The sequence below is a fragment of the Tursiops truncatus genome, chromosome 7, assembly GCF_011762595.2.
Source record: "Tursiops truncatus isolate mTurTru1 chromosome 7, mTurTru1.mat.Y, whole genome shotgun sequence".
NCBI classification, from domain to species: Eukaryota; Metazoa; Chordata; class Mammalia; order Artiodactyla; family Delphinidae; genus Tursiops; species Tursiops truncatus.
In genome coordinates this window covers 98,560,415-98,632,503 of record NC_047040.1, presented here as the reverse complement: position 1 = coordinate 98,632,503, position 72,089 = coordinate 98,560,415, and positions in this window count along the sequence as shown.

The window sequence follows — 72,089 nt, the reverse complement described above, 5'->3', positions numbered from 1 at the left end:
TCTCAGTTACACAAACTTGCAAGTACTATGTCTTTCTTTAGTGTTTACTTGCTATTTAAATATAAAACTCCTTTACGTGAAATTACTAAATTAAGGGGAAAGCATGTTTTGGTTTTTAAATATACAGCTATTTTTCTTTTGCAAAAGTTGGGGTCAATCCATACTCTTACCAACATTGTGTAAATGTTGTGTCTCATACCTTTCATCTGTCCATGAATCATTACCCCTAGCATGTATGTACATTCCTATCCTAATTCAAAATATAATGTCACCCCTAAAAATAAAATTGTCATACAATAATATTGTTGGGATTTTTTTCCTTCCATAATCTAAATCCCCCCTTTTTCTACTATGGGAGAACCTCCTAGGAGTGGAGATCCCCTCAACTAAAACCACTGTACCTGAGTCACTCAGGCTCCTTTCCCCTCTTCCCTCTCACTCACTTCTCCCCAGGGAAGGAGGAATGCTTTCAAGAGGATTTGCTGACATCGGTGGAAGGAACCTGGCTTGAGCGTTTTGATATTTTTGCACTCTGCCTTTTAGAACTGGGTTGCTAACAAAGACAGGTCACTGAGCTCTAAGCATGGCGGTAGGCTTCCATCCTCTTGGGGAGGACTGTAGTTTTCCAGCATCACCTACCATTGAGATCAGGTGGTTGCTTTGGTCGAATTCAGGGGTAGAGTGAGCTAACTCGTTACACTGAAGATCTAAAGTCTTATTTCCCAACCAGCTCATCAGAAAAACACTAGCATTTTAATCTCAATCTGTCTCTCTTTTCCAATCTCTTGATTGAATGTAAAGTTAGAAGATCAAGAGACGTTTGTAAGTTTCCTTAACCCTCTGTGTGCATGTGTGTGTGTGCAATGCAGATGCATATATTTGCGTATGAGGAAACATGTTCTTTTACATAGGTATTTATATTTCTATTGGTAATTATCCAAATAAATTACACTCTAGTAATGAGAACACATTTGAGCTACTGAAAATTATTAGTGACATAAAATTTGACCTATGTTCTGTTCACAGGATCCTACTAGTAATACTAATTTTCTCTGACTGCAAAAGCATCAAAACAAAGTTTAGCGACTTGTGCCCCCCATGCTTCTTCATACATAATACCTCCTTTTCATCTTGAGCCTTAAAACAACTTTATGAAGGGATGAGCAATGAAATTAATTTCCCTGTTTAAAAGATAAGGCTTTTGGGGAACCCTGCTACACTGTTGGTGGGAATGTAAGTTGGTGAAGTCACTGTGGAAAACAGTATGGAGGTTCCTCAGAAAACTAAAAATAGAATTACCATACAATCCAGCAATCCCACTCTTGTGCATATATCCAGACCAAACTATAATTCAAAAAGATACATGTACCCCTGTGTTCACAGCAGCACTATTCACAATGGCTAAGACACGGAAACAATCTACATTTCCACCAACAGAGGAATGGATAAAGAAGATGTGGTACATATATACAGTGGAATATTCCTCAGCCATAAAAAAGAATGAAATAATGCCACTTGCAGCAACATGGACGCAACTAGAGATGATCATACTAAGTGAGGTAAGTCAGAAAGAGAAAGACAAATACCATATGGTATCACTTATATGTGGAATCTAAAATATGGCACAAATGAACCTAACTATGAAACAGAAACAGAATCATGGACATGGAGAACAGACTGGTGGTTGCCAAGGGGGAGAGAATTGGGGGAAGGATGGACTGGGAGGTAGGGGTTAGCAGATGTAAGCTTTTATATATAGAATGCATAAATAGCAAGGTCCTACTGTATAGCACAGAGAACCATATTCGATATGTTATGACAAACTATAATGAAAAAGAATATATATTTAAAAAGAATGTGTATATATATATGTATGTATAACTGAATCACTTTGCTGTAGAGCAGTGTTTAACACAACATTGTAAATCAACTATACTTCAATTTAAAAAATATAAATAAAAATGAGGCTTTTAAAATATCATTCTACCACTGGTGTGCTAGGACTCTGGCCCTTGGAGAGAGAGAGAGAGCATTTTTGTATTTCTTGGTGTAAATATTTCCACCAGAGCTGATTTCAAACTGCCAACAGTTTAACCATCAGCCAATCATTTTCAGCCATGAAAATGTAACAAGCAGCCCCCACCCCGCTGCAAAACAGCCACTAATCCAAACCAAGTCTTTCTGATTCTGTCTCCTGGATTTTATTTGGCCGCACCTCTTTGCCTCTTCACATGGTCCCCTCTTTCATTTAATCTACTCTAATTTAAGCCTTCAAATTAGATTTCCTAATTCTGTCCTCTAGATTTTCCTCTCTCAATCCACCCTCTACATGGTGGGCAGAGAGATGCTTCTAATACGTCACTCTGATGTGGTCTTGCTCTTAACGCATTAAATTCTCACCAGAAATGTATGAGAAATCCAGTTTCTCAGCATCTTTGCAAGCATTTGGTGTTATCACTATTTTTTTATTTTAGCTGATCTAATAGGTGTGTAGTGATCATAGAGTTTTTAATTTCAGTGATGATGATTTCTAAGAATTCTCTTTGGGTCTTTTCCAAATCTGTTTAATTCTTTACAATAATGTCTTATTCAATGTTCACTTTTGTGTTCAGCTTTTATTCTTTAACTATTTCATATGTATTATTTTATATTCTATACTATTCAGTTTAGTTCTTGGAAATCTAGATATGTTTGTTATTTCTGAAGACTCTCAATTGTGGTGGTTTATACCTTATATGCTTATTACTTTGCTTTATGTTGTAAGTTCAGATTTGGCTGAATTTAATCTGTATGATTCCTGAGAGCCAAAAATGGACATTTCTTCCAGATAGGATTTGGACCACTCGTGATTACAACCAGAGGGCACTGACCTGGGATCACATGAGCCCTCTTCAAGGGTCAGAACCAAAGGCAGCTGCCTCAGTTTCACCTGCAGCATTTTAAGTGAGACCCCCACGTTAGTTTCCCAATCTCAGCACTTATAGCATAAATACCCCAAAGTAAACTGGGATTTCTAAATTTCTTAACATTATTATTTTTTTAAGTTTTAGCTAATTATTGTTAATGTGGGTGTGTTTACGCTACTGGAAAATTCCCTTTTTGTCTTGAAATTTTAGAAATTCAGTAAAATATATGTTTGTTATAATTGGTCTAAGATTCTTTTTAGCTCTAGTAGGAGGATCTTTCAAAAGAATATGGCCCTTGTATAAAAAATAAAATAAAATTCAAAAATTAAAATAAATAAAATTTTAAAAAACAGAAAAAAAAAAAAGAATATGGCCTTGACTCCATCTCTCATATTTTTTTTGGTTGCCCCTTACTAGTGCTTTGCATATAACAATGAATGAACAAAAGAATGAATAAGCTAATAACAAATGTAGCTAAATGACTCAATTCATAACCTCTTGGGAGTGTATCAGGATCACATTCAAATAGCTTTTTCTTAGAAAAGTTCCCTTCAAAAAATTGAGGCTACGATGTTTTTAATATCGAAGTTCTATACATACTCACCAACACATATATCTATACTATTTCACCATAACAGTAAAATCATTATATGGTAAAAATAGATTAAAACTGTAAAGTATAATTTTTAAAAGCTGACGATGCTCAGAGGTTAGCTTACCTGTGAAACAATAAAAATCAAGAGAAAAAACTGAAAATGTGCCATGTTACAGGCCACTAACCTTCTGAATATAGAGTTGTCGATTCCTGATTGAAATGACTGACCCAATATAGACAAATAATTTGAAACCGTGTTCATTCCAAAGCTAGAATCGTACCTCTGCAGTCTAGACAGGGTGTTTGTTATATTACAAAAGCCTAACCCCTCGGGCTCACAGAAGATAGCAGTTTTTCTTTCAATATTCTGGGTACATTCATTCAGTATAATGAGGTCTGTTCTTCTCTAGAATTATATACATAAATCGAAAACTTAAAGTATTTCACTGATAGGTTTCAGATTGGAATACTTTCCTACTCAGTGTAATTGGTGATTTATTTAACTATCGTTTCCTTTCTTAATACATCAAAATGGTATTCATATGTGGCAATAATAGACTTTAAGGCAAAATAAATACTATAAATTCATCTTTTTTGTATTTCTTTTGGTAATAGTGAAGCACTAGTGGCCTTCATGGGGACAAATATCATTAATTAAATAAACCTTTACATCATAAACAGAAATGTCAGGACTTCCAACTTACTGATCTTATACACAGGATTTGAGTGACAAATTTAAGCAATGGTATAGAGTCGGTTCTATAAAAAGTCTGAAAGAATTCTAATTCCTCTCTAGGTACAAACTTTAAGTTTCTTAATTGTATGGTTGAATCTTAATGCCAGTAAAATTCAGATCAAAACTGTGTTCTATTTTCCCTCAGAATAACTCGACTAGAAAGAAATCCGAACGTAATAGAACCATGATAAAAAAAAAACAATAGCAATTTAAGAGGCTGGCAGTTGCAAGGAAATGAAAAACACAGTGAGATATGTCAAGCACAGTGGTATAAATAATATGAAAATAGGCAGTTTTTCAGATTAAATGAACTATCCTTCCCGTTTTTGATGTTGACTGCAACATCATTTAGTAACACAGTTTGAGGCATCCAAGTGACTGTTTAAGCAGTATTTACCAAGAGGAACTGCATAAAGAAGGAAGCCTTTGATCCTCACAAAACAGTTTTCAGTATCTGATGTGCTCTGTGGAGTGTTCTAGATTTAAAAAAAAAAAAAAAAAGTCTTTCTGCAAAAGAGGTCTGTGGAGATGATATAAAGGAAAGATTACACTGGACTCAAATTGCAGCTAGGATCCAAGGTCTTATCAGAGAAGTGACAGTGATGAGACCACCTGAAAGAATAATCTACAAGAGATGGAGAATGAAGGAAGGAGTTTCCAGGGCCGCCATACTCCAACCTGGCTGAAATTCACTAGTTTGCCTAAGGCTAGAGTTCACATATGCCAAATACTTAGGCACCTGCTACCCATTTTCTCTTTCCCATTCCCATTGCCACTGGGATATGAGGCATTATACACGTGCCACTGAAACACAATCCTTTCTTTGGTTTTCAGGATCCTTTGTTAACACTACCAAATTTCTCCTGATTGGAACTTATTATCATATATAATTGATCATGCAGTCTTCTTACATTAGTTTTTTATTTTTTAATCTTTGTAAAGTATAAAAGTATGATCTTTACTTCTAGAAACATGATTTAAATATGGAGAAAAAACTAAATTAGATCAGGATATAGAAACCAGTTCATCCAGAAAAGAATTCAACCAACTTTAGAATTTATCAGAAGTGCATACTTTGACCTGTGAGTTCTGAATTGGCCATTCAGTTAACCAGTGTTAGAGCCCCCTGAAGGCCAAAAGAGAAAAAAAAAAGAGTGATACCTTACTGCCTTACTCTAACTCATGTCAGTGGTTTCTTCTTCACCCTCACGATGAAATCCAAGTCCCTTAGCATCACACAAAAGACCTTTCATGATTTTGCCTCTTCCCGATCTCCAGATTCTTTTCTCAATCTGTCCTCATGTGTTTTCAACACTCCAGTCAGATCGGCCCACAGTATCACCAAAAGCACCAGCCCTTTCAGAGCCTGATGCCCTTGAACTTACCACTACATCTTCCTATACTCTCTGTTCTCTGATTTTTTTTACCTGGAAAGTTTCTCCTAATCCAGAAAGGTTCACATCAGAACTCAGCCCCTTCATATACCCCATATCTGGGTGAAGTGTCTTTCTCCCTATCTTCCAATAGCACACATATATTGTTTTCATAACCCTTACCAAACAGTGTTTTACTAACTATTTTACTCATCTGTTTCCTTCTCTAGATTTTGGAAAAGTCTATGCCTCACATCTCGGCATCCCCAGTATACATCAGACCACTGGACAGCAGAGATGCTCAATCAAGGAGTACGTTTCACAGAGTTCTTCTGCTATTCTACCCACGTCAGAAATAAGCTCTTGCGCCTGGTACCGTTTTTATTCAGACAAGGCTGATTTAAGGCTTGTCAAGGTTGAGGTTAACACTCCGGTTAAGGCTCCACTCAGAATGCTATGTTACGGATCTATTCTGATGCTGCCTCATAGCATCTAATTGTTCGATGTGTCTGTCTGGTTATCGGCAGCCTGCTGGGTGTTAGGAGGGAAACGCACAGCTGTTTTAAGAGCTACTTATTGAGTCAGCCCTGAAAGTTTTGTTTATCATTTTCTTTATTCTGCTTCCTTTTATATTCCTTGGGATCACTCAAAAGCATTTAAAGCCATCTTCCAATCTATTTTTCCAATGTGTATTTCCAGCTGAGTACTTTTTTGTTACTTGGTAGTTCCTCTTGCAGAATTCTCAGACGGGCTTTGAGAAGAGTTCACATCACATTACTTCTGCCTCTTAGCTGTTTACACCATTACACTGAGGAATGCAACAGGATGAGGAGAAAGTTAAATTTTCTTTTAGAGGTTAGCTAGTACTGCATAGCAATTAGAGTAAGCCGGAGAAAAGATGCAGCAGCAGAAACATGCAGGTGGAGTCTTGATCTAATGTTTAGAGGTTTCTCCAGAGCTGCTGTTTAAGAGGAGAAAATCTCTGTTATGAAGTTATCCTTACTTCAAGAGTGTGCCAAGCCATGTAATTAAGGCTAGGAAGGTGGTTGATACGAGAAAAGCAAATAAAAGCAGTGACAGAGGAGGCGTAGCATCTGCCTCAAGAATTCTGTTTGTGCTTGGAAAGGGGAGAATCAACCTTCCGGGGAGACAGAGAGAGTAGCAGGTAGCACTGTGCTGTTTCTGAGTCTGACACCAGCTCTGCTAACTGCCTTTCTGCCACTGTGGGGCTGCATCCCATGCCAACGTGAGAGAGAGGAGAACTAGTCCAATTAGGTGAGATAGAATGTGCCTCCCTATTAGACTTCTTAGAACCCTTTTCTTTGAGTTCTGCATTCCGAGGAGGGGACTGTCAAGTGGTAAGGCAGTTCCTAAGCAGCAGCCTGGTGGGAAACTCCTAGGTGGTCTTCCAGACGTCCACAGACTTGGCGAGTAAGGAAACAATCAGCTCAAATGGATTAGACACTTTAGTATCCGCATAACAGCAGGCACACGATCTCCATGCTTTCCTTAGCTCCCCTGGCCTCTGAGGTCCCATGGGATGATGGATAGATGGAGGGCCCAGGAATCTGTGTCACATCTGAGGAACACCAAGCTTAGGAAATCCCGTCTTTAAGAAGGCTGTTGGCAAACCCATCTATCTCCCCTACAGGGAAGGCATTATCTTTATTACCCAGGAATACAAGCGAATCTCTCCAGGGAGTGGAGGGAAGCATTTCTACTTTACTATCCCGGGATGTCTCCTTATACAAACATTCTTCAATTTACATTCTTAAATTCCTAAAATGCTTTTGCTCAGAAGACTGTCTAAGAACATGAGTGATTCAGGAAAAATTGTCTCCCACCAGGTCTGTAATATGTAGTATTTGCCAAATCCACTTAAATTGGTAAAACTATCCATCTTCCTCCTTTTTTGGTTTTGGTTTTGGTTTCTTTTGCCCAATTAATGCTCCTTAGAATGCCCTTTGTTATACATTGGTGGAGGACTGGAAAAAAAAGGCTTGGAATCAGATACGTTCGTTCAAAACACAACTTAAAGACATACTAGTTAAATGATCTTCAGCAAGTTTCTTAGGTCATATGAGCCTCAATGTTTTCAGCTGCAACATGGGGAAAATAACCAAAAAAGGGGGAAACATTGTGACAACTTTCTTATGCATGTGATACCCAATTAAGTCAAAGTAGCCAACAAGAATTGTTAGTACCCCTGCTCTACTTCTTAAAATAAACTGTCCCCCAAATATCTTCATTTCGTCAGTTTTATGTCTCTGTTCATTTTCAGAGTTCCTCACACGTTTTCCAAATACATCCAGTAGGAAACAAGGTAGTAGTCAATCTCTATGAAGTCAGAAGTTGGGTTGTGTTCTTTTGTCCTTTTTAATACAAATTTCACTCATTTTAATGATATGAAATTTCTCTCCAGAATGAAATTAAAAATACAATTCTGGCAAATCACGTCATTATCCCAAGTTAAACAGCTACACGTATTTACTTGTGCTGTCAGTGTATCTCTCACATCAGGCTTCCCAGAAGCAGGGCCTGAGGAAGAGGGACTTGTGTAAGTGGGGGGGAACCCAGAAGAAGACCTGTTAGGAACGGAGGAAACTGGAATACTGCCAGATTAGAAACTCAACGAACACCTGCTCCCACAGGGAACTCTGGAGCGCGCATAGCATCACAGCTTTATCTCACCTCAAGGCAAGGGAGCTGGCCTCTTGTATGTATCATTTAGACATTGGCTGCAGGTTACATTCAGAGGGGAGGCACCCTTGCCCAGGCATTTCCCTACATGCTGAGGACCATTCTTAGGGGAAGGATGCATTGCAGATGCTCACAGCTGTTGCGGGTGGACACAAACGCCCGGTAAAGAGGATCTGGCTGAGCCAACAATAGCATCTCCTGCATGGGGAGACCAGCTAGAGAGATTTGGATAGCAGCAGAGTTTATGGAAGAGATATCAATACATAGCTCAGGTTAGGGGTGTGGTGGTGCAGATGGTGAGAAGTGGGTGGGTGCATGATTTAAAAATAATGAATGTTGAAGCTAAGATATATCAAGTGCCTCTCTGTTGGTGTCCTTTCTTTATATTTGGTTCCAAATATTGTTTCTCCTTTTCAAAATCTTCCATCTGCTTCCATTTCCATAAATCTCCTAGTTGCTAACTATTTTGCCTGGCACTTTGACTTTGCATTTTGTCCTGACCCTCAATTCTTGGCGATTTCCCAGGTGCTAATTTCCCAGCCTTTTATTTTTATTATTATTATTTTTTTCTTTGCGGTACGCGGGCCTCTCACTGCTGCGGCCTCTCCCGTCGCGGAGCACAGGCTCCGGACGCGCAGGCTCAGCGGCCATGGCTCACGGGCCCAGCCGCTCTGCAGCACGTGGGATCCTCCCGGACCGGGGCACGAACCCGCGTCCCCTGCATCGGCAGGCGGACTCTCAACCACTGCGCCACCAGGGAAACCCCTTCCCAGCCTTTTGAGATCTCATTTTGCCCTCTCGACCTCAACTAATTTCCCTGGCCTCCGACCTACTGCTACGTTAACACTTACAACTCTGTGCTCTGCTTTTCTGGTCCAAACTACTTGCCTCGTCCTCACAACCTTCTCGTTGTGAAGTAGGACAGGCAGAGCCACTTTCTCTCTAGGGCTCAAATAACTTTGTAGAAAATCTTGCTCCCAACCCTAGTGGCACTCAGAGATAGCAGGAAGAAAAGAGAAAACTAAAGAGTTTTCTATGTGTTTTTTTTTTTTTTTTTCAAGATTTACATACAACTAGTCTGGGACTATTTAGTGCGGAGACAAAGAAATATACTGAGTTTTACTGTCTGAGGATAAGAATGTTTTATAGCCTAGTTACCACAATATCAACTGTGCTCTTTTGAATGCTATCAATGCCATCAGGAATATCTAAAGAATGTCACTGTGTCCTGTTTAATCAGACTACAAACAGTTTGACCACAACCAAAATGGTTAATATACAGATGTTTTGGTACTTCATATGGAAAGCATCAATTATCTGGAAATTTCACACTTCTGGGCAACTTCCTCTTTCTCCTAAATATGATCAATATGTGCAGTTACTGTAATAAAAGTAGATGAAGTAGAGCACTTGGAAAGTAGTCTTTTCAATAACTTCAAAATGAACCCAATTTGTCTCAACAGTCCTGGTGAAAATCCTTTGAAAATGCATTAGTCCATTCTTGTCCTGCACATGGAGTCTTTGAAAATAATCCACTTTTTGTTTTATAACTCAAAATCTTACTGGACCACAAGGTTATCTGAACATCAGTTTTCACTTAACTAGAATACAGATATGAAAGAAAGTCATAGGAGTTGCTTCGAATGTTTTTTGATTTTTAAAAAAATTTCATGATGACACTTTATTTTTCTATCCTTGATGTCATTTTCTAACAAGCAAAGTGCAGACAATGTACAGTTAGTTGAGGTTCCTGCTATGTTCCAGTGTGATTAATCAAGGTTTTGCTATAAAATAATCCATTTTTCATGCATAGAGGCATCTCTAATTTAGCCTTATTTCTTTTACAAGGTTGGAGGGAAAATGTGAGCCCATACATTTATCTGAAATACAATTAGAATAATGGAAACATCTATATATGCTTAGCATTAAAGACTGTAAAATGGACAATTAAGAGCTATCCCAGATTAATACTATTAAAATGTCATGAGTGGGCTTCCCTGGTGGCGCAGTGGTTGAGAGTCCACCTGCCAATGCTGGGGACACGGGTTCGTGCCCCGGTCCGGGAAGATCCCACAGAGGCTGGGCCCGTGAGCCATGGCTGCTGAGCCTGCACGTCCGGAGCCTGTGCTCCGCAACGGGAGAGGCCACAACAGTGAGAGGCCCATGTACCGCAAAAAAAAAAAAAAAGTCATGAGTAATATAGGCCTGGCCATCTGATTTATCATTCATCATTACTAGATAACTTACTCAGAGGCTATGTAATGAGGAAGGAAGCTAAATTAACACAGCTATGGATTCTTATGTAGAGGAGAAAAAAAGCTCTCAGATTAGACTGCTCCTCAGTAAGGATTTCAACTGTCTCGTATGTGATTTATCAGAATGGTAGCTTGGGGTTCTGTTCAGCATAGGCTATGTCAATAGCAGCTGCAGAAGTGTGAATGGCCAGTCTTGAAGGTTACGATGCTATGAAGAAATTGTTTGGTAGAAAGTGTACAGGGCTGAACTGGTTGCACACATCCAACTGGTAACTGCTTTACCTGATTTTTTCAGGCAAAAGTTCTGGGAATTATTATATATGTAGTTGTGTGAAATGGCAAAACTCTGGATCTAAAACTAATCAATTGAAATAACTCCTTTTGAAGCACACATTCAGAGAACCATGGGGATTCTTGACTCAGGCAACACCGAGAGTTGTATTTAACACAGTAGGGCACCCAAACCTTTGAGGCCAGCTTGTTAGGTTTTATTCTGTGAGAACCTGGGGACTCTAAGCACAGGGTCCACACAGAACTGTACTTAGGTTGTGTGTGGCCTGGATAGTGCATGGGGGCTGTCATGGGTTGTCATGTATTGACCACCCATGTTTCAACCAAAGTTAACTCCCCTTGTATCTATGCCAGTGGTTCTGAGCACACTCAGCAACGCCTGGAAAAGCTTGTACAATCAGAACGCTATGTCCCAGACCCAAATTTGCTGATTCAGTAGATCTGCGGTGGGTTGGGAGAATCTGCCTATCTGACAAGTTCCAAGATGCTGTGGATCTGGGGACCACACTTTGAAAGCCGCCCGATTCTATTGTATATCTTGGGTCACCTAATAAGAATCTATTTGAAGAAAGCATTCTAAATCTAAAAAGATCAAGCTATAAGTTAAAAATGTTGGAAACACTCATATTAGTAAAGTCTCTCTAGCATGCCTATTTTCCCTTTTTATACCCTTTCTCTGAAGTCCCTGGTACTTGAACACTTCTGGCTGTCAAAGACACGCAGGTGTGCAAACTAGTTTATTCAGTCTTACTTACTTGTGTTCATCTTCCCTCCTACCCCCGCTCCTTCCCTCCTCCATGTAGTCACAACTTAATATACTGTAGACACCAGGCTAGGAGCTATGCATTTTAATAAGACTAAGCCCTTGAGAAGTTTGCAATTTGAAATGTAAACTCAGCACCTGATGACCAGCATGAGAGGTACTTCAACAGAACTTTCCTCACACTGTTTGCCAAGGAATAATTAATTTTTCCTAGGAGTATGAATAAATGTTTCATTTGAGAGATAATATTTGAAGTGATTCTTAAAGAATGAGTGAATTTTCTTCCAGTCAGGAAGAAAAATGGTGTTTCAGGTGAGGAAAATGACTTCAAGAGAATATGCTTAGAAATTTCTGAACGTCTGACAGAGCTAGAAGGAGGTAAGGAAAATAGAGCTTGGTGGAGACCTTGTGTTCTCGCCGTATTGACATAGTGGGTTGTCACTTTAGGAAGACAGAAGCCCTGTGAGGGCTGGGATGGTGATTCATAATCTTTCTTTTTTTTTTTTTTTTGCGGTACACGGGCCTCTCACTGTTGTGGCCTCTCCCATTGCGGAGCACAGGCTCCAGACGCGCAGGCTCAGCGGCCATGGCTCACGGGCCCAGCCGCTCCACGGCATGTGGGGTCCTCCCGGACTGGGGCACGAACCCGTGTCCCCTGCATCGGCAGGCGGACTCTCAACCACTGCGCCACCAGGGAAGCCCCATAATCTTTCTTAAATGTGTTCCCAATAGCCAGGCTCTTCCCTGGCCCAACTCCATAGAAATTCAGATTTATTTGTCTGTGGTGGAGCTTAGCCCCAGGGCTTTGATGAAGCTCCCCAGGTTACTCTAACATGCAGCCACTATGAAATCCCTCTTGATTGTGAACTATTTTATAAGCACTCATATTGGGTGACATATATGGAGAACTGAACTGAGTTTGTTGTCCAGTATTCTTACTAGGTGTAAACACCTTTTGTCTATTGAAATGCATGTGCTTCTCCCCTTCGACTCCAACTGTTGCCAACCAAACCACCTTGGATCATGACTGTGATCCCCCAGAGTCTCCAAGACCCTATTCATGGATGAGGGCCTGCCTAATTATGATAGACGCCTTCCTTTGCCTTTTTCTGAACCAACGTACCTTCGTACTGTGTATGTAATGCCTCTCTTAGACCATAAATCTTCTTCCTACCAAATGTTTTTTTTTTTTTTTTCCCTTTCTTCCTTGCATCCTCACAACCTATCTTAACTCCTGCCACATGGGAAATACTCAATAAATATTAACTTCAATCAATGCTAAAAGGGCACGCAAAAGACATAAAGAATACAGTTGGAAAATGAAAGGAAGAATATTGAATGCATGTTTGGGACATGTATTTCTTCTTGAACATCCTGCATTCTTCCTTGCCTTGTCACCCTCTGCCACGCAGCTCCCCTTTGTCTGACCATTGGCTCCACCGTCATCCTGCCATCTTGGCTCAGCAGGATGGAGACGACCTTGCGATTATATCATACTAGGGACTCCCCTCCCCCAACACAGTTTTCTCCAGTCACTAAATTTTGTTTGTTTACTTCATTGCACTTACTAGGCCTCATCATTTGTTTCCTTATTTATAGTCTTTCTTCCATTAGATTTTAAGTGCCAAGACGTCAGAATCCAAATCACAAATATTGCAACCATTTCCTAGTCCACAGTTAGGTACCCAGAGGAGGGGATTCAATCAGTATTTGTGGAATGAATGAATGAGTAAATGAGTGAATGAATGGAAGAGGAGAGTCTGGACACTAATACAGATTCATTTCCCAGTCCTGCTAACTCAAATAAGATTTCTCCAATATATTTATTAAACAATGTTAACACTTTAGCAGCAAAAACGTTCAATTAGCGAGCTATTTCACATTTAAAAAAAGATAAATCTGTATTAAATGACCTAATTCAAACTCAAAGAGTCACATGGATGTTTTTAAGTTTTTCCTGTATACCCAATCTCTTTTTTTCAAAATAAGTTGCACAATTTACTAACACGAAATTTAACCATTGATTTAAATACAGTCACTTTGTTTACTGGACCATTTATTTTGCACTCAAATCAGAATCCTAGTTTATATTTGAAAAACACGCTTTCAATTGTAGTTTTATTTCATAATCCCATAAAGATATTGTTCTTATCTGTAGGATACTGACAGCCTGGTTAATTGCTTCAAAATCAGTCCTGAGAAAAACTGATGAGAGAAATGCCATCTCTATACAAGGGAGCAGGCTACCTTGGCCCCAAGCTGACTTTCCTAACCCAGGCAGCAAGTTTGAATCATCTAGGGAGCTTTTAAAAAGAATAGAGATGCCGGGCTCCACCCTCTGAGATTTGAATTTCATTGATTTGGAGTGGAACCAAGGGATTTCTACTATCTTGAATGCTCCTGGATGATTTTCCCGTGCAGCCAAGGTTGAGAATCAATGATTTAAAGAAAGAAAAATAACTATGCTCAAGCCAAGAATGGACTGCTTGCTCTCCAGATTTTGAGAATTGCCCTGACATTGAAATCAATCGAGCCATTATACATAAAAGGCAGAGAAATGACTGCTACTTGGGCTCTTGGTGCTGGCAACCTGAACGGGTAATGGTTATGAAAGACTCGAGCTGGAGACCTGTTAAGTCTGGTGATTGGCTCAGGACTGGAACTGGCTGTGAGCAGAACAAATGAGCACCCATCCAAGTCTGGCCACCTGTCTCACGGGTCCTTAAACCTCTGTGCTAAGCCTCTGCCCAGGTCCTTCATCCCTGAAATGCCCTTCCCCCTCCTGCTATTAACAACCTGTCTCTCCTCCTGGAGCCAAACCAACCCACGATGCTCCAATGGAACCACTACGGGGCAGCTCTAGATCCTTCCCCATTCTATACTCTGAACCATATATATTTTTTAAAATCTTGAACTGAGAAACTACTATGTGCTACGTGTTCCATTAATCATTTCATGTATTACTTCCTGTAGTCCTCATAATAATTTTTTAGCCCATCTTTACATTGCCTTATACTGTATTTAACATTTTCAATCTTTTTCTCAAGATTTTTAGAAAATCTTTTCCTCAAGATTACAAGTTCTTCAAGGTCAAGTACAATACAAAATATTTCATTGTATTAAGTCACAAGGCTAAGAGATGAAAAAGGAAGGAAGAGAAGGAAAATTGTTATAAAGAGAGTCCTTATAAGATATAAAGTGATATCTTATGTCTCATGATCATCTTTGAAGATTTGATTTATTTTCTCCATCACGTACATGTAAAACTGAGGCTCAGAGAGGTTACCTAACTAGCCTAAGGTAGGATAGAATTTGAACTCAATTTAATCATTTAATTAGTTGCTCATGGTAGAGGGAATGTTAGCCTGGTGTTTGAGGTGAGAGTGTGTTGGCAAGCTTAAGACTTACTGTCTTTTTAGTGGGGCTACCAATTAATTGCCCACTTCTGTTTCCAGAGGAAGGATAGCCATTAGCTCATCATTCCTGGTTCCTTTCTATTTCATTTCCTGCTTTCTTTGGGAGTGAAGACTGACTTACCTGATACATGGCACTTAGCTGGCTTACCTCTGACCTTCTCTCCTCTCCTTTCCTTCAGGAACTAGCTGCCTGCAGGGAACCTGCATTCTACTCTGCTTCTCCACACGACCAGTTATCTGGGGCAGGTCCCCATCAGGGGATGCTTGTGGAGTGTAGCACGGCCTGTGAACGGGTGCACACATCTGTCTAATTCTGGGGCTCAGCCTTAAGAAAGCCACAGTTGACTTACCCCTATGTCATATCCTCCAATATCAGCTTCATCAGCAAAAGTAACATTCTAGCTTCCTTCCCTGTCTTTTCTTAATTCGTGGACAATGTAAGCAAGTAAAACAGGGTGTCCTTTAATTTGGTCCCTTAAAACAATGGTTCTCCAAGTGTGGTCAGAGACCAGCAGCTTTAGTAACATCTGGGAACTTTGTAGAAATACAAGCTCTCGGTCCCCACGTCAAACCAACAATGTGTGCTTTAACAGCCCTCCAAGGGATTCTGATGCCTGCAAAAGATGAGAGGACAGGACCCTTGAGTCCTGTCTCTTTAAGCTCTGTGACGGTAGGTAACAAAGCGATGTTCTTTGCTGTGCACCTGCAGGCGCGTACAAGTGGGCGAAGGATGATTGTAGAGTTGGCACCGATGGCACAGACTGAGAGATGATGGTAGCTAGAGACGTGCCATCTATCAGTATTTTCATTCAGGCTCTGAGCAGAGTGGTTGCATGATTGTATTTTGCTTTGTTTTGTTTTCGTTTTCTTCCCTATTGCTATGGCATTTCAGTGTCTTAAAAGGTTGAGAGGCCTTCTTTTTCTTTCTACATTACAGATGGCTGAACAGTAAGAAGATCATTACCTTTCCATCGACAACCCTGAAAATGCTAAAAGGGGTGGGACCAGCACACGTTCTGGGAAAGGGGCGGCAACCCATCCTTCAGTCACAGCTGAGTTCAGCTGCGAGCAGTATAGGTTAAGGCTGTTGTTCTCAACGTGTGGATCCCAAACATCAGTATCATTTGGGAACCCCTTAAAAAATGCAAATTCCCAGCCTTGCCCCAGACTGCTGAATCACAAACTCTGGAGGTAGGATGCAGCAGCCTGAGTTTTAACAAACCTGTCAGGTAGTTCGGATGCAAACTCATATTTGAGAACCATTGCTGGGGCCTCGCTACTCCTGGCATGGTTTGACACCACAGTATGGGCATCACCTGGGAGCTTGTTAGAGATTCAGATCTCAGGCCCCATGCCAGACCTCCTGACCTATCCAGAGCCTGCATTTTAACAAAACCCCTAGGTGACTGGAAAGCTCATGAAAGTTTTAGAAGCAGCGGTGTAGAATCAAGGATGCAAATGCCGAATCATGGAACAGGAGAAGCGAACAGGATTTTAATGAGGTTTTCAGCCTAAGCTGCAAACACTGAAGTTACAAGCTGAGGAGTGACGCAGGACTAAAGCTGGGAGCCTAGGGTGCCCGTTTCTATCTAGTCGCTCTCACTACCTCCTGCTAGCCCTTCAGTCACCCCTGTCGTGTTAGTCACTTGTTTGGGTCTAGACCACTGCCTGGGACTTACTGAATCTCCATCGACTGTATGAACCTTCACTAGCCACTTTTTTTAGATCTGCATTGAATTTTCAACCAAGCTTCTTTTGGAATTCTGCTCACAGCAGTGCAGGCCTCCCAAGATGTCCACAGAAGGTCATCTCTCAGCCCAAACAGGTAGCAGCCTAGGATCAATAAGGACCATTTCAACACTGAGCATTTAAACGTGTGGCTGGAGTGTGGATAAGTAGTTGCAGAAATTGGAAAAAGGTCAGGTAGCAAGTGCCAGCTTTGTAACTAGCAAAAGTGCTTGTTCATATGTGGCATTTCACAGAACCCGCAGGCTGTGTTTGATTAGTTATTAAAATCATGGTTGGCCAGTAGGGAGAATCATGATAATTGGTATAGGTCCTAGACAATCAAAAGTGTCTCCCCCAGTGGGACGAAACCTATTAAAATTCCTTATTTAAATCTCTTGGTCATTTCCACATTCTGCTCACATGCAAAATGACTTGTCCCCATCTTGGTCTCCAAGGAAGAAAGCAAACATCCTCCATTGTTCTTTGTTTGGTGCTAATTAACGTTTCCAGGAGGACTGACTTAGATGCAGCTCTGCAGACCCCCAAAGCAATCATTCCATTCAACTTCCAGATCCTAGCTTTATCTCCTTAAAGACTTAGCTTTTAATATGCAGAATGCTGAGATTATTTCAACTGGTGTTTCCAAAACTTGTAATCACACACACAAATAATCCTCAACCTTAGGGCACCAGTGCTGAGGGGAGAAAATGCTTTTGTGAAGGGAGAATCCCTTATTTCTAGTCTTAGCCTGTGCTTTGGAATAATGCGCCTTCTATTCCTGAAAGACAGCCAGCCACCAAAGAGTCATTTGGTGGAATCGGTGAACTGGCATTGACCCTAATGGCTCGGAAACCTGGTGGCACATTGGAATCACCTGGGAAGGTGTTAAAACCATTAATACCTGCCTGTCCTTCCAAAATACTGACTCATCTGGTCTGAGGTGGAGCCTAGTCATCTGGTTTTTTTTTAGACAGCTTCCCAAATTCTGGTGTCATTGTGTAGATAGATTATTTTCTTCTTCTCCATTCAGCCTCCCCCATGCTTTGCCTTCACTACATCTGCGTCTTAGACTACCTGACTTCTGCTCTTTCTCCCATTACTTTCATTACAAACTTCCTTTGCTGCTCTACCCACCCAATTTCTTTCAAACACTTTAAGCTAAAACGAAAAAAAAAAGCATATTTGATACAAAACACGGAAAAGCATAAAGGAAAAAACCCTGAAAAATAACAAATTACCCTACCCCCGAAGGATAATTATTGAGAACAGTTTTATGTATGTGTCTCTCTCTATATGTTTCCTTTACTAAAATCTGTCATACTAAATATATTTCTTTGTACCTTATTTTTTTCCCTAGCACAACAGTATGTATTCATGCCAAATAATGATGATTTTGCCACAAGCATGTTGAACGACTGAAGGTGTACCATCCTTGTATGCACGATGATTTAGTAGACTAATTCCTTGTTCTTTGGTGTTGATGTATCTTTAATATGTTTGCTTATAAAAACAGTGCTGGGACTAGTGTCTTTATTTATACATCAATGCAATCTTGTACATCTTGCATTTCTTCACCACAAGTAAAGGGTCAGTGGTCATGAGGCAGAGAAGACACTGGCAGAAACAAATACAACAGTGTATTTTTTCTGGAAGCTGAGTCTTCAAAAGAACATGGTTTGAATGCCAAGGTCTTCTGCTCAGACTGGAAAATTCCCATTGTCCTAACTGGAGAATTTTAGATGTCCAAGGTGCCTATTTCTCACAAGACCCACCAAGTGAAAAGCATTTTGCAAGCAGTTTCTGTCTCTTTATAGCTGTGCTTCCCAAACAATCCTGGTGAAGGGCCGGCTTTTTGCTTGTTTCATTTTGTTTTACATCCAATTTTTCATGGATATATACTTCTGTAAAATAGTATAAAAATGCATTTCTAGAAAAATGAAATAAAAATGGCATACAAAATACAAGGTCCATTTTTTTTTATTACTAGATTCAAGAGTCAGAAAATTTCTTTGACAAATTGCCGTAAATATTCTAAGAGCTTACTCTTAATCTCTGCACTCAATTTCATAGCAGGCCAGTAACTAACAGCTTACAGCTCAGCACTGATGGACCCTAACTTGAGTGGCACTGGTTGAAAGGAAATTCTCCAGGAGATGCATTAGCCAAACAAGATAATCCAGTGTTTGAGTGGGGGGAAAAGGTTTCCCTAGCAAAGCTGTGATGGAAGTGCAAAGTCAAAGTGAGTATTTTGAGTAACAGTGGAAAATCCAAGTGAGACATAGTAGTCGTGAACGACACTAAAAACATACAAGGCTGGGAAGTTCACGATCTGCAGTTGCAGTGATCCAGAGAAGAGAGCACAGACTCTGCCCAAGTATGCATGCAAACTCATAAAGCATTCCACATTTTTCCAAAAATGTTCTATGTCTTGACCTAGCAATGATTTTACGGATTTTCACCTTAGAATCATTTCTTAAAATGTACTCATAAGTTTTATGTAGTTCTGTCCATATATCCTATAATTTAAAAATGCTACACAGGGACTTGCCTGGTGGCATAGTGGTTAAGAATCTGCCTGCCAATGCAGGGGACACAGGTTTGATTCCTGGTCTGGGAAGATCCCACATGCGGCAGAGCAACTAAGCCCACATGCCACTACTACTGAGCCTGTGCTCTAGAGCCCACGAGGCACAATTACTGAGCCAGTGTGCCACAACTACTGAGCCCACGTGCCACAACTACTGAAGCCCGCACACCTAGAGCCTGTGCGCCACAACGAAGTGTAGCCCCCGCTCACCGCAACCAGAGAAACCCTGTGCGCAGCAACGAAGACCCAACACAGCCAAAAATAAATTAATTAATTAATTAAAAAAAAAATGCTACGTGTACACCTATATGCTAATGCTTGCTGTGAGGCTGTAAATGACAAGGACTTCTATATCCACATAATTGAATGCAGCTAAGTGATGCAAAATGTACACTGTTGGTGACAGGTACATTCATATTCAAAAAGTATAGTATTTGTGTCTAAAATTCCTTTCAACAGCCCTTAAATAAAGGATCTCATACTTATCACCCTTACAAAGGATAAAGGACTGATAAAAACAAAGACAGACCAAAGACTCATTCTTACTTGTGAAGGACATAGTTTATTATTCTTAAAGGGAAGTTGTCAGGTAAGATGCATCCTAAAGGAATAATGCTGGGTGTGTGTGACTACCATCTAAACGCCAGGGAGTGGGGATGGGAAAATGTGTTCTTACGACCCTCCCACCATCCCTCTCATATTTATATCTCAGTTGCCTAATGAGAGAAAGAGGGAACATCCCTTCACTTAACCTTCACCCTGTGATGGCATAACAAATCATTCAAAACTATTTACTACTTATTTTTTACACTTTTTAATTGAAGTACAATTGACCTACAACACTTTGGTAGTCCCAGGTGCACAGCATAGTGGTTTGATATTTCTATACATTACAGAATGGTCAGCAGGATAAGTCTAGTTACCCTCTGTCACCATACAAAGATATGACAATATTATTGAGTATATTCCCCATGCTGTAATTTCATCTCAGTGACTCATTTATTTCGTACCTCTTAATTTCCCTCATCTATTTCACTCATCCCTGAGCCCTCATTCCTCTGGCAGCCACCTGTTCGTTCACTGTATCCAGAGTCTGTTTCTGTTTTGTTATGTTTGTTCACTCGTTTTGATTTTTAGATTCCACATATAAGTGAAATCAGATGGAATTTGTCTTTTTTGGTCTGATTTATTTTATTTATCATAATACCCTCTAGGTCCATCCATGTTGCCTCATAGTAAGACTTCAATCTTTTTCATGGCTGAGTAATATGCCATTATATATACCTTGGTATACCTTGCTCTGTGTGTCACTGGACTGAGTAAGTCGGGTTTCAGATATTTTTTCAGGGGCCAAAAGAATCTTACCCTTTGCTGGTGGCGACATCTCTCTTTTCCTTCCTTACCCTTTGGCCTTGGCTGCTTATACCTCAGATTCTCCTTTTATACTCCAGTATGTACATAGAGGGGTCCAGAATTAATAATGGGTGAGAAGGGGATGCTGACCAGGAGTGTATCAGTTTCCTAAGGCTGCTGTAACAAAGAAGTACAGACTGAGTGGCTTAAAACAACAGAAATTTATTCTCACACAATTCTGGAGGAGAAATGTCCAAAAACAAGATTCCGCAGGGCAATGCTCTTTCTCAAGCCTCTAGGGGAGGGTCATTCCTTGTCTCTTCCTCTTCCTGGTGGCCTGGTTGTCCTTGGCTTATGGCAGCATAACTCCCATCTCTGCCTCTGTCTTCACATGACCATCTTCTCCCTGTGTGTCTCTGTCTTCACCTGGTGTTCTCCTCTTGCCATAAAAACATGAGTCATGTTTTTTTGTTTGTTTGTTTGTTTGTTTGTTTTGCGGTACGCGGGCCTCTCACTGTTGTGGCCTCTCCCATTGCGGAGCACAGGCTCCGGAAGCGCAGGCTCAGCGGCCATGGCTCATGGGCCCAGCCGCTCCGCGGCATGTGGGATCCTCCCGGACCGGGGCACAAACCCGTGTCCCCTGCATCGGCAGGCAGACTCTCAACCACTGCGCCACCAGGGAAGCCCCACGAGTCATGTTTGATTCAGGTATACCCTAATCAAATTGGGCTTGACTGCATCTTCAAAGACTCTTTTTCCCAATAAGGTCTCATTAACAGGTATTGGGGATTGGGATTTCAACATACTTTTTACATTTGTGGGTGGTGGCACAATTCAACATATAACAAAGGTTTAGATACCTCTCCCTGCTTTGTTCCTGCTCCCATAGGCCAAGGTGACGAACAGAGGCTGGACTGTCCTTCAGGAATTTGGAGGAAGAGACCCTAGTCATCACTACTCCTTTCCCCTTGACACTCTCTCTTATAGCCTTCAACGCCAGTGGTGCTCTGCACCTCTACTTCTCTCCTGGCCTTTGCCACTGCCCAGAAATCACCTTGGACTGCAAGAATAATTATGGAAAGGGACTCAGATTATCCTTTTTCCTTCTGATAGCTCAATGCTCCTCTATTGTGCTAGGATCAGGTAAAAAATGCTGGGAGGTATTGGTAGACAGAGGAGTACAGGCTTTACGATCTTGGAAAATTGGATTCCTATCCAAATCCTCTATTTATAAGCTCAATAATTCTTCTGTATTTGAGCTTCAGGTTCTTTACAACAGAAAAATAAAGATGAGATCACATTATAGAATTATGGTAATGATAAAAAAAAGTCACAATATACAAAGCACTTGGTATCCAGATATCCCTTAGCAACTTAACTTTTCAATTTGAAACTCTGAGTAATTTTTTTGAAAAATTTGAAACTCTGAACATTTTTTAAAATTTGAATTATGCAAGATGATCAGATTCTATGGTGTCATGAAGTCTTATGCAGTACTAGCCCATGAAGGAAATGAACTTTATGTTTAAACAACTGACCTTAGACCAGACTTTTGGAAAACAACCTGACTGCTCCTTGGATAAAGGTTCAAATTAATTTATGGCAAGCCTATTACCAGAGTCTGTCTCTGCCTGCAACATCATGCCTTCAAAAATATGCTGTATTTCCCTTAAATCTATCATTTAGCTTATTTGGTTGTAGGCAATAGAAATGTATTCTAGCTTAAGAGTGAAAAATAAATTTACTGGAAGGAAGAGCGTAGCCCACAGAATCAGAGGATTTGTTGAACAACGAGATCACAGAAAGGATAGGAACACGGTATCACTGAATATTTAGGCAGCAAGAAGTGATGTACAACCAAGCCCTCATGATGGTTAAATAACCTGGTACCATTTGGGCTCAAGACACATATTTTGAGAAGAGATAGTCTGATTGAACTAGCCCCTCCCATCCCTTATCCAAGGAATGCAGGACCTTAGTTTGACAGTCTCAATAGGACTGCATGAATTGGAGAAGTGCTCCCAAACCAAGTGTTTTCACTAGGGGAACGTAAATGAATGCCTGGCAGGTAAAAGGGCAGATGTCTACTATGTTGTCATTTTAAGAACGGAGATTTACCTTGACTTTCAGTTGTCATTCATACAATTAATCATGTGTATCAATTGAATGAATGATGGCTTCCCTTGTTCCTAAGAGGACTTAGGAATAGGTGGAAAAGGGAGTGAAAGGGATGTTAGGAAAGAAGATGTTTAGATTTATACCTAAGGGATGTTTAGATTTACACCTAAATCTGTCAAAGAATTTCTCCTCTGAAAATCCCTTTATTTTGATTAGTGTACATTTTCCTAACATACAAAAAACCTTTTGTAGCGTGGCAACCATTTGTCAGATGCCAACAAAGGATTAAGTTACTTTGATGTTTTAATCCTGCTGACAAACTGAGACCCTGAAACCTCAAACGAGGAAAACAGGGAAACTAAACAGGGGGTGAGTTGCAGAGGAGACTGTATTTCTAAGGACAGGAGAAATGTAGGAGATCTCTGTCTTGCCTTGGGATAGGTGACAGATTCGGGGGTGAGCTCCTGGGTTTCCACATGACACGCTGAGCATCTCACACATGTGGAAGGAAGACCAGACTCAGAGGAGAAGAGAAAAAAGAATAGTGGAGAGATTCCGGGCAATTATCACAAGCACTAATGAGTCTGCCTGCCTCCCCATCAGAGGCCATGGATGTGTGCTTCATGGATATAGTATCCACAAAAGGGCCAGGTGTTACTGGGCAGTTACCTGTCCTTTTCCTTATCCATCTAAGTCCATCTCAATGTTCTACCCCACATTTTTGCTCTCTTCATTTCTCAGATAAGGAAACAGAGGTTCAGAAAAATGAACTCATCCCTCTGTCCATACAGATAAGCAGCTCTTGAACAGCGATTCTAACACAAATCATCTAGCTCAAGTTCCCCTTTTAACCCTGTGCTGTGTAACCATACTCTTCCCAGTCTTTATTTTGTTCCACTAAGGGTAGAATAAACAGTTTGTCCCTTATGAAATCATTTAAGCAATCAGCTGAGAAGCTATGTGTTTTGGGGGTGCACCATAGCAGTGAGAGGTAGAGCAGCAGGTAAGGAGCTTCCCAGCCTTCTTACAACCATCCACGTAGGCAGCCTTCTCATACATGAGCAAAGGTCTTTAGCTGTGATTGCTGTTTGAATTCTTACTATGTGCCATGCACTTTGTTGAGTGCTTTTACATATTTTATCTCATTCTATTCCCACAACATCTTTGTCAGGTAAATAAAGCAATCTGTGTCCTATAGCTAAGGACATAGGCTTAAGTGTTTTGCCCAAGGTCACATAGCTAGTCCTTGACAGGGCTGAGAGCAGAACCCATGTCACTTGATTCCTAGTCTCATGCCTTTAGCACTGCCCCATGCTGTCCTTTGGGGCTTCAGTAATTGCAAGTCACCATGTGAGTTTCTTGGAAGCCCATCTTCTGAAATAAGAACACACTGATCTCCTGAGATGGGAATAAGGATGACACCTACTGATTCTATCTCTCCACTGTTTCTCTTTGAAGTCTTACAGATTTCCTTTTTCATCAAGTTTTGTTTACAAATAGGGCTCAGGAAAGGCTGGAGGGATGTTTGTCAGGCAGATTTCTCTCTACTGCAGAAATGTTAGTCTTTTCACAGACCACTGCATCCTTCCTTAAAAAATCGTAGTAAACTAAAAGATGTGTTCTGGGACCAGACTGATGGAGGAGACACCTGTACACATTCTTAAATCAGACCCAAGTTCAAATCACAGCTCAAGTCCCTCCACCTAGGTCAGGTGAGGACAAGATCTTACTGAAATTTCCCTGTCCATGGAGACTTGTCTGACTAAATGCCCATGAGTTGAGTTAGATGAGCAGGAAACAACTAACATGTAGCATATCATAAGCACCTATCCTAGTCACCACTATGAGCAGAAAATAATACACTTTTGGTTTCTTTTTTCAGTTTGCAACAGTTCCTAAAGACCATAACCATTTCTTTTCTACTATTTCCGATTTATTGCACATTTCTTGCTTTTGCTAACCACTGTAGATGGAAACAATTATGAAAGGTATGTTCATACAGGCTTCCATGTTCTTTGTAATACTTAACATAATAACTGTGCACTTCGCAAGAGCTCAGCAAACACTTAATGATGGGAAGACTGACTCACTAGATAGTCATCTAGTCTGAGTTATTGCTAAATATAACCCTGAAAATTCTGTAAGAGTGTCTCAAGGCCAGACTCTTTCTAAACCATGACATGAATCTAGGTGATCAGAAACATAGGCAAACCATTAAAATGTTTAGGCTTTATTTTCTCAGTTTGCACCATGTATCACATTAGCCAAAAGCAAGAGGAAAACTGGATGATCTTTGCAAATCATTTAAGTCCCCACTTCTGTCCAGCTAAAATAAGGGGGAGAGTAAGCTTGACTCAAATTATCGCCTTGGCTGGTTTTGGAAATTTCATTATCCCAATAATTAACTGCAAAGTTCTCTGGTGTTGTAGACTTTGTCTTTCATGAAATCAAACATTCAATTTCATTTTCTTTTTCTTAATAGTGCCCAATTAATTGGCACCATTAAAATATGTTCAACTGACTATTTGACTTTTGCCTGGATGTTTTGTCCTGTATAATGTTCATTCATTCATTCACTCATTCATTTATTCATTCATCCAGTCATCAGGTGTTTATTGAAGAGTGAAAATAAGTGAGGTACCAGTCTAGGCAGCGGAGACACAGGAAAATATAACTGTTTTCGCACTTGTGATATTCAAAATTTGGCCGAACACACAGATAGACTTATATTATAATATTACGTAATTGGGAGGAGGCATAAGCATGCTTATAGTAGGAAGAGGAAACCAGGGGAAGGAGGTGTGTGATATTGCTTAGAGAGGAGATAGTTGAAAATGCAAAATCCTAGAGGAAGTAGAAAACGGTGGAGTTCTGGGAATAGTTGAAGGAAATTTGGGAAGGACCTGAGATATTTCTTCCCACACTGTAGGGGAGAAATAAGTATATGGGTAGAACTAGAAAGGTTTTGGGAGGTAGCTATATATGTAGGAGTAAACCTTGAGAAAATCCCCTCTTATAGTCCTAAGGGCCCCTAATAAACTCTCTACTTAACTCTCTAGTCATCTATCTTATAAAAACTAATTAACAGGGCTTCCCTGGTGGCGCAGTGGTTCAGAGTCCGCCTGCCGATGCAGTGGACACGGGTTCGTGCCCCGGTCTGGGAAAATCCCACACGCTGCGGAGCGGCTAGGCCCGTGAGCCATGGCCACTGGGCCTGCGCGTCCGGAGCCTGTGCTCCGCAATGGGAGAGGCCACAACAGTGAGAGGCCCGCGTACCGCAAAAAAAAAAAAAAAAAACAAAAAAAACAACTAATTAACAAACTGTAACTTGTGAGTCATATTTGTGTGTGCCTTTCTCAGAAATTCAGATTTTATATTTGGCAACTCAAATGCCTAGAGAGTTCCCCTTGGAAGGTCTCATGAAAGATTATGAAAGAACCAGGATATCTCCCCCTTTGATGGTGATGTCAACTTATAAGTAAAATCCCCTGTAACCCTCACGAAAAGCTGATTTGCTTGAATGTTAATAATAATAATAAAACCTCATAAGCAGAGGGACGGAACCAATGATCATCGGTATGTGTTTTACATCTTAGAATACAGAATGAAGAAACAGTGAAAACTGTCTGAAAGATTTTTACATTATCTGGAGTCTTGAACATTTTGGACCCTTGCTTATTCTAAGGATTCCAAAATAGGGCTAGCCCGGTGGAAAAAAATTCACCCCTGCCTTTTGCAAGCACTGAAAACTCTCTGGTCTCCAGGCTTGGAAATGTGATCAAACTGGATGTCATTACTGTAACAGTTCTATATATTTTTTCTGGGCTCTTTTTCTTTTGGTGGTGTTGTTTTTGGATAACAATAAACACAAATGTAATGATAAACTTTTAAGGACTGAATTGTGTCTTTTCAAAATCCATATGTGGAAACCCTAACCTCTAGTGCCTCGGATTGTGACTCTATTTGGAGACTGGGCCTTCGAGGGGGTAATTAAGTTAAAATGAGCCAATCTGACTGATGTCCTTGGAAGAAGAGGAAGCGATACCAGGGACTGGAATGCACAGAGAAAAAGCCATGTGAGGACAAAGGGAGAAGACAGCCATCTACAGGCCAAGGAGAGAGGCCACAGAAGAAATCAGACCTGCTGACATTGACGTTGGACTTCCATCCTCCAGAAACGTGAGAACATAAATTTCTGTTGTTTAAGCCACACAGTCTATGGTACCTTGTTATGATGTTATGACAGCTCTAGCGAAGTAACGCGTGTGCCATGCCACAAAGATCAGGACTTCTATCTGCTCCAACTAATAGCAAGAATTGAGAGGGATGTGCGGACACAGGGCGGGAAGGGGAGGGTGAGACGAATTGGGAGATTAGGATTGACATATATACACTACCCTGCATAAAATAGATAGCTAGGGGGAACATGCTATACAGCACAGGAAGCTCAGCTTGGGGCTCTGTGACGACGTAGATGGATGGGAAGGTGGAGGGGAGGGTTGGGAGGGAGGTCCAAGAAGGAGGGTATATAGGTATACATATAGCCGATTCACGTCATTGTACAGCAGAAACTAACACAACATTGTAAAGCAATTATACTCCAATAAAAATAAAATAAATACTTTCAAAGATCTTCTTAGACATTTTCCTGTGATAATCCTTCCTGCATCTGAGAAGAAATTGGCTAAATAAACTAATATTCCTAAAGTGTGGTACCACGAGGCTTTGTCCACTTTATCCATTTGTCTACTTTATCCATTTATTTAATAATTTATATAACTTCTGTCTATGAAAGGAAGTGGAAGCACACAGATCTTTCTCTGGAATGATGATTTGGCTACTCCGTAGCAATTCTATGTGAAAAGAACAAAAGCTAGCCTTTCTGGCCCTAAAGGGGAAAATACAAGTTGTTACCAGATGTCATTACTATCAATTACCTAAAATATAAAGGAGAGGTTCAGACAGCCTCCTGCGATTTCTGGTGAAAGGAGTGACCACAACATATCTGCAAGGCTCTACCATGGATGTACTTTATTTCCTCTCCCTATCGGTCCCTCCTGAGGATGGAAGTCTTATCAGCTCAGACCTTTGAAACAAAAGAACAGAACTGCTCTAGCAAAAGGCTGAGAAACCATGGCTGGAAACAGATGCTATTATTTGATATTACTATGAGTAAGACATAAAGAGATCTTCATTTTCACTGACTTCTGTCTCTTCTCATTATGTTCTAAATGTTTTGATAAAGAACCAGTTAATTCATTTGAACCTGGCAAACAGAAGGACATTATTACTAATCTTAGCCGAAGATCCAGCACTAAGTAGGAACTGTAAGCAGCCACTGAGGTGGAGGAGAGATGCAACAGCACAGTGTCTGCAGAGGAGTGGAGAAGGTTTGAAATGGTTGTTATGAAGCAAAAGAGATGGGGCCAGAAAACAAGTGAAAAGATCGCCAAACTGAAGAGGGTCCAAGTGAAGTTGGGAGCAAAATTTGTAGTGACTCTGAGGCAACCTTAAGACTTCCCCACCACCTACCTTTAAGCAGTCACCAAGACTTGCCCTTTCTACTGTCTTAATAGCTCTCCAGTGTGTGGCCTTCTCTGCTTTCCAGCTGCCACTAACTAGTTCAGGCCATCTTCTCCTCTAGGGTGGAGGCAGTGGTCCAGCAGGTAAGAGCCCAAACTGAGTTCATATCCTGATTGTAACACTTACCAGCTGTGTGACCTTGGGCAAGTTACTTAAACTTCCTAACAGTAATTTTTCTTATCTATGCAATTAGGATACTACTAGTATAACCTACCTTATAGCATTATTATAAAGATTAAATAAAATTGATATAAAATTCTTGGCAGATAAACTTATTATTCTTATCATATAGGACTGTACTGAAAAAGAAATGAAACAAGAATAATTCAGACATTCTTCCTTCAACCTTTGCCTCTTTTCAATCCATAGTATATCCTGTAGCCAGAATGAGCTTTCTAAAATACAGATTATACTGAGTCACTCTTCTACTTAAGACCACTAACTGGCTCACCATCAACATAAATAATGAACTTCTTGATAATGTGAACAGAATCCTTCTTGACCTGGCTCCAGCTTAAGTCTCTAACAAGATCTTTCCCATTCCATTCTCCCCTAGTCTCTCTACTTTGTGCAGGAGCCATATTAATCCATTTGGTTCATCAAATTTTTTGTGTTCTTCCTTCCTTTTGAAATTTAACAACTGCCACTGACTTTGCTGCAAACCTTCTCCTTCCGTCTCTCATTCCCTTAGCCTGGGACTCAGTGTAGAGACTAATTCCTCGAGGGAGCCTTCCCTGACCTCAGTATGAAGGGCAGCTGTCCCTCTAAGGCACCATAGCCCACTCCCTCCCCCCTCATTGCACGTCCCACACTGCTGACTTGTGGTTGCCTGTTACACTGGCTGCTGCTTTCTCTGTTGGAATGTAAACTTCAGGAGGTCTAGGACCAAACACTCTGGCATTCCAAGGTTCTGGCACCGAGGAACACTCAACCATGATATCTATTATTAGGAAGAGTAGCACTACAGTGCTGTTAATCAGTGACAAAAAAGACAAAGGACCGGGGAATTCCCTGGAGGTCCAATCGTTAGGACTCCGAGCTTTCACTCCTAAGGGCACAGGGTTCAATCCCTGGTGAGGGATCTAAGATCCCTAAAGCCAAGTGGCATGGCCAAAAAAAAAAAAACAAAACACGAAAGATGAAAAGACAAATACTGTAGGATTTCACTCATATGTGGAATCTAAAAACAAACAAACAAAATAAAACAAAAACAAAGTCATAGATACAGAGGTCAGACTAGTGGTTACCAGAGGGGAAGGGAGTTGGGGGGGGGGGGGGCGGGCTAGTGAAACATGTGAAGGAGCCCATCTGTACGGTGACGGATGCATACCAGACGTGTGGTGGTGATCCCTTTGTACATAGATGTCAAATTATGACATAGTACACCTGAAACTTACGTAATAAAACACATACATAAATAAAAAGACAAAGGTATGCTTGGAAACTTGATTGTCCTTACCTAAATCCGAAGAAATGATATTAAGATACCTCAAAAAATGAATGATATTACGATGCCTCAAAAAAGAAAGTGTCGACTGTGGGGGGAAGTGGAGCACAGAACATGGAAAAACCAGTCAGAGAAGCGGAATACATTCTGCTCAGAGGTAATAATGCTGTGACTCGAAAACTCAATTAGCAGGTTTGTCTCACAGTCTATCTTCACAGTGGAGATGGGGGCATTAGGATGCTAAACTTCTCAGCTAATTTTTTATGATTGGATATTATGTTCACCAAGCACGTTTCTAATTTTAATTTAACTCTCCCTTGCATTCTCCAAGAAGACTAGGTATGTACATGTGGATCACTTAACAGACTCTCTGGCTGGCTCTTTACTTCTGCTGCACACAGCAAACTGGAAAAAAAAAAAAAAATTGGCATGATAGGTGATATTGATGTGAACTTCTTGTGGGTTTGGTTAAAAAGAGACTGCCTGAGGCACTGATCAAGTCTGGATGCCATGCCAAAATGCACTTCATGGATCTGTGAAGTTAAAATGGAGCCTTGGACATTTGTAGCCACAGCAGAGGACTGTCCCTCCTTGCGGCCCCCTGAGGTGGCCAGCCACCGTTTTGGGTGTTTTGTCTGTGGTTGGGTTATTTTACCTAATGGAATAATGGTCCCATTACCTGCCATCTACTGTAAAACCATGCAATTAATTAATAAAACAGGAATGAATTTTTCCGAACTAGATTTTAGTCGATCCCCATTAAAAAGGCAAAATTACTTCTTCTTCCCAGAGTCTCTATGCTTTTTAAGTGTAATTGACTTTTCACCTCCAGCTTTTTTTTTTTTTTTGGACCATCAGCTTGCATTATACTTTTATTATGCATTTGTTCTCTCTGAGAACAATTAAAAATCATTTTCAAAATTTTCTTTCTCATTGTATTGAGGAATAAGTTGTAAGCATTTCTGATAGAGAAAATTACTTTAAACATAGTTATTTTTTCTGAAGATTTCCATGCTATTGGAAAGTAGGCAGAAATTCAAAAGATGTAAGGGAAAAACCTCATATCTTCCTACATTTCTCACTGACTGTTCCAGTCCATTTTTAGGGGGTTGCTTTCTTTCAGGTTATCTTTTTAGGCCCACCCTTATTATTCAAGCTTATTTATGGTTACAGCTATACATAAGAACACATAATTGGTAAATCCTACAGCAAGGTATTGTTTGAGGACTTGCTCCACATTTTGAAATATGACTGATAACAGTAGTCTCAACACCAACACCTTCAGTTCTCAAAGTTGACTGTACACCAGAATCACCTAGAAGGCTTAGAAAACCCAGATTTCTGGACCCTAAGCCTAGAACTTCTGATCAGTTGGTCTGAGGCAGGGCTGGAAAATTAGCATTTCTTACAAATTACCAGGTGATTTTGATGCTGCAGATCTGGGGACCATACTTTGGGCTTTTATTTTTTTATGTCTAATGGAAAGAAATTTAGCCAAAGGCCCAAAACTGTCCAGAGCCTCCTTCTTCGTTCTGTTAAGCTTCTGGCTCCACTGCATCCTTGGAGGTGAAAGCTATCCAAAACTGGGTCACTATTTCAAACCCCAAAATGTGCTTGGAGGTTTTAGGGGTGCATTTCACCAATAATTATTTCATTTTTAGCCATAAACTTCTAGCTGCTGCTTATAAACTACAATATGGCTTATTCTCTCTGCAGGTTTCCTTCAAGCTGTCACCTAAGTCTATTCAGTAAGCAGTGCTGCCACCTTCTGATTTTCAATTGAAAACATATATTAAAAAAGTTTTGCTCTTTGAATGTATTCAAATACTCAGCAAATATTTATTTTAACATTCTCTGCTTCATGAATTCTTTTTCTCCCTTGGGTTTCTTATTTCAAATGCCTCTTATTGTTTCTTGTTAGCACATTTCTATGCAAAATGTATTTTGTAATTATAGCCACTCAGGATTTTGTAAACTCTATCCCAGTGAAACTTCCCTCCCTTTATGGGTATGGAGTCATGTGTCAAAAATACTGAACTTACAAAATTTCTTGTAAGTGAATTGGTTTCCAAAGACTATTTCAAAAAAGACTTCCAAAGTCCAGTGTACAAAGTCTTTTTGTAAAACTCATTTTAAAAAATCCCTTGGTTGTAGTGATTCACAGCCAACTAACAGAGATTTTGCCTCAAAACGCCTCCCCCCATATCTGATATTTTATAAAACCCAACTACATTGAATAAAAACTGAGAGTGTATTTTCCTTCAGATGGAGTAATAAACTATCAGAGCTTGTTGGAAGTAAAGAGAACCTGATCTAATCCAATGCCATGACTTTACCACATAGAGAAAGGTCATAATGCTAATTCAAGGTCATGCATACTTAGAAAGAGAGCACCTTCAAACACAGTTCACTTCTCTGGACAGACCTGGGTGGCAGGATTCCAAAGGCCATCTCTGAAACGTTTTCTTTGTCCAAGAGAATGGGGCACGATAACTGCCCAAGCCTGGGTCATACACCTACACCTGTGACCAAGGGTCAAGATGTCTAACGAAGTGGGGAGAAAGTCACGCTTTAGAAACAACAGAGGCCCAGGATAAAGTAGCTCTCCTGAGTTCACACAACTAGAAAAAGGTATTGGTGGGACTCAGACCAGGTTTTGACTCCAAAGCCCTGGAGCTTTCAAAATTCTACCACTGCCCTGGCTTTGGAGCATAGGTAGAGCGTAAACACATGTTCTTGAGGGAAAAGTGATGATGCAGCACTGCATCTGCATCTACTGCATCACCTGCATCTTCTCACGACTCTTCCAGTGTGATCAGGGCACCCTGATCTTCCCCCCTGCTTGCCTCCCACCTCTGCACTCCTCCCCACTGGTTCACTGTTAGCCAGTAAGTCTATCAAGAGTCCATTGAGAGCTAAGCCTGTTCCACTTTCAAGAAGAGGGTGGAGAAGAGGGAAAGAAGACTGAAGATGAAAGAGTGACTCCTATTATATAACTGTCACTTCTCTATTAGCACAAACTAGCTCTTTTGGTGGTGGGCAAACGAAACTCTATGTCTCAGTTTCACCATCTGAAACTGGGTGTTAGACTTTCCTCAGAGGATTGATGTGATGATTAAATGAGGTTTGTATCTTTTCAGATTAGGGTTTTTGTTTTCTTTGGATATATATACCCAAGAGTGGAATTGCTGGATCATATGATAGTTCTATTTCTAGTTTTTTGAGGAACCTCCATACTGTTTTCTGTAGTGGCTGCATCAATTTACAGTCCCACCAAGAGTGTACAAAGGTTCCCATTTCTCTACACGCTCGCCAACATTTATTATTTGTCAGCTTTTTGATGATAGCCATTCTGATAGGTTTAAGTATTTCATTGTGACTTTGATTTGCATTTCTTTGATGAATGGATGTGTACACGTACACACATACACAATGGGATATTACACAGCCATAAAAGAGTATGAAATTCTGACGTTTGCAGCAACATGGAGAGACCTAGAAGGTAGTATGCTTAGTGAAGTCAGACAGAGAAAGACAAATACCATATGTTATCACTTATATGTGGAATTGTTATAAAACGAATGAATATAACAAGACAGAAAAAGACTCACAGAGAGAGACCAAACTCCTGGTGACCAGTGGTATGGCGGGGGCCGGGGGGGGGGGGGGAATAGGGGTAAGGGATTAAGAGGCACAAACTACTATGCATAAAATAAATAAGCTATAAAGATATATTGTACAGCAAAGGGAATATAGCCAATATTTTATTATAACTTTAAAGGGAATATAATCTATAAAAATATTGAATCACTATGTGGCATACCTGAAACTAATGTAATATTGTAAATCAACTATACTTCAATAAAACAAAGAAAGTACACCTGAAAAATGTGAAACACCAAAAAAATTAAAAATAAAAAAACATAGCTGAGGTTTTTACTGGAAGTGCTGACCACAATGACAAACAATAAAGAGCAGTTCTCACTGCAATTATTTTTATTAACATGAGCACCTCAGAAAAGGTGTTCCTAGCCTGACAGATCCTACCTGTAGTACCATCTTACAACTACCTCTGCCCCCTATCTGTAGGAGTACTGTACTACAGAAACCCTGAATAATTTGGACTAAAGAAGCTGATTGAATTTGTGCAGCTATCAGGAAACAATATGTTGGTTTTCCTAGGAGTGAATATTTGATTGAAATCTTCCATTAGGAAAAATACCTTAAAAAATGCCCTGTGTCCATTTGCAAAGCCAATAGTGGCCAGTGGTTTGGGCACCATGTGGGCATAGGAACATGCCTGCCACTTAACTTATCCCAGGGTTTCTTTTATTTTTATCTTTTAAAAACAACCTGCCGGATCATACATGACATCTAATCCTGCCTTATTAACTAGAAACTAAATGAGCATTTGAGAAATTTAATTGAAAGTGATATTCAGAATGTTAATAAGCCACTGGTCAGGAGGGAGGTTGATGTTCCCAGCTGCAAACCTAGCCTGGAGGAAGAGTCCCTGAAGACCTTGTCACCAGAGGCAGCTAAACTGCTATTTGCTGCTACTGCCTTCCTTGCAGGCTTGCTTCCAGCGGCAATCCCAGCTATCCACCTGTTCCCCAAATTCCTGCTTAATCATTCTCCCCCAGAGAGGACCCTGCCTACTAGCCCTGTAGCAAATCAAGCACCAGGCCAACAGTGCACTGCTGCTATTAGGAATGAAAAATAAACAGCTTCTCTGGGGGAGCAAATGAAAAGGATGATGCTGGGAAAATGGGGGTTCACACATTTGAATCCTTTCCTCTTCCATGCAGGAAGCCAAGAAAGTCATATGTGTCCTCTGCAATAAGAAATAATGTCCTTCTGAAAACAGCATAAAGATGGACTATGCATTATTCAAACTATATTTGTATATGTTAAAAGGAGCATTTCCATTTCCGGAATTTATAACATTAGAGGATACTAATCATACTTTGCTCTTTGGGCACATCTTTTCATAAAATATTTCCAGGAATATGAGCATACGCCTCAATTTTTCTTTTCCCTTCATAATTCAAAACACAGGCGATCTGCTTGCATCTAAAGTGTGTCCAGTTGAGGCTAAAGCATTACTATTTTTTTTAATTTTATTGAAGTTTAGTTGATTTACAATGATGTGTTAATTTCCGCTGTACAGCAAAGTGATTCAGTTATACATATATATTCTTTTTCATATTCTTTTCTGTTCTAGTTTACCACAGGATATTGAATATAGCTCCTTGTGCTATGCAGCAAGACCTTGTTGTTTATCCATTCTATATATAATAGTTTGCACCTGCTAATTCCAAACTCCAAATCCATCCCTGCCCACACACCCCCTCCGCCCCACCATCGCTTGGCAACCACAAGTCTGTTCTCTATGTCTGTGGGTCTTTTTCTGTTTCATAGATACGTTCATTTGTGTCATATTTTAGGTTCCACAGATAAGTGATATCCTATGGAATTTGTCTTTCTTTTTCTGACTTACTTTGCTTAGTATGATAATCTCTAGGTCCATCCATGTTGCAGCAAATGACATTATTTCATTCTTTTTAATGGCTGTGTAATATTCCATTGTGTGTGTGTGTGTGTGTGTGTGTGTATACCACATCTTCTTTATCCATTCATCTGTCGATGGACATTTAAGTTGTTTCCATGTCTTGACTATTGTAAACAGTGCAAGCATTGCTATTGACAGACCCAATGATTTCCATTGCTGTTTCTGAAACAAAAATGTCTCAGTACATTCATTTTCTATTTGTCTATAATTGAAATTAAAAATAATTCAGAGCAAAAATCAAAGCAAAGTAAAATTTTCCAGTAGTCACAGAAACAAATATTTTCATACAAAAAAGGAGACAATGATGAAATAGAAGTGCTGACTGGAAGGCAGTGCCACCAGGTCAAACTTTAAATGTTTATTCACCAGCACCTTTTGGAAACCTGCATTTGGCCTACAAAGGAGGGATTAAAAATATCATCCAAAACAGATAAAAGTATGACTCCTATAAAAAGATGAGGAAGTCAGTATTAAAAAGCACAAACCACTCCCTAATGCTGCTTGCCCTGGGGGCCTGAATATTGATTTAAGGAATCGTTGGCTCATCTGAGCCACTTGGCTGGCTAGCTTAGCTTTTCCCAAATGAATTGTAGGACTTCTGCTGAAACCACATTTGTTCAATTACACACTGGACTTCCTAAAAGATAAAAAGACCACCTTCTTGTTTGTCATGTTGATTTTAGGAGAAGCAAGGGAATGTAATATTGTAGTTATGAGTACATACTCTGGGGAATGATTGACCTTGGATAAAATCTCTTCTCCAGCATTTCCTAGCCAGGCAAACAAACCTTGAAAGCAGTTTATTCTTCTGTAAAAGATAGATAAGAACTATTCCAGAATATATTAAGGGATTAAGTTAAGTAACGTACATCAAAACATCTAGTGCAGTGTATCTGGCACATGGTAATGCTCAGGAAACCTTAGCCATCTTTACCATCTGCATCACCATCCTATCATCAAAGGCTTTAGATGTCATGGAGGGGCGCTCACACTCTCCTCTCTAGAAGACATGGAGCTACTGAAAGAGAAGTGGCATCGTTAGATATGGCCTTTGAATCCTGGAAACTGAGTGGAAGATGGATCTACAGGGGGACAAGATGGGAGGCAAGGAGATCACTGTTCTACCTGTTTGAGCAGGAGAGAGCTTGATGTAAAGCAGAAGCTGTGAGCATGGAAAGGAGTGGGAAATGGATTCAACAAGTATTCAAAATGAAAATTAGAAGAACTTAGGACAAGTCTGGATGTGGATAATGAGGTGGATGGGGGAGTCAGAGATAGCCTGGCTTTCCAGCTTACATGACTTGATAGATAGTAGAGTCATCTATCAACCCATGTAGAGAGTATATCACGTATTCCTCATATCCTATGGCCATGATCCCCTTACCCTGTCTAGGTTCATTACTTTTGTTGGGCTTATCCTTCTATATGAATATGCAGAGGGAGATTTATCTATGGGCTAAAGTCTGTTGATTCTAGTATGCAAATGATAGCATTATTGTCTGTGGAGTTTAGCCATTAGCAATTTATTTATTCGGACATGACATATTAAGTCATTAACTAATGCTCACTGTAAATGCGTTTGTAGTTCTCTTCCTGAGGCTTTGTAAATTTCTCATTGGAAAAGATGGAGAACTGAGCAAATGAAAAAGCAGTAAAAGGAAAGAAAGAGAGCATGCATCAAAGAGGGAGGAGTAGTAAGATCGGGTCCCACTTCTCACCTGGGATCAATAAGGACACGGTCATTGCCCCACTAGCCTTCAACCACGACCGCTATCAAATAGGAAAATAGACTGGTGTGCTTCAATCCTCTGGGCCACCTTACTCTGAGCTAATGGACTCTTTACTTTTCCCACTTTATATTTTGGAACCAGTAGGGTTGAACAGAACCAAAGCTTCACTGAACTGACTGACAGAAGTCTTGTCTAGCCTTGGTCCAAAAAAAAGAGGTCAATACAGTTTGTTTTTGGTGCTGGGCATCTCTCCAACTATCACCATTCCCTTCCTTGAAACTTTTTTTAACTCCTTACCTCCAGACCTCCAGCAAGGCTCACTAATTCCCCAAAAGGTGCCAGCTGATAAGATCAAGCATTTGCCAGGAATTTGCATTTTAACAAAGTTCTCTTGAAAATGAAAACTTTTAAGGTTCAAAGGAATTCTAAGCTTCAAAGCACGGAATGTTTGTCTTCAAGGTCTTGCCCAATATTCTACATGTTTCTTGATGGAGGCTGAGAGGTCTGATGGTCAGAAACCCTGCCCCAAGGTGTGGGCAGCTGCCTCACATTAAAACTAGCCTGAAGGAGCTTGCGAACATCTCCATCAGGAAGACTTGCTGATTTTCTACCCCTGTCCCACAAACATGCATACAAACACTCCCGCCCCTGTTGGTTTAGGCACGCACTGAGTTTCATTGACAAAGTGTGCTTATCTCCAGTATAGTACTTATCACACTGGACTGAAATTAATTGTTTATTTAATTTTCTTCCTCATCAGAATTTCATCCCCTTGAGGGCAGAAACTATACTGTTACTCTCTGTGTACCTTTTGGTCAACATGACACAGTTCCTAGAAAAAAGAAGGCCTTAATGGTAGGAATAGTCTACTTACTTGGTTGTTTTATAACCTAGGTTTTCCTTTTTGTTTGGATACTAACTACTTAAATAGTCAAAAAGTTTCCAGACTCCTCAAGGCCTATGTTTAAAATGGGGTGATATTCTTTCCATCCTTCAGATCCTGAGACCTCCTCTCCTTAAAACTCAGTTGGGAAACAACTGTAAAAAATCATGTGCCAATGTAAGAATTTTTAATTATTATTCTTGATAAAAAGAGTACAGTGGCAGTCCAGAACAAAATTATGAGTTCTCTTGCTGGCCTCTCCTCTCCATATTCAGGATCTTTAGTATGCACTTATCTGACAATTCTCTTCATCTAGGACTTTCTCATCAGGAAATACTATCTATATTCTTTCCTTACCTTCCCTGTGTAAGAGAAATGAGAGAAGTGGCATTTGTAGCTACTACGGAGCCATGCATTATTCTTTGTGCTTTGCATAAGCTGTCTTATTTTACTTTCTCAACTATACTGTAAAGTAGTTGCTATTAACCCATTTTTCAAAGGAGAGAGCTGAGGCTTAAAGAAATTGAGTAACTTGCAAAAAAGTCATCCAGAGAGGTAGTGATAGGTTCAGAACTGGAGCTCTCAGTTGTTCTGGATGAAAATCATTAGATATTCTCTCCATCCCACTGTTGTTTTCTAAGCTGAGAGTTACTGGATTTCCAAGGTGGTATTTTGATCTTTTGTCTGTCTCTGGGATTGTCATATCCTATTGAGTGTGAAGAAATGAGTAGGTCCTTCCCTATCAAGGCCAAATTTGTTCATTATAACGTAAGCATGCTTCTGTAAGTCAAGCAATGACTCTCCTAGGCACCCTTGGGCAGGGTTGACCTGTAGAATCAGAGTACTAGCCAAGGACACCGAAGGTAAGATTCACGTTGGGTGATGGAGAAAAACAGGCTAAGAAGAGCCACAGCGAAGCTAACAGATTTGCTCAGTCAGTTACAGTTCTCTGCAGTCTTTAAAGTGTGCTTTCAAATACTAGCAAAACAAGGGGGAAAAAAGTCTCTTCAAATATCCCCAACTGAAAAGGATAAAAACTTGCACATACCCAAATTAAAAATTAAAATCGACGTCATTCCAAATGCTTAATTCAGAAATAGCAAGACCTCCTTTGGAAGCTGTCAGCTTTGACAGCAACATCTTTTGTTTATAAGAATGCATCAGTAAGGTCCTTGCTCCTTTTCAGAGCATCTTCTCAGTAAATCGGCAAGATAAGTAGGGCAGGCATTAGAGAAGAACTGTAGAATGAATGTATACCTTAGAAGAGTCATTGGAGGAACTCTAGTCTAACTTCTTCTAGTATATGCATGAGGAAGTCAGAGTACTAGGAAAAATAGTAACAACTTCACCTAGACATTGCAAATTACCACAGTCAGGATAGGATGGTTTATGCTGTGTAATGTATAAACCCCAAACCTCACAGTGGCTTAGCCTTTAAAAGTGTTCCTTGCTTATACAATTCTGCTGCAATCTGGGTAGCTCACCAGGGCAGCTGTCTTCTAAGGCATGACTTTCTTCTAACATATGACTTTATAGACTTTTGTAGTTTTCCATCTTGTGGCTTCATCATCTCCACATGTGCCTTTTGGAATCACTATGACAGATAAAGACAACTGATGGTTTGTCAGGGCTAGTCATGGCTCTTACTCAGAAAAGACGCGCAAATTCTACTCAGGCTATTGTTTGGAACTAATAATATGGTCTTGAGCAAGGATCTGGAAAACACAGTATTTCATATATCCAGAAAGTAGAGGAGAATCCGATATGGCTGGGCAACAGTAATCTCTACCAAATAAGTGGTCCAAAATCCGCACTTCCGGATGGTCTCTTTCTACTAGCACATGGCCTCTGGGCACTATTTGTAATAGATGCTGGAAACTGAAGAAGACTAACTGGAAATTTCAGAAAACTCTAATGTTATCTTAACACTAAACTTTTTTTCCATTCATTTTAGGGAAATAACTTGTTTCATTTAACCTCATTAATTGACTACCTTAAAGAATTACTGAGTTTCTGAAAGGTTGCCATCTTTATTTTTCCTTTTAGTCCTTGCAACAAGCTATTGGAATTGGTATTCTTACCCCAGATTGAGATAGGAATGCTTTGGTTGCAAATTACATAAAATTAACAAATGACTTCAAGTTAAAAAAAAAAAAAAAAAAACTGAAAGGAGAAATAAAGAGATTCAGAGCTCAAATAGGAAACTCAAATAGGGAATGTCATCAGGATAACAAACTACAATTGGGTCTCATTCAGAATTTGTAGCTGCTCGCTCAAGGGCTGCCTGTCTCCTGTGAGCACGTTTCAGCTTCTCTGAAGCACTCTGTACCTTTTCTCAGTCTCTCTCCAAATGCCTGCCCTCCGTCCCCTGCCACTGGCCAACTTTCTCTGCTTTCAGTTTCTGAATGTTTTATTGTTTCTGCTTGTATACAGCTCAAAATCTTGCACCAATTCTCTCCACATCTCGGCAACCCCCAATTCTGGACATTCCCCTTGCCACTAACTGTTCTTGTCTCTTACTATCCTCATTGGAAATTTCAAAATACCATATACCTGGCTTATTCTTGTGAACTACACCATGCAAGTCCTATGTCATAGGCCCACTTACAGGTCAGCTGCCTTTGGATCAGGTCTCCACCTAGGCACACACCTATACACCTGTGCCCTGGTTAAAGATGTTGGAGAAGCAATAAACATGGACAGTGTGACTTAGCAGGAGCAAGGACAGGGGAGCCTACTGCAGTAAAGGGGCAAGTGGGTACAGTAATGAATATGCCTAATCTTTGTGCCAGGTCACTGCTACGGTCTGAATGTTCATGTCCCCTGCCAAAAGTCATGTGTTGGGCTTCCCTGGTGGCGCAGTGGTTGAGAGTCCGCCTGCCGATGCAGGGGACACGTGTTTGTGCCCCGGTCCGGGAAGATCCCACATGCCGTGGAGCGGCTGGGCCCGTGAGCCATGGCCGCTGAACCTGCATGTCCGGAGCCTGTGCTCCGCAACGGGAGAGTCCACAACGGTGAGAGGCCCACGTACTGAAAACAAAACAAAACAAACAAACAAAAAAAGTCATGTGTTGAAATCCTACCCTCCAAAAGTGATGGTATGAGAAAGAAGGGCCTTTAGGAGGTTCCTGAGTCATGAGGGTGGAGCCCTCTTGAGTGGAATTAGTGGTCTTATAAAAGAGATTCTACAGAACTCCCTAGCCCCTTCCACCATACTAAGATACAATAAGTCTGCGACCAGGAGGAGAGCCTTCACCTGACCATGCTGGAACCTTGATCTCAGACTTTCAGCCTCCCGAACTGTGAACAATAAAGTTCTGTTATTCATAAGCCACCCAGACTGTGGGGTTTTGTTAGCAGCCCAGATGGACTAAGCATCACAGCACTAGTAAACATTAATGTGAGATTTAAATGCAAAATTGCCTGACACCTCAGTATCCAGCTGAATGAGGAAACACGTAAAAGCAACACCTAGGCTTCAACTTTGTAGTCTCTTTCACTCTATAGATCCTCAACCCTCAGTCAGTAATAAGTCTAGCTAAACAGATGCCTCACAAAAGTAAAATGTTTTGCTAAACCTGAATAAATTACTTTACAGCATATTTAAGAGGGCATTCCTGATTGAATCAACCAAACGCTGGAATCGTTAGAGTGACTGGATGGAAATAATAAATCAACAATTCTCAGACTGGAACTTTGAATTTGGTCTCTAGGGGAAACATTAGCCAGGTTGGATCTGCTCAAGTGGGAACTTGGCTTAGTTTAAGTGCAAGAATTCATTTTACATGCTTTCTTTCAAAATTTGTGAATGTGTGTCACTACCAATACTAATGATTGTCACAAAATCCTAGGTGACATTACACAAAACACTTAACCTTTACTGTTTCCACAACAGTAAAATAAGAGGAGTTATATTAAATTACCTCCTAGGGTCCTTAGAGCTATAAAATTCTATGACTAGCTCATCTTCCACATTTAGCATGTAAATGTCTACATCTACTGATTACAACCCGAGGCAAGTTCATTTTCCTCCATGTTCATTTTAAATAACATCCAAGAATCCTTGAAGAGATTTTCTTAACTAAACTGCAGTCCCATCCAGTAGAACTTTCAATGATGATGGAAACTGTATGTATCTGTCTAATACAGTAGCCTCTAGCCATACACGACAATTGCACTCTTCAAATGCAGCTAGTGCAGCAGAGGAACTGAAATTTTACTTTCATTTAATTTAAATGTAAACAGTCCCACATGGCTAGTGGCTACCATACTGAACAGTGTAGGACTGGAGATGTATGTAGTGTGAATATCAAAAAGAGAAATCAAGAGGTAATGATACTACTTTGATGCATGCTTTAATATTTGAAAACCACTGACTTTCATTTTCGTGTGGAATTGTGGTGGACTCTATTTTTATTTTACTGTATTTTATTTATTTTTAAAATTTTTATTGGAGTACAGTTGATCCACAATGCTGTGCTATTTTCAGGTGTATGACAAAGTGAATCAGTCATACATATACATATATCCACTCTTTCTTAGATTCTTTTCCCATATATGTCATTATAGAGTATGGAGCAGAGTTCCCTGTGCTATATGGCAGGTCCTTATTAGTTATCTATTTTATATATAATAGTGTGTATATGTCAACCCCAGTCTCCCAATTTATCCTTCCCCCTTCACTTTCCCCCTTAGTAACTGTAAGTTTGTTTTCTTACAGTGACTTATCTGTGACTCTATTTTGTTTCTTTGTTTCTTTTGTTTTCTTACAGTGACTTATCTGTGACTCTATTTCTGTTTCGTAAATAAGTTAATTGGTACCATTTTTTTTAGATTCCACATATTCCACATATGATATTTGTCTTTCTCTATCTTACTTCACTCAGTATGACAACCTCTAAGTCCTTCCATTTGGCTGTAAATGGCATTATTTTGTTCTTTTTATGGCTGAGTAATATTCCATTGTATATATGTACCACATCTTCTTTATCCATTCCTCTGTTGATGGACTTTTTGGTTGCTTCTATGCCCTAGCTACTGTAAATAGTGCTGCAATGAACATTGAGGTGTATGTCTCTTTTCGAATTATGGTTTTATTGGGATATATGCCCAGGAGCCGGATTGCTGGATCATATGGTAGCTTATTTCTAGTTTTTTAAGGAATCTCTATACTGTTCTCCACAGTGGCTGATGGACTCCTCTTTTTAAATTTTAGGTAAAAATCTATTCTGGGATGATACAGGCCTTTCCAAAAGTAGGGAAGTGATTGATGATTTCTCAAGCTCTAGCTCTATGTGTCAGAACAGTAACGAATGCACTTAAACAAATATCAAAGGAAATTCATTCGCCAAATCTTTTTTAAAAACAGACAATTCCCTCTTACAATATCTCATCAGAGATTTGAGATTTTTAAATAGGGTTCTTTGCAAAAGACAAGAGCAAGACAAATGAAAAGATATAAAAATGTTTAGTAGTTTACTAGATATAAAATTTGGAGCCCTGAATTTTTAGTTCTGTTTTTATAATCAATCACTATTTTCTTTAATTCTAAATTACCGTTTAATGTAAAATTCACCAACAGTTTAATAACAGCTTTGGGAAAGGGAAGGTAGTGGTGGGGGAAAACACTTTTTTTTGTCTAACTTATTATTATGGCACTCATTACCTAGGCTACCACTTTTATTTTCAGTAACAACATTTAAGTTTGGTTGGTCCGCGGCATGTGGGATCTTCCCAGACCAGGGCTCGAACCCATGTCCCCTGCATTGGCAGGAACAGCAGCAAGACGCTTTTGACAAGTAGATGGTTTATGCCTAAGTGATCGTCTTTTATGACTTTTTATGATCAATCACAAAATGGCCTTTGAGAATGCATAGACTTAACTCTGAAGGATCAAGCCCTTTCTATTGCCTTTAACTGCTCTGCTCAGCATGAGGCATGCTGCCTACTTCATGTGCAATAACTTTTCATTGCAGTGTGGTCTCCTCATGAAATTTTTAAAGAAATCTTAGTGGGAAGTTAAGAATATAAAAATAAGTTAAGATATAATTGCCTGTGGTTCTACCAGGAAAATTAACTGTATTGATGATTGGATGAGCCCTCCAGGCATGGCTTATTCACATAGGCCTAGGCCAGCGATGGTTCTGTTGCAACCCCTTCTCTGTTTCTCAACTGGCAGGTGGTGGTGGTTGTGTTTTTGAATGTGCCTTATATTTGAATAAATATGGTAGTTGTTATTCTGTGCAAGTCTCTTCAATATATTGGATCACCATAAAATGGGATTAATGAAGCTACTTATCACCCTTCCCTAATTACTGGATCCTGACGCTTCTAAAATACTATAATTTTCAGACACCTTACAATTTATCCACTTTAAACCATTATCTTTTAAATAAGGAAGACTAAGTCAGTTGGGACATAAGATTACAACTTTATTTTTATACAGTAAGATATTGCTTAATAAGAATGCTCAAGAACAGGGATATCCCAGTTAGCTGAAATTGCTACATAACAGGTATGGTCCGTAGTCCTTCTTATGTACATTGTATATTATCCCAAGTCCTGTTTCCTATGTACAGTGTAGTGTAGGGATAAAGCTCAATTGGACGAGGAAAGACAATTTAGGATCTCAGGATCACTGTCTTTGGTTTAGATGTGGAAGGTTAAGGAGGAGATGACCCCACTGTGTCACCAGGATCCATTCTAGTTCCACGTCTCCATGTTGACTGTATTTACTGTATATACCAAAGGAAATTCCTTCACCAAGTCACACATAACCAAAACACTGGTTCTTATATCAAACACACTTCTGTGTACAATTCCGAGCAAGCAACTTTGTTGTTTTTTTGATTTATTTTATTGAAGTATACTTGATTTACAATGTTGTGTTAGTTTCTGGCATACAGCTGTGATTACACATATATATGACAGTTTGCATTTGTTAATCCCAATACATCCCTTTCCCACCCACCTCTCCCTTGTCAACCGCAAGTCTGTTCTCTATGTCTGTGAGTCTGTTTCTTTTTCTTAGGTAAGTTCATTTGTGTCATATTTTAGAGTCTGCATATAAGTGATATCACATGTTTGTTTTTCTCTTTCTGACTTACTTCACTTAGTATGATAATCTCTAGGTCCATCCATGTTGCTGAAAATGGCATTATTCATTATTTTTTATAGCTGAGTAGTATTCCATTTTATAAATATACCACATCTTCTTTATCCATTTATCTGCTGATGGACATTTTGGTTGTTTCCATGTCTTCGCTACTGTAAATAGCACTGCTATGAACATAGGGGTGCGTGTATCTTTTCGAATTATAGTTTTGTCCAGATATATGCCCAGGAGTGGGATTGCTGGATCATATGGAAACTCTATTTTTACTTTCGTAAGGAACCTCCATACTGTTTTCTATAGTGGCTGTAGCAATTTACATTCCCACCGACAGTGTAGGAGGGTCCCTTTTTCCCCACCTCCTCTCCAGCATTTACTATTTGTAGATTTTTTTTTTTGGTATGTGGGCCTCTCACTGTTATGGCCTCTCCCGCTGCGGAGCACAGGCTCCGGACGCGCAGGCTCAGAGGCCATGGCTCACAGGCCCAGGCGCTCTGTGGCATGTGGGATCTTCCCGGACCGGGGCACGAACCCGTGTTCCCTGCATCAGCAGGCGGACTCTCAACCACTGTGCCATCAGGCAAGCCCTGTAGATTTTTTAATGATGACCATTCTGACAAGTGGTACCTCACTGTAGTTTTGATTTGTATTTCTCTAATAATTGGTGATGTTGAGCATCTTTTCATGTGCCTGTTGGTCATCTGTGTGTCTTCTTTGGAGAAATGTCTGTTTAGGTCTTCCACCCATTTATTGATTGGGTTGTTATTGAGTTGTATGAGCTGTTTGTATATTTTGGAAATTAGGCCCTTGCCAATCGCAACATCAAGCAATAGTTTTAAATTTAGTTTCTCTCCTTAAACATTTTGGAGATCAACTGAGTGAAAAGAGCAAACTTTTAGTTACAGCCTTAAGATAATCATTTTCATTAGGAATTTTGTTAATATTTGCACAATTTTTTTTAATGTGTCTCCAGTCCAGCATGAGAAACAGACATCTCCACTAATTATCTGGTACTCTGGTAGTATCTTGAATTACTTTTTAATTTTATCATTCATATTTATCATCTCCATGATCACATTATAAAGACGGAATAGTCTCTTAAATTTATTGTGTGTACTGAGTACTTAGTGATACATATGGACATTTAGTGATATATTAGCAATTATCCATAAATTATTATACCAGTCTTATTTGTGAGTGTGTGTCTCTGTGTGTATATGTGATTGTGTGTGTTCACCTTTTTTGTATCAGAATATAGTAATTTACTAAATTACTAAAAATTTGATTAGTTGCATTCTGGTTAACAATGGCTTTACCCTAACAACCAGCTTTCATTTTAATTTTTAACATGCTTTTTTTTTTTTAATACTAGGAGGTTGAGTATAAAGTGAGTGGTACCTAGGTTCTAACATTTTTCAGATTATTAATAGTTAACGTTTGAAGGCTTTTTGCTGGCAGGGTAAAATATTCGCCTTTCATAAGACATTCAAAGTTAGTTCAAAGAAATATGGAAAAGAATGTCTTAAACATAACAACATTGAATTATTTTTGCACTTTCAACTATGGAAGATGATTCTTTCTTGTTTGAACCTCTTCAATGAATAAAGCATTAATTTTCCTCACACTGACAACATCGCCATTAAGAGATTATACATCATTCAAAAGAAAGTTGGGGAAGATTATTTATATCATTACCAATTGGATTACTGAGAATTTTCCACTAGAGAACATTTTCTTCTCAATTGTTTTCATTATTTTGGTGCTTAATTACTGTCCTAATTTCAAGTGGGATCATTGCCTCTTGGAATCCCTTTCATAGAGCCCATTTTCTGCTCACAGATTAACAGAAAGATTTATATTTATATATATATATATATATATATATATATATATTAATTTTCCTGCTGTCAAATCTCTACCTGGTCTTCAGGAGCCAGATAGGTAGAGTCTAGAAGATGTACTGTAATAGTAATTCTCATAATTTTTACATTGAAAGGGATTCTTACATATGACTTCTGTCTTTTCAGGGAGACTGCTACCATTATGGAACAAGAGCAATATTTTTATTTTTATTTTTTGCGGTATGCGGGCCTCTCACTGTTGTGGCCTCTCCCGTTGCAGAGCACAGGCTCCGGACGCGCAGGCTCAGCGGCCATGGCTCACGGACGCAGCCGCTCTGCGGCACATGGGATCCTCCTGGACCGGGGCACAAACCCACGTCCCCTGCATCGGCAGGCGTACTCTCAACCACTGTGCCACCAGGGAAGCCCAAGGGCAATATTTTTATCTTCTTTATCCTTAGTTGCTGTATTTTTGTTTTTTTGTTCTGTCTTCCTAGTTATTACTGATGGCACATGGATTATGGAAAAGCTTGAAATTTCAGACCTTTCGAAATCATTTTGCTTTATTATTTTACTTATATAACAAGAAATAGAGGCTTACTCAGGCTGCATCAAATAATGGAGATGATACCACTCCAAATAATGGAGATTTACCATAATCTAGGTCTCAAAGAATCACAACATAAACCTTCAAAATATCCTCAGAAAAAAGAACCAAACCCCAAATAGGCCTGAGCTTTACAAAAACTAGAACACAGTTCAAGAACTTTCCAGGAGCTAAGCAAGGCCTCTGTGTGAATAAAGCTCATCATTTCCTTCTTAAGGGCGTTGTCTTGGCTTTTCTCTGGTGCGCAGTCATCAAGACGACTGAATTATTCTCTGGTCTTCTCTGCTGCTTTGGTTGCCTACTTTGGTGTCATGAAGTCAAAGGCCCATCTCTTGATATCATCAGCTCTGGCTGGTGTATCAGGGCTACGTTATCCAGAATGTGATTATCTATTTCCTAGGTATAAGTATTAATTTAATGAAGCATAAAATTGTGAAATGTTGCTTTGAAATTAACTTGTGTTCTATGTTTCAGGAAGTGGATTATTCACTTCCCACTCCACCAAAAAAAACCTTTGGCTACTGCTCTACTGCTGAAGATACCCTTATATTTCTTTTCTTTTTTTTTTTTTTTTTTTTTTTTTTTTGCAGTACGTGGGCCTCTCACTGTTGTGGCCTTTCCCGTTGCCGAGCACAAGCTCCGGACGCGCAGGCCCAGCGGCCATGGCTCACGGGCCCAGCCGCTCCGCGGCATGTGGGATCTTCTCGGACCGGGGCACGAACCCGTGTCCCCTGCATCGGCAGGTGGACTCCCAACCACTGTGCCACCAGGGAAGCCCAATACCCTTATATTTGGAATGTTTGTCATATCCATAGATTTTAAACGATTTTAGAAAATTTCTGGGAACTTTCCATATCATTACTTTCTCCTAAAACACACACACATGCCCATGTGCACTCAAAAACACACACAAAACCTACAATTTTTATATTTAGCACCTACCCTTACCATTTTTATTTTCAGAAATGGAAGGTACTGAACAAATATTTATTAATTTCATAATTCTATCTTGGATTAAACATTTTTGGAAGCTGGGTAGCATGCTGTCTTAGATATTTTTGTATTGTTCAGTTCACTACCAAGTATAACCTAAAAATTAATAAAGTTCATGATGATTAAGGTGGGAAAATTATATAGATGTTTCTATGTTCAAATAGGGCATTAGAAAAATTGGCATTGACTTAACTGTGGCCTTTCTAGAAGGTGATTTGTCTATACAGATCAGTAATCTTAAAATACTTTTACCCTTTAACCCAGCCGTTCTACTTATAAGTATTTATTATAAAGAAGCAATCAGAGGGTCAAAGACCACATCAAAATTTCATTAAAATATATTTATAATTGAAAGCATTCAAAGCACCTGGTTAAATGCTATTGTACTATAGATACAAATATACTATGCAGATATTAAAATAATGTTTTTTAAAATAAACAATGACACATAAAACTCAATGACATATTAAATTAAAAAGTCTGAATTAAAATATAAAAAAGTAAGAAATCATTTAGAAGTATGCGTGTGTGTGTGTGTGTGTGTGTAAAAAGAGGGAGAAGTTTAAACGAATATATTAAAACATATTAATAATGGCTGTTTCCAGTGGGTAGGATTATGGTTGATATATATCTGCTTCATAATTCTCTGAATTTTTCAAAATTTCTATAGTAAATATGTAATGCTTTTATAATTGATAAATGACAAAAATATATAATTTGGCTTACTAACACCCTATTATTGAAAGAAGCTATATTAGGTGTTCTAAATGATAGCTTTTCCATTCATGTGTCCTTGAGACCACATCACATAAGAGAAAGACGACACACTTTGGAGTCAAGTTTTCCTAGGAAGGACTCCTTGTTCCGTGTCACGCCTCACATGTGACTTGGGAATATCACCTTAGCTATCTGCACACCTGAGCTTTCTCATTTGAAACATGGGGATGCAAACATCAGCTTTATGTAATTTCTATAAGTAATGAAAAGAGTTAATAATTATATGAAACCAACTTCTATGACTGCTACATAGTAGCCATTTAGTAAATGTTAGATGACGATGATGATTATAATTTGGTTTTGCTATTCTTCATGTTTCACTGGAAAATTGCGTATTTTCCAAGAAAACATTTTGGGACCTTTAAAAGCAGCAGTTCTGCATACATGGAGTGAATTATTCCAAATGAAGTAGAGAAAGCATAGCATGCTAATTAAATTATTACTTCATGCTAGCTTGATTTTCTAACCCTCAAGTACTTTCACTTAAAATATAAAGAGCAAAACACTTCTCTCTCCTCAGATTTGTTCATTCATCTCATCAGAGATCCCCCAAAATAAAAATATCAAAATGAAAATAGAATAACCAGAACGTGAGCAGTTTCAGAGTACAAGCAAATTGGTTGGTTCCTCTATTAATAAACTCCACAGAGCACTTACTATGTGCCAGGTACCCACCATTCTAAGCACTTTGCAAACATGCTGTCTTTTAACACTTACAATAATCTTATGATAGATTCTCTTATCATCCCCACTTTAAAGATGAAGAATCTGAGACACAGAGGTATTCAGGAACTTTCCCAAGGTCACATAGCTGATACAGGGCAATGTAACACAACCCTAGGCGGTTTAAATCTTGAACCCACATTCTCCACCTTTCAGCTCTCCTGAATCATCAACACTGTTACACATTCTCCTTGTGTCTTGGTTTGAAGATCCCCCTAAAGCTTCCACTAGATTCATGTCGAAATCCTTTCCAGGCTGCTGAACAAAGGGTGTGTTTAACACCTACCCATTAAAATATAAGCTCGCTGGGGGCAGGAACATGTTCTGCCATGTTTATTGTCTATTTCCAGCACATCGTACAGTGCCTGGAAGAGAGGGCTCTCAAATACTGATGAGTAAATCGATGAATGAATTGGTGATAATCCAAAATTGCTTTCCCCTGATTTTAATCATTTTTATCCTGCTTTCCTTAGATGCATGTGAGTCCAACAAGCTGAACTTAAAGCACACGTAACAATGTCTGGTCCATTTTTTTTTGTTTTTTCCTTTCCTCCAGGAGGTCTTCTGCCTTCCTGGTTTGAAAAGAAAGTAAAATGCTTATCCCTGTTGTTTCACCTCCATCTTAGTTAGAAGCAATTTCTTTCTCTTCTGGAACAGTCCCTGTCTGCATTTCTACTAGCAGCCATTTTACTCCCTTGTCTTACCTATGTGTGCAGGTATCATCTTCCTTCTACCACCTGATGAATTCCTTAACTACACTGACTATTCTTATCTGTGCTTTTATTCTGCATAGCATCTAGCACAGTACCTGGCACATAATAGGCACTCCAGAAATGTTTTACCTGAAGAGAGAGGGCCAAAATGACCTTCATGAGAACAAGCAACTTATTCTATAGCAGAGGTTGGCAAACTTTTTCATGAGATGACAGATTGTCAGCATTTCAGCTTTGCAAGTGTCCGTGAAAAAATGTTGCCGGCCGTATCAGTAAAAAAAGGATGTTGCAGCCATCAGGCCATCACATTACAGCTGCTGGACGGTGAGCCCTCAGAGAACCCAAGATAGAAACAGAATGCCTGCCACCTAGCAGTCAACAGCTGCAGTCACCCCTAATGGTGCACCCTGAGGAGACTCAGGATGAGAAGCACAGGATACTGACCCCAGATAACTGAGGTGCCCATCAAAGGAATGATTTCAGTGAGCCCAGACTGCTGCATCTTGCCATATATAGAAAAGCCCTAAGTTCCTGAACTTGAGATATCTGGTTTTCTTTAATTAATAACAATTTTTGATGTTCCAGCTACCTGGTCTTTGTTGCAAAGACTCCTATATATCCTGGCTCCTCCCTTACCTCTTCAGAGCAGTCCCTCAGAGCTATCTGAGAGGCTGTGTCCTGGGCTTAAGTCCTCGGTTTTTTCTGCCAAATAAAACATAATTCTCAACTTTGAGATTGTGCATTTTTTTCAGTCGATACAGGCCACACTATCTCTGTTGTAACTGCTTAACTCTGCCTTTGTAGCATGGAAGCAGCTATAGACAATAGGCATATAAATGAGCATAGCTATGTGCTAATAAAACTTTATTTATAAAGGAGTCTGTGGGCTAGATTGGAGCACAGCCCACAGTGTTTTGCCAACTCCTGTTCTTGGCACACCCCACCCTGTAGTGCCTTCTGCATTCTGAGGACATTTCAAAGGGTAGAGGCAGGCAGAAAGAATGAATTTATCAATAAAACCTTCCCCATTACTGGAAAAGCTCAGAAGAATGCAGCCTCCAGAAAATAGCTCAGATGCTTCGTTTGCATATGCAAAGCCCATTCTGTGGTTTACTTTATGTATCTTTCTTTGCCTGCATAAAATCTTCTCCTAATCTCATCTTTTCAATTTCCCCTTCAAGCTCTCATCCTTCCAAACCTTTAAAAGAAACTAAATAAATGTTTCCTACTAAAGATAATGGGCTTTCAGGGATCTCTCTGCAAAGAGGAAATAAGGCAAAAAAAATCTTATTAGGACCTATTTCCATCATATAGATTGATCTGCAACTCTCCAATTATAAATTTGGATTTTGTTCTATTAATCAATTCTATCTCTTTTCTTATAGTATCCCTTTAGGATATCGAAAATGAAATTAGCTCTCGGCAATTTCCTAAGGCAAAGGGGAAAAGTGTATAGAAAATAACTTGGCTGAAAATAAAATCACAGGCAGATGCGAAACACCATGCAACTAAGTGGTAAAGTATACTAATTAAAAAATGATCACCTATTTACTTCTAATTTAAAGGGTGTATTAGTGTCCATGCAGGGAAATAGAAACAAGTATTTGCATTTAAATAGAGGAAATTAGGACTTCCCTGGTGACCCAGTGGCTAAGAATCTGCCTGCCAATTCAGGGGACACAGGTTCGAGCCCTGGTCTGGGAAGATCCCACATGCCGCGGAGCAACTAAGCCCGTGTGCCACAACTACTGAGCCTGCGCTCTACAGCCCACGAGCCACAACTACTGAGCCCGAGTGCCACAACTGCTGAAGCCCATGTGCTCTAGGGCCCGTGCTCCGCAACAAGAGAAGCCACCGCAATAAGAAGCCCGCACACCGCAACGAAGAGTAGCCCCCGCTCGCCGCAACTATATAGAAAGCCCGCGCGCGGCAACAAAGACCCAACACAGCCAAAAATAAATAAATAAATTTTTAAAAAAAGAAAAACATTAAAATAAATAAATAGACGAAATTCAAGGCAGGACATTGTTTACACGGGGTAATTAAGAAGTTGAGAAGCTAAAGAGGAAAGAGGCCGTGTTATCAGAGCCCAAAGGGGTCAGAATGGGCCTGGCTGGCAGGAAGTGGCTCACAGAGGATAAGCAGCTGGTGCTGAGCTGCCCCTGAGGCTTAGAGAGAGGGAGAAAGTGCCTTGGTTTCTCCCTTCCTTCCACCTTCCAGTCTGCCACCAATGCCTCCTCTTGGATGAACCCAGATGTAAAGCAGCTGACAAAGGAGACTGGGAAACAGCTTGAAGAGTCAGCTTCTTGTGATAAGGAGCAGAGTGGAGAAAGAGAATTTAAGGGCAAACCTGCCTGAACCAGTACAAAAGGAAAAAGTGAGAGGACAGATAGGAAGAAATACATTGACATTGACTGTAAACTCCATGAGGCTTGGGAAACCACAGGTGACTTGTTTATATGTGCATTTGCCTGGATCACTCAGTAAATACTTGCTGACTAAATGAGTTAAAGAGGATTGCTCCTACAGATGCTCACACCATACAGCGTGAGCTTCAAAGTCTCCCTTTTCCAATTTCTTTGACTATCCTTCTTTCCTCCCTTCTTTTACCACAGTGATGTACAGCTGAGCCATAATTGACATCGAACTATAGATATTGGTCCCGTGAAGCAGATTAGGCTAGTATCTACACAGCTCCGTCACACAGCATCCTTATCCCTGCCTCTCTACATAAGGCCATGCTTTCCAAGGCCTGGAATGACCCTTCCAGCTCTATCAGCCTGTTCCAATCTTCTGCTTACTGTACAATTCCCAATAAGACCTCTTCCTCCCTAATCCTTCTTATACTATTCCAGACCACAATGATCATCTCCATCTTTGATCCTCTATCAATCACTAGCACCATTACAGACAGCTTCAGTGCCTAATCCCATCTATATCTGTTTCGTATTTATGGACACGAAGTATTTTCTTAAATACATCATTCTGAGTGTCACCCTATTCCTAGCACACATCATACCTTAAAAGGACCAGGCTTTGCCCTGGTGCCCTCGTAGTCCCCATTACTATGTGGGGAGTTAACTGAAAATTTGGAGAAATTGTGGTGGAGCCCCACCACAGTAGCGGGCAAAAGGCGACAGATCCCTTTTTTGGGATCACCCACCTCCAAGTTCTCCTCTCTGTGTCTGTTCCCCAGACATTATGTAACTACTCTGATTTACAGCCCAGACAGTATAATAAATCAATTTTCCCTCCTGGCATTGTGACTAATGAAGACTGAGAATTGAAAATGCTCCTATTAACCTAGCATGTAAGCAAGATACTCTTCTAATTTAAACATTTCTATTTTATGAAACCAGACAAATATGTTTTATTAACAATATTGTCTAGAAGACTTTAGATTCAGGTACATTTATTGTGCCTATAAAACCAGTCACCATTTCCCTTTCCCATGGACACCAAGCTAAACTTTCTATGAACTTTAACAATGAATGAAAATTGATTAAAATCACACATGAGGAATTATTTTTTTCCCAAGCATAGCTAACAATTTTCTGAATAAACTTGACCTTTTCACTTCCATTCTTTTTAACATAAAGGTGAATGAAAATCACATTCAAACAAGTATATCAATCCACTTGGGCAAGCCTAGAAAGAAACTTACGTCTGTGAAAATGAAAAGTAATTTACTCGTTTTATTAAGATGTATTATAAAATCACAGTTGTGACCTAATGCATGTTTAGCAGCTCTGTGCATCTATTTATGATTTTCTGTGATTTTTTTTAATGATTTATTTGTTTTTCCCAGAATGAGGAACATAGCTCTTAAGGAGAAAAAGATTTATATATGCTTTTTCTTGTTCGTTTTTAGAAATGATTCTTTAATGTAAAGCTCCTATATTAATGAAACCATCTACCTCTGACACAGTTTTCTGCATAGCATTTTTTTCAAAGTGATTTCACATGTATTTCGCTGATTTGATCTTACCAGCAATGCAATGACCTTCTTGGTGACACACTTCAGCCTCCAGTAGAAGCTCATCTCTCGGCCAATGCACTTCCTCAACCCCTTTTCCCACCCTACTCACCCCAGTGCAGAGCGACTTAGACACAGTCAAAGACAAAATGGGCTCTAAATTGCTCAAGGTATAAAGAGAGTGGAGACTGTGATGAGAAGAGCACAAATAAAAGAGACTCCATCTTCTTTGTCGACTATCTTCTAGGGGTTTCCTTCGGATTGACTTCTATCTATCCATGCAGCTGATTGGTCTGGGGCTGCCATCCTTTTTAGAGCTACATCCTACTCTTAGAGAGGGAGAATCCAGGATGGCTCCAAGGAAATAAGGGATGAATCAGGCTGTTTAGGCCTGTTAAATACCAGAAGGGGTCCTCTGCCTCACATGTGAGCAGGCCACGTCCCCAGGCTTAAATATGAGAGGGGATGTAGGGCCATAGCAAGGAAAGGGCCATTTGTCTTGAAGTGGCTCTGTGACCCAGGGAGCAGAAGCCAAGTATATTAGGGAACAGGGTAAGATTTGATCATTCAAGATCAAGGCCAAATATCTTAAACTATATAATAATGCCTATTTTACTATCATATAATTTGAAGCTCAGATAAGTCAAATGGCCTGTCTTAGTATCACATAATTATCAGCTCAGAAAAGAGCATGAGGCTTGTTTATTCCTGTAGGGTACTTTCTAGGGGGCCTCATAGCAACCCTGGAGCTGTGATGAGACCCCCTAGAATCCAAGCTTCTCCCTTACACCTGTGACATCCTCTGGTGCCTGTGCCCTATCTGCAGGGCCATTCTCAGGTGGTCACCCACCATCAGTGGACCAGAAGGATGCTGGGAGCAGAGAGCATCCACTGTGATTCTCTTCTGACACCACAGAGTGGCTCACGTCATTTCATCCTCTGGGAACACCTTCCCACATCATCATAACCTATCAATAACTTTTCCTCACTTCAAAACTTCCTTCCTCCGTAATGGTTTTCTTGACCATACTCTCATAGTTGGAATGATGGTGAATTTGCGCAATAAATTTTTATTGAATACCTACTGAGTACTACAAATTGGGTCAAGTTCTTTCAGGGAACAAAAGTACAATGCATTGTTCTTACCTGCCCTCAAGTAACTTACAGTCTATTGGGGTTGATTCTCAAAGAAACTAACCGTCACATGACATCACAGTGAAGCCACTTACAGACTTTCCAAGCAGTGGCTTCCTCAAAGCGAGTGAAGCTTGAGCTCAAATCCCATTACCCCAAGTGCCCATATTTATAATTATTCATCCAAGAGAAAATTAATCACTTTCTATCCAGAGATATCTTTCTAGGCTTATGCTGAATTGCTACAGACAGTTTTCATTGGTATTTAACTTTCCACATTATTTTTGTAGGTGTCCACAAGTTGCCATTTCAACTCAGAGATTTTATAATACTGTATTTTCCCATCTTGACAGGGCTATAAATCCCTGCAGAGGCAGAGACTTCTTTTCATAACAGCCTCAGCTTTCCAGGCACACAAACAGACTGTTCCTTGGATGTAGCCGGCACTCTATTTTACAGGTTTTACAGGTTTTGATTGAAAAGTGCCTGCATGGACTCAGAAGTCAAGTACGTTAGTGCTCAAGGGTGGCTCTAACATTTTCGGATTTTGCTCTTTTGGCAAATTTAGTTATCTTCTTTAAACCTGAGTTTCCCACATTTAAAATGAGAATAATGATTCCTAAACTGCAGGATTGTTGTAAGATTTTTTTTTAATATTTCATAATAAGCCACCTGGCACACAAAGAACCGTAAAGCATGATCTTCAACTGATCTTCAAGGGCTTAACTGTAGCTAAGAGACCTGAATTCAAAACCTGTCTCCTCTACTTGCATGTAGTGTGCATACACGCTCTGTAAACCTAAACATTCTCATAAATCAAATGGAAACAACAGTAACAGAATCTACCTCCTGAGATTTTGTAAGGATCAAATGAAATAATGTTTGTAGAGCACTTAGCACACTGCCTGGCACATAGGAAGCACTCAGTAAACGCCAGCTTTTAAGATTCATTTCCATTATGTAGATTTAAGGGCATCGTGTGTGAATTCACAAGATCTTAATTAGGATCCCATTATTTATTCAAAGATCTATTTTCACCTTAGGTAAAAGGTACAAATAGTGTCTTGTAGATACCTTGGTCCTAACTGAGGAGTGAGAAAAGGCTCTGTGAAGTTAATAATAGTAATAGGGCACCATCACATAGCTCCTGCACATCTTCTACAAAGCTCCTGAGATTCTGATGACAGCTAAGCCTGCAATGGCTATGTGTTCACTGAACGAGCCAGGAGAGCTAACCTAAAGATGAGTAAGAAGGATTTCCCTGGCGGCGCAGTGGTTGGGAATTCGCCTTCCAGTGCAGGGGGTGCAGGTTTGATCCCTGGTCAAGGAGCTGGGATCCCACATGCCTCGTGGCCAGAAAGACAAGGCATAGAGCAGAAGCAATGTTGTAACAAATTCAATAAAGACTTTATAAATGGTCCACATCAAAAAAGTATTAAAAAAAATGACGATGAGTAAGAAAGATACAAATCTTGTGATTAAATTGCCTATGATCTCATCTGGGAGTAGGACATGCACGTAAAGAATACCACTGTAGTGGAATATGTACTTTCTGATACGGTGCCTTTAGGGTAGGAATGAGATGGATCAACTCCGTTCACGGATAGAGAGCCATAAAGAAAACCTCCACTGAGAGGCTGTACTTGACGTCAGTCTTAAAGGCAGCGTGAGGGTTTCCCAGGCAGAAGAGGTAGCTGAGGAAATAACAACACGGTCAAAGAACCAGAGGCATGGAATGGCCCAGGATGACAAAGGGAAAGGATGGAGTTATTCTTGTGCCGGTGGAGTGGATATAACTTAGGGAAACGTTAGAAGAGAAGTGAAAACTGGCTTATCTAGAAACTTTACCTAAAGCTCAGTGATTCTTGACATTTCGAGTTCACAAGTTTCTTTCAGTTTCCAGTGAATGTTATGTAGCCTCTCTTTGGGAAAAGATACATACTTACATTTTTATAAAATACCCTGAATACTGGGAGAGATAGGAAATAGAGCTTCTAGCCAGGAAAAAAAATTACTCTTAGTCTATCAGACAAGCACATGGAGTCTCCGCAGGATGAAATGGTAATGCAGGTGGTGACTGGTTGGTCCTCTGGTATCAACAGCTTTGTTTGCTTCTTTTGGTCTTGTTTGTTTGTTTTCTTTTGGAGGCTGCCCGGTTTTCATTTCAACAGCTACACCTCCTCCATATAACATGGAGAGGCTTTGAGAGAAACTGACTCAATCTTTAGGGTCTAGGGGTATGGCGTGTGGTTCCAGCTTAAACTAATCATCAAAATTCTACCCTTTGATCACAGTTATTGATTTACGGGAGGGTATGAAACACATATTTGACCAAGTAATTTACTAAAAAGGTTGGCTGAAGCCTTCTGGGAAATGAGCATCCTTGATTTTTCTGGGAGGGCTTCCAGAAGCAAATTGCAGAATTTCTCTCTTTATCTATATTGTTCAAGGTATAGTAGCTGCGGCAGTTACTGCCAGCCATATTCTGTGACCATGACGGGAAGCCAGCCTTTAGAATTAAGCCTGTGCAATAGCAGGTGGAATGAAGAGGTGGAAAGGAACATGGGTCTTACTGACACTTCTGAGTCACAGAATCAATACAGTTCTGAAGTCGTCCACCTACCACCAGGCCTTCCTTTTACAGTGGCCACTAAGTCCCTTATACGGTTAAACAAATCTGAATTCAATTTTTTATTTTTATTTTTTTTCCGGTACGCGGGCCTCTCACCGCTGCGGCCCCTCCCATTGCAGAGCACAGGCTCCGGACGCGCAGGCTCAGCGGCCATGGCTCACGGGCCCAGCCGCTCCACGGCATGTGGGATCTTCCCGGACCGGGGCACGAACCTGTGTCCCCTGCATCGGCAGGCGGACTCTCAACCACTGCGCCACCAGGGAAGCCCTGAATTCAATTTTTACTGGTTGTATCCAACAGTACCCTAAATAATACATTGCAAAAAATGATACATACTCTCCTTTTTGTCCAATACAGTGCTTGCCTTCCACTCTCTCCCTTCTGCCTCTCCCTTTGGCCTCTCAGCTCCTCCCACACCACGTGGTCTCTGCTCTTGGGTACTTAATTCCATCCTCCTTGATGGAGCTGGGAAACTATTAGGAGGCCTTCAGGTCTTGCCTTTACTTAGTTGTTCTGTTTGTTTGTCTTAATAAACAGCTCTTCCTTTGGCTAATATTAACTTCCTTTTAAATATAACTATCGGGCTTCCCTGGTGGCGCAGTGGTTGAGAGCCTGCCTGCCGATGCAGGGGACACGGATTCGTGCCCCGGTCCGGGAGGATCCCACATGCCGCGGAGCGGCTAGGCCCGTGAGCCATGGCCGCTGAGCCTGCGCGTCCGGAGCCTGTGCTTCGCAACGGGAGAGGCCACAACAGTGAGAGGCCCGCATACCACCAAAAAAAAACAAAAACATAACTATCAATTTGCAGCTAGCAGATAAGTAAGTTATGGAGATCTAATGCACAACATAGTCAACAATACTGTATTATCAATTTCAAAGTACTAAGCGACTAGATCTTAACTGTTTTCAACACACACAAAAAAGACACGATAATTACGTGAGGCAATAAAGGTGTCAGCTGGCCCTACTATAGTAATCACATTGCAATATATAAATGTATCAAACCAACAGTTTGTACACCTCAAGCTTATGCAATGTTATATGTAAATTATCAAAAACAACAACAACAATACAACTCTAGGGTTTTTAAGGTTATAATGTTTATAACAGCCTCTGCCTCTTTGTTCTGCCTCTCAAAGACTGCTAAGTTTTCCTTCTTCGTACTTAGATGTGCACCACGACACCCAGAGGAAGGTGGAAAATCTCTAATAGGAATATGGGGATGGGAAGGTAAAAACTTCAATCTACCATCATAGTGTTTGCAGTGTGTTCAGAGACTCCCCCAAAGACCATGGAGTTTGCAAGGATCCATAAGTTCAGGGTAGGAATACTTGCTTTATATGCTGGGGAGCTATTGAAGGAATTTAAGGAGAGATATTACATGGCCATATTTGTGTTTTTCAAAGCTCACTATGGAGCAATGTTCTTAATAAATGGGTAAGTGAAAGTCTCCTAAAGACACATTTTATTTTTATGCCTAGAGTTTATCCTAATTTGTTCTTGTGACAGCTTTCTCTACATAGATAGATAGATATCTGTACAATGGGCCATTCCTTCATAGTACACCAATGTGAATACCATAGTTTCTTTTGAGTCTCACTATGTCTGTAAGACAATTCTCATAGGATGTTTTAGATTTATCACTATTTAATTATTTTGTAGTTTTATGTCATCCTACTTAGAGCAGCCTGCATACTCACAGAATCATAGAACTATAGGTTTAAAGTGGATCATAAGGTCCAGCTTATCTAGTTATTAAAAAAAAATCCTATTTGTCTCCAACATGCATAACGTCTGTCATATAAGACCTAGGGTTATTGAACATATCGTGAGGGCATTTAAAAATGGAAATTGCCTATTCCTGACCAATGGAAGTTATATTTTAAGGTGGTATGACACATAAATCATAGACATGATAAGACAGTAATCGGGAAATTTAGCATATGAGGGACAAACATCCCTGACTTATGCAATATTCAGAATGTGTTATGACCTCCTGGCCTTCATTCATTTGAACACACTAGCTCATATTTGCAAAGTCATGCTGAGAACATGTGAAGAGCTAGGTAGACAGTTTCACTTGGTCTCTGGAGTTCATTCAGGCCATAGGTCACTCTTAACGGCCTTGTTCTCAACTCTCCAAACTTTCACTCCTCTTTCTAAGATTCCTTGACTAAGTCTTATTCTCCTGACTTAGATTTAATTGAACCTTCTTTTACAGGGATTGTTCTTTACATTCTGACTTTATGTGTTGTGAGTATAGAAAGAAGCACCTGATCCCTTAATCCCTCTGTATTAATTATTAATGCATAATAAACTACTCCAAAAGTCAGCAGCTGGAAATAGCAAACATGTATCTTACACAATTTCTGAGGTCAGGCATCCAGAAGAATCTTAGCTGGGTAGTTATGGCTCCGGGTCTCTCGTGAGGTTGCAGTCAAGTTGCTGGATGGGGCTGCAGTCACCTCAAGGGTTGACTGGGGCTGGAGGACCCCTTTCCAAGATGGGATGCTCACAGAGCCCTTGGTACAAGGCCTCAGTTCCTTTCCATATGGGCTTCTTTTTATAATGTGATAGCTGGCTTCCCTCACAAATAGCAATGAGAGAGAGAGAGAGAGAGAGAGAGAGAGAGGGAGAGGAGCTACAGTGTCTTTTAAACCTAACATTGGAAGTAATATACCATCACTTTTGTCATATTCTTTTGGCCACAAAGACCAACTTTAGTATGATGTGGGAGGGGAATATATGAGGATGTGGTCACCACAAGTGGGGATCATTAAGGGCTTTTCCGGGGGCCAGAGACCACACTCCCTCAGTGAGTTAAATGCTCCTTCCACACAGGCTTTATTCAACTCCCATTACCCTGTGATAGAATGAGAATGGGTAGTGCTAAAGTGTTTTTCCTGCAGTAATATCAAAAAATACATGAAAAATGTGTGCATGTTTTCTAAACACCGTGGTGGATTTGAGTAAAAAGTTGTTCTCTTCACAAGAAGCAAAATTTTGAACTTTCAATTACATTATAGCAGTGGATAAAAGTAGAGTCGTAATTAGGAAGTCATCTGAATTATACTATAAGTGACACATCTGAAATGCTTTAAAAATATAAGATGATATGTTCTTGAGTTCTCAATTTTTGTTTTCTTTCTCTATTTTGGTATTTTCCAACCTAACTAGAATACATTTTTTGAGAAAATTAGGTAGATATACATAAATAAAATAATAAATAGATAAAGAGGCTTTGTTTGGACTATAACTATACTAACATTAGGGCTGTTAGAAAATCTGCTAGTATCCAGAATTCTTGACTATAAAATATATGACAAAGGTATATACAGTGGAATATTACTCAGTCATAAAAAGGAACGAAATTGGGTCATTTGTAGAGACATGGATGGATCTCGAGACTGTCATACAGAGTGAAGTAAGTCAGAAAGAGAAAAACAAATATTGTATATTCAGAAAGAGAAAAACAAATATCGTATATTAACGCATATATGTGGAACCTAGAAAAATGGTACAGATGATCGAGTTTGCAGGGCAGAAATAGAGACACAGATGTAGAGAACAAACGTATGGACACCAAGGGGGGAAAGTGGCGGGGAAGGGTGGTGGTGGTGGGATGAATTGGGAGATTGGGATTGACATATATACACTAATATGTATAAAATAGATAAGTAATAAGAACCTGCTGTATAAAAAAATAAATAAAATAGAATTAAAAAAAAAATATACAAAGGAACATCAAGTTGCGTTACCGAAAGCTCTCGGCCTCTCTGTACACCGGTGCCGAATCAAATCCCGGAGACAGAGTTTTGGGTGAAGTAGAAAAGGATAGCTTTATTGCTTTGCCAGGCAAAGGGAGACACACAGGGCTTCTGCCTTGGAAAAACTATGTGTCTCCACCCCAGAGGATTTGATGAGGGGTTTATAACAGTGGTTCAAGGTTGGGGTCCTGACAAGATTAGGGTGTGCGCAGGACCTGCACTCCCTTAGTCTCTCTCAGTTGGTCTCCTAATCTTGATGAGCTTCTCTGGTCCCTTTAGTCTCGCCTCGGTTGGTTTCCTGGCTGCTCCTCCCTTGATTACTAACTGTTCAAATCCACCCTTTGGAACTCAGGGAAGGTCATGGAGGCTGGAGTCTTGCTTACAAGAAATAGTGGACAAAAGGAGGCCTCCGTGCCCAGGCCCCACTCGGTTTCAGTTGTAATACCTTTTTAAAAATAACAAAGGCTGAAAGCTAGAAGATGAAAGGCTGTTATTTATATATATACAGTAGTCTCTCCTCATATGCAGGGCATATGTTCCAAGACCTCCAGTGGATGCCTGAAACCAAGGATAGTACTGAACCCTATATACAATATGTTTTTTTTCCTATCTACATACATATCTATAAGAAAGTTTAATTTATAAATTAGACACAGTAAGAAATGAACAACAGTACCTAATAATAAAATGAAATAATTGTAACAGTATACTGTAATAAGAGTTGTGTGAATGTGGTCTCTCTCTTACAAAATAACTTGTACTGTACTCACCCTTCTTCATCTCGTGATGATGCGGAGATGATAAAATGATGAGATGAAGTGATGTGAATGACACAGGCACCGTGACATAGACTTAGGCTACTACTGAGCCTCTGATAATAGTCAGAAGAGGATCATCTGCTCTGGGTGATACAGGATCACTGAGCCATGAGGATTTCAATGGTTGAATGTCAGGGGCAGATGATGTCAATTGCTGGGGATTCCAGGAAGGATGGAGAAGGACCGTGTGGTGAAATTTCTCATCACACTATTCAGAATGGTGCACAATTTAAACTTATGAATTGTTTACTTCTGGAATTTTCCATTTAATATTTTCAAATTTTGGTTGACCTCAGGTAACTGAAACCACGGAATGCAAATGGAGGATAAGGGGGGGACTACTACTATATATCTGGAGGAAAAAAAGAAAGTAGAAGAACTCCCAAAGTCCCAAAGTGTGTATTAAGAAAAAGAGGTGGCACCTCACACCGGTCAGAATGGCCATCGTCAAAAAATCTACAAACAATAAATGCTGGAGAGGGTGTGGAGAAAAGGGAACACTCTTGCACTGTTGGTGGGAATGTGAATTGGTGCAGCCACTATGGAGAACAGTATGGAGGTTCCTCAGAAAACTAAAAATAGAGCTACCATATGATGCAGCAATCCCACTCCTGGGCATATATCTGGAGAAAACCATAATTCAGTAGGATGCACGCAACCTGATATTCATTGCAGCACTATTTACAATAGCCAGGACATGGAAGCAACCTAAATGTCCATCAACAAAGGAATGGATAAAGATGTGGTACATATATATGCAATGGAATATTACTCAGCCATAAAAAAGAACAAAATAATGCCATTTGCAGTGACATAGATGGACCTAGAGATTGTCATACTGAGTGAAGCAAGTCAGACAGAAAAAGACAAATGTCATATGATATCACTTATATGTGGAATCTAAAAAAATGGTACAAATGAACCTATTTACAAAACTGAATCACAGATGTAGAAAACAAACTTATGATTACAAAGGGTGGAGGTGAGCAGGGATAAATTGGGAGATTGAGATTGACATATACACACTACTATATACAAAACAGATAACTAATAAGAACCTACTGTATAGCACAGGGAACTCTATTCAATACTCTATCATGACCTAAATGGGACCAGAATCTAAAAAAGAGAGGATATATGTATAACTGACTCACTCTGCTGTACAGCAGAAGCTAACACAACATTGGAAATCAACTATACTCCAATAATTTTTTTTTAATTAAAAGAAAAAAAGAGGTGGCAGTTTGACTTCTTCCAAGTGAGACAATCAAGCAGACTAAGGCTTTGTGAAACCATTAATGAAGCCTTGATAAAATGCCTAAACCACCATGTTACACTGAACGTGAACTATTCCAAAAGGAATGGAGATATAACCTTCATGGGAAAAAAAGAAGGCTCAAGTGCAGACTTGAGTGCCCGCATCCAGGACATGGGGGGAGGCTTTGACTGAGTTTAAAACCTACAACTTCCAGAACTTTGGACAGTGTAAAGTCTACCTCTGGTATAAGTTTCCATTGTGGTTCATTTGCTTACTTCTCGTTTTTCAGGAAAAACATCCAGCCTTGCTAGAAAAAGGTTTGGTGGGTCCCTGGGCATCATCAGAACTGGTGAAGCCGAATGGTAACTGTGAGGTTTTATGTCTTGTCTTTAGGCTTAGGGTGATTATGTTAATCATGCTTTAAGGGCCGAGTCACAAAGCTTGCCTCATTCTACAGAGCAATGATTGAATATTTTAGAGGTCATTACATCTATTTTCATGTTAAAAATGTCCCTCTTTGAATTCCAGTATAAAATCCAGATGTCCCCACAGAGAATATGAGCTTCCAAAGGAGGACATTTATTTTATAAATATCTGAATTCTGATAGAACATAAACAGTACGTGAAATCAACTATGTTAAAAGTGAAACAAGTCATAATGAAATTATAAACTTCTAAATAATGTCAGTGTAGAAACTAAATCAAAATCTGTAAAATAAAACTATAAGAAGTATATTTTGGAGATGTCTACTACCGTCTCTGCTATAAGGGCTGGAATGTGGCTCCAAGTCAACAGGGAGCAACGAGGTCTATTCAGGTTGAACTTGCGGCAAAGTAATTGCTGATTCGCTTCTGCTAGTCTCTTTGCAGTCTCCTCCCTGTTTCGTTAATTAATTATATGATCTCTCTTCTACCTGTGTAACTTACCATAAACTTACCGACTTAGATCATTTTATTTCTACTAACCTCTGTATCTTTCCCTTTTCTGATGTATAAGATTCCTTTTCTGATTAGTGTCTTTGACTCAGCACCACTCAGTTCAATAGTTAATGATATGCAGCAGGGTCACTACTAGGACTAAATAATTTAGAGACTAAGGCAGTTTAAAAGAGCTATTCCTGGTGGCTTTTCTGCGCATCAGTGATAACCCAGAGGTTCTCACTATTCTAAGGCAGCTTGAACATATTCACTTGAAAAAGACATCAACCAAGGACCTGACCCATCCTTTCAAGAGGTGCTTGAGGAGGAAGGTCATAGTGCCTTCATAGTGCTCTGTCATACCTTTGGCTTTGGCAATAGGGCACATTATTAAAAGAGAGCACGAATGCCATTTTCTGAGTGCCAGCAACGTGGCAAACATCTTTACCTCACTTAATGCTTAAAACCCCATGAGTCTTAATATAATCATGCTTTTTTTTTTTTTATTGAAGAAATTAATGCTATTTACTGGAAAGGCCATAGTCCAAACCCAAGCTTGCCACCCTCCAGAGCCCATTCTTCCCTTACGACACCATGCTGCTTTTTCAGGCCATATGGATTTTGCCTCTCCTCTGATGACTTTTTTTATTCACCCCTTCAACTTGGCTTGTGGCACCCTCATGCAAACACACACACACACGCACACACACAGACACACCTTAGGTAAGCTAAGCATTACTTTTTTCCAGTACCTGTTATTTGATTCTTTGCCAACCAGCCACACAACAAACTGTTTGACTGTATTTTTCATATTATACCTTGTTTGCTAAATGATAAGGGACATAGAGTAATAAAATAATGTCCCAGAGGACATTTTCACACTTCACTTGCTGTTTCTCTTTTAAAATTTCCATCGTTAAAAGCGCCAAATAGCCATAGGCTCTAGATATAATAGCTTCAGCTGCAAATAAAAGAACTCTCTTTGTGGATGGAAGGTGTGAAAAGGACTATTACATCGGTCTCTCAGCTACCCTCCCACAGAACACTGTAGTGTATTCAAACAAATGACGGCAGCACAGGAAACGGCTTAACATCCAAACCTTGGTTTTATCTTATGAGTTATGGGACTATGGAAATCAGCAGACAAATAGGCAGAGTGAAGAGGTAACAGGGGTAAAATGAGGAAGGAACCTAGTAAATAATAATATTTCAGAACTAAACAGGGGATGAGGAATCCAAGGAAGAGTTTGAAAAAGGGCAACCAGAGATTTAGAAGAAGGAAAACTAGGGTAACTGAAAAGAGGGAATACTGATCTGTGTCAGACAAGGCTGAGAATTCGTGTAAAAACAAAAATAAAATACGTCCTTTCACTTTAGTCAGTGAGAAATTCTTGTTGACCTTTGTAGGTACATACTACTTAGTTAGGAAATGTTCACTGAATAGTTAAGAGTTCAATCACAATTAACCACAACTACTTAATGGGTTTCTGTGGGCTTCTTTAGGTAGAATCTGCTCAGTTTTACAAACACAATATTCAGTAAGCTGAAAACATGACAGATATTAGTAAAAATTATACCTACACACATGAATTAAATATGCCAACACAGGTGTCTCAGAATAAAAGAGAGGGTAGGTCCTCTTTCCTTTCATCTACTAAAAACGAGGATGGTTTTTCATCCACCAACCTCTTTCCTTTGTGGAATAGGTAACTGAGTGTCTGAAGAAAACCAGACTCCTCTGGCAAAATGTGGTGAATGGGAGAACAGAAAGACAGGACCCAGCTTTTGGGTGAGACCAAAGCCTTGCTGAATGTTTGATGTGTCTTAGTACAGTTGAGTTTCTAACCCAATCAGAGACCTTTAACAAAGTACTAAAGAAGGCAGCCACCCTGGTGTGTCAGCATTGTGAAACCAGCCCAGGAGAGAAAGAAAACACTTTCATGTACTAACCTCATCCTGTCCTCCCCCTTTTGTCTTTGCCTTTGCCTCTGCCTTGTCTATTTGTCTATGAACTGCAGGATCTACTTCTTTCTAACCTTTGAACATAATAGGAACATATCACATTGGGAGCTACAGTGAAGTAGAAGCAGAGCGAAATCAACTCCTTTAACTTCCATTCCTCATAAAGTGGTCAGAAGGTGAAAGAGAAAGTTCCTCAGACCTCTCTCTCTGTGTAACTGACAGGAGGGACCACTTGACCTCCAACTCCTAAAGGGCTTGACTTAGAGTCACCTGAAAAATAAAACCCACTAAAGTCAACCTAAGCTGAAAATAGGTAAGAAAAATCTTCCCTACCTGGACTTTTATGGATGGCTTACAGGATTCTGAGAAAAGGATGGATTCTGCCTGCCCAGATCAGCCAGAAAGGTCTGGGGCAGCTGGAACCCTTGAACCTATCCTCACAGGCTACACTTAGCTTTGGCCTTTTCCCCCATGGTACTATATAGAAATAACCATTTTGTATTTTTGTCATGATGTAGAAACATTAGCACTGGTCACCTCTCACTTAGGTGGTGGATTTGAACATAGTGAGAAGGGACTTTGGAAAGTGAGAAGATCTGTGAGATCTAGGAGAGAAATTTTGGAAGATGGGCTATCACCACTATAATGGTCCAGTATTCTGGATTTTCTGCAGGCCAGGGTAGCAGGGACAGGGAGTCTAAGATAGGAGAAGAGCTTCATTGTCATCAAAGAGCAGAAAGAGGTCAGTCAACCAAACACTGTGTTACAGTTCCTCTCATACTCACTGTCCCTAATACATTCTTAATTGTAATGCAGAAAGAAAAAAAAATGAAAAAGGGACACACTGGGTGGTGAAGAGTTCATTACTGGAGTAGTGTGGACCTGGGTAAGGCTTCTATTTCCGTCATTCCTTGTCAAATAGTTCCATGAAAATAGGACCCAAACCTACTTCTGCCCACCCCTATATTCCTAGTATTTAGCACAGTACCTGGTTCATGATAGGGACTAAATATTTATTGAATAAATGAAAGAAAAGAAATAAAGGAGAAAATAAGATAGGAAGAATATCTTACATTGAGTCGGTTCTTAACATCTCATAATCTCAGTTTTCTCATCTGAAAAGTGGGAAAAAATCATACCTAAATAAAGAGAGTCTGAGAAGATTTGAGGATAAGGAATATATATAATTGTGCTTATCAGCATGTTTCGGCCATAAGACACACTCAATAAATGTTAGCTACTGTAGTGCTTTAAGAAAGCTTTAGAAATACAGAATCTTTTAGTTTGCCAAATGGAAAACTTGGTAAAAGGACCGGGACATTAGTCATACATAATCTGGAGAGTGAAGATGGTTTTACTACAAGATTGAAGAGAGGTAGGGCATAGTATATATATGCTTTTTGCACTTCATGAAACAAACTTCATGAAACAAACAAACTTCATGAACCAAACAATATGGGAAGATGACATAAAAAGGAAGGTTAAAATGACCCAACTTAAATATCTATATAGGCTTTTACCTTAAAAAAGAAAGAAAGGATACCTAACTTTAAGGGCATATCCAATACTGTTGAAAACCGAATAATAATATAATAGTAATAACCTGATAATTGCCATTTAGAATTGGATGTTGGGTAAACATCTGGAACCATGGGCTTATGCAAAGCACAAGAAAATAATGTTTTACAGTTAGACCGTTGACAGTGACTATTGCACACTGGAAGTATTATTACGTTTAAAAGAAAAATAAAAAAAGATCAAGATAAACTAAAATATCATAGCACCACAGAATCTCAGAGTTGTAGGAGTCTCTAAAACCGTATTTCCAAGCTCCAGCTGGCACCTGAATCCTTAAAAAGTGTATGCCAGTTTAAAGTCTTGAAGAATGATTCGGATTCAGCTAGATGGAAGAACAGTTCTGAAGGGATCTCACTCTTCAGAGAGAGAAAGAAGGAGAGAGACCAAGAGTGAGAGTAAGAGAGAGAGAGGAGAGAGAAAGAAAACCAGTCTAAGAGTCCTGTTGACTGTTCTAGGAAATACTGTCAATTATACCATACTGGAAATGAATACAACAGGGCCTAGGACTTGAGCCTTAGTTTTCAGCATGGCCAGTGAAGAAATGGGACTAGACAGTTGATAATGCTTTAACTCATCTCTTCTAAGCTTTGTCACCGTCAAAAAATCAGGTCAACCATTTGCTAAATGCCCCAGGCTGTCCATGGTTGGAAATACTGTAATCTTCCCTAAGCACTGTAGTGCTATGTATCTCTGCTTATCATTATAACAGAATGCCACAGCTGTCGCACAACACAGATTATAAATGGAACATAAAATACAGCAAATTAATTGTCTCACATGATAACAGCGTTAGATGACAAAGAAATAAAAACAGGCTGTCCTCTTCCCAAAGCAATTTTAAAACTCTTAACATCGAGTCACGTTCACTCTACTCTGACCTACTATAGGCTTCATAAAATGCATTCATTCAAACCATTTCTTTTTTGTTAATTCACAGATATTCCCTGCTGTTGCATAACCAAGTCAGCCCACACAGACCCTCCATTTATCACTGGGGATAAATATTTTAAAGGGTCTTTTAGGAATCAGGAATACAGCTAGAGCAATAAGCATCTCTGAACTAGATATTACTGGGTGAACTAATGGAAAGTAGCTGTTGTTCTTTCTGTTCCTCATATCAATTTAGGACTCTATCTGATCCCCATGAAATAGATGATAAATGCTATTTTAAGAGCAAAGCACAGAGGAGAAGACTTTACCGTATCCATAAGTAAAAGGAAATGGAATTTAAAAGTGATTACAAAGTGATGGAGTTCCTACTAATGCCAGACAGAGTCTTGGTGTGGAAGAAGGAAAACGAATTAGGAGAACTGTTGGTAAAGTAGGATTTATCCATACTTTGAACTGGGAATGGACTGCACTAGGCAGCACAATGGTATTTTCAAAGAAAAAAAAAAAAAGCTGTAATAATAAGCAATTCAAAGAAAGCAACATGGTTGGCAGATCTGATTGAACATTGGAAAAAGACTTCTGAGCAAAATATTCAAGCTGGGACTCGTAAATTGGGTAGGATTGAAATAATTCAGACAGGATTGGGATGGCACTTGGGAGAGAAATAGCTTGACTCATGACTAATATTAAGACCTAAGTACAGAACAATATGGAAAGAGACTGAGTCCTAGGATCAGAAAACATGGGATAACTTCTTACATGGAAGGACTCTACTATGTAGTAGTCAAAATTCATCTCCTCTCCAAGTAAGTTCTTCTAATTCCAGGACCATGTCTTAGTCATATCTGTTTTTTTTAAGGCCAAAGACAGGATCTGGACCATCATTTTAGTTTAATGAAAATGTAGGTTGATTGACTGGTTCCCAAATATATATTTGAATAGCCTACATAAACAATTTTGAAGAGGATGGACTTAACAGATTTAAAAGAATCAATTTGCTTCATTGTTTTTCAGGATTACATTCACTGGTACCTTATACTTTTGTATTCTATGCTTAGAGAGAATTATTTCATTGTATTCATGTAACCCCTAAACAACAGGTTTGCTCTAAAATTTTAACACACGTTTTTATTCAATTGACCACTTATTAGAAGGCCTGACAAGATATACAATAAGCTTTTAAAGAAGAAAGACAAAACACTTAATTTTTAAAAAACAAAAATGTAGAGAATAAATTATACTTCTGAGACAGAATGAACAATGTAAAACCAGAGATTACTCTGAGAGAATTCATTATTTCAGTCTTCTCTTGAAGCTCTTAAAATACAGAACCCAGGTTTACAAAACTGGATAATGTGGTTTTGATTATAAACACATAGGAGATCAAGAAAATGAGAAAATAACTCTGTGGGCTGGAGAGATTACAAAATCAAGAAAGTCATAAATATTGTTGCACAAATTTCCCCAAAGGGAAATAAGCAGCAAAAATATCAAAAGCTTTTTTTTTTTTTTTTGATTAAAACCTGCATGTTAGCATTCTCCCTCATTTTAGGTGTAGATGCTATTCATAATATTCTTTGCCTGGACAGTGATATTACAGTATTTAGAAGATGTCCTCAAATACAGAAACCTCAAGAGATAAATCCATAAAAATATAAAGTACAGATGTGCCAACAGATATTTCTACATAAGATTCTGCAAATTGATTTCCATCTATTACATCCCACTTTAAATATCCTAGGAGAGTTGCTCATTTAAAAAAACACCTGTTGAGAATCCTGTCATGAACAGCAGAATTGCTTCCTATATCCTGTACTTTGTCAATGTATTTCCATATGTTGAGCTTACTTGGCTAGAGGTTATCTTTACTGAAGCTCAGCACTTGCTCCATGAAAGTCACTGTAATAGAAAGAAATGTGCCTTCTCAATTCTTAAAAATTTTAGGAAAGCACAATGTTAGAGTCTGAAGTATTCTGGTAACCAGCTAGAGAATCCTAAGGTAAAATGTCATAATTCTTAAAAATATATTCTAGCAGACGTATCTCCAAGAAGTAATTTATGATGCATTATCTAAATTCCTCCTGTCATTTTAATCATCGTTGGAAGTGGGACTGACAGCTAATTCTTCTTCACTCTCACCCATTCAGAAATGAAACAGACATAGACACACACACACACATACATATCAAACCATTAGTAAGTAGTGCTTTCAATTTTGCAATACTACCTAATAATCTATAATTAGTAGCTCTACTACCTATGATATGTTGCAGAGGTCACATGCCAAATTTGGAGTTCAGGCCTTGCTCATTTGCTTACATCCCGTCTATGGCTGCTCTCAGGCTATTATAACG